Below are 72,089 nucleotides of genomic sequence, written 5' to 3'. Positions count from 1 at the left end.
TGTCACATCCCTGCTGCAACATGGCGTTACATCACTGCTGCAATATATAGCGTTTCTTCAATATGATGTTATGTCGATGCTGCAACATGTCACATCCCTGCTGCAACATGATGTCAACGTCTCTGCTGCAACATGATGTCCACATCCCTGCTGCAACATGATGTTACGTCCCTGCTGCAACATGGCGTCATGCCCTGCTGCAACATGGCGTCAGCCCCTGCTGCAACATGGCGTCCAGCGCCCCTGCTGCAACATGGCGTCATGTCCCTGCTGCCACCTGGTGTTACATCCCTGCTGCAACAAGGCGTCATGTCCTGGCTGCAACATGATGTCGCGTCCCTGCTGCAACATGGTGTTATGTCACCAACTGCTGCAACATGATGTCGCGTCCCTGCTGCAACATGGTGTTCGTCCCTGCTGCAACATGGCGTCATGTCCCTGCTGCAACATGGTGTTATGTCCTGGCTGCAGCATGATGTCCGCGTCCCTGCTGCAACATGGTGTTGTTACGTCCCTGCTGCAACGTGGTGTTATGTCCTGGCTGCAACATGATGTCAGCCCCTGCTGCAACATGATGTCACGTCCCTGCTGCAACATGGTGTTAAGTCCCTGCTGCCATCTGGTGTATTTACATCCCTGCTGCAACATGAAGCGTTATGTCCCTGCTGCAACATGGCATTACATCGCTGCTGCAATATATAATGTTGCTGCAATATGGCGTCATGTCCTGCTGCAACATGGCGTCGCGTCCCTGCTGCAACATGATGTCGCGTCCCTGCTGCAGCATGAATTGTTCGTCCCTGCTGCCATCTGGTGTTACATCCCTGCTGCAACATGGCGTCATGTCCCTGCTGCAACATGATGTTACGTCCTGCTGCAACATGGTGTCACGTCCCTGCTGCAACATGAATGTTTCGTCCTGCTGCAACATGGCGTCATGTCCTGCTGCAACATGGTGTTGCGTTCCTGCTGCAACATGATGTCATGTCCCTGCTGCAACATGGTGTTACGCCCTGCTGCAACATAGCGTCATGTCCCGCAACTGCAACATGGTGTTACGTCCCTGCTGCAACATGATGTCATGTCCCTGCTGCAACATGGTGTTTAAGCCACTGCTGCAACGCTGGCGGCGTCATATCCCTGCTGCAACATGGGTATTACGTCCTGCTTTCGCGACATGATATTCGCGTCCACTGCTGCAACATGGTAGTTACGTCCCTGCTGCAACATGATGTTACGTCCCTGCTGCAACATGGCGTTACATACGCTGCTGCAGTATATTGTGCGTTTCTGCAATATGGCGTCATGTCCCTGCTGCAACATGAAGCGTTCGTCCCTGCTGTGGCTTATGATGTTCACGTTTCTGCAGTATGGCGTCATGTCCCTGATTTATAAAATGGCATTACGTCCCTGCTGCGCAGCATGACCTCCATCCCTTGCTGCAACATGGCGATCGATTTCTGCTTACTGTATGGCGTTACATCACTGCTGCATTATATATAGCGTTTCTTCAATGCTTGATGTTATGTCGATTAACGCAGCGCTATCACATCCCGCCGCGCAACGAAAAGCGGTAATGTATCCTGCTGCGCTTATGATGTCACGTCCCTGCTGCAACATGGCGTCATGTCCCTATGCTGCAACGCGCTGCGGCGTCAACGCCCATACTGCAACGCTTAAAGCGTCCAGCCCTGCTGCAACATGCCAGGCGTCAGCCTACTGCAACATGACGATCATGTCCCTGCTTTTGCCACCTGGTGTTACATCCCTGCTGCAACAAGGCGTCGTAATCACCGCAAAGCACTAACATGATGTCCGCGTCCCTGCTGCAACGTAATTTGTTATGTCCTGGCTGCCAGCATGATATCGCGTCCTGCTGCAACATGGTAATTACGTCCCTGCTGGCATGACATGGTATTCACGTCCTGCTGCAACAGCGGCGATCAATGTCCACTGCAACATGAATTGTGTTATGTCCCTGGCTGCAACATGATGTCGCGTCCCTGCTGCAGCAATGGTTATTCGTCCCTGCTGCAACATGAATTATGTCGCGAAACTTGCAACATGATGTCGCCTGCAGCATGATGTCGCGTCCCTGCTCACCGGCAGCATGGTATTCGTCCCTGCTGCCATCTGGTGTTACATCCTGCTGCAACATGGCGTCATGTGCCCTCTTTGCAACATGATGTTACGTCCTGCTGCAGCATGGTATTGCGATCCCTGCTGCCATCTGGTGTTACATCCCTGCTGCAACATGAGCGTGCCATGTCCCTGCTGCAACATGGTGGTTACATCCCTGCTGCAGCAATGCGTCCTGGCCAAGTAACATGATGTCACGCCGCCCCTGCTGCAACATGGTGTTATGTCCTGGCTGCAACATGATGTCACGTCCCTGCTGCAGCGAAATCACGTCCCTGTGCTTTTAAACATGATGTGCGTCCCTGCTGCAACATGGTGGTTAAGGCGTCCCTGCTGTAAACATGACGCCACATCCCTGCCGTAACGCGGCGGTGTTATATCCTGGCTGCCAACATGACGTCAATGTGGCCCCTGCTGCAACATGGTGTTACTGGCTCCCTGCTACCGGCATGGTGTTATGTCCATATCTGCAACATGGGCGCTCCACGCTCTGCTAAAATACGGCGTCAACGTCCCTGCTGCAACATAGCATCCGTCCTGTTGCAACATGATGTTCGTCCTGCTGCATCGTAGGCGTTATGTCCCTGCTGCAACATGGCATTGCTTAAACAGCAATGTTCCGTTTGCTGCAACATGATGTTACGCCCCTGCTGCAACGTGATTCACGATCCTGTCCTGCTGCCATGGTGTTGTTACATCCGATGCTGCAACATGGCGTTATGTCCCTGCTGCAACATGGCATTACATCGCTGCTGCAATATATAATGTTGCTTCAATATGACATCATGTCCCTGCTGCAACATGTACGCCATTCCCTGCTGCAACATGATGTCGACGCTGCTTTTAACTGCAACATGGTGTTACGTCCCTGCTGCCATCCGCTGGTGTTACATCCTGCTGCTGCAACATGGCGATCATGTCCCTGCTGCAATATATGATGTTACTTCCCTGCTGCAACATGGTGTCGCAACGTCCCCTGCTGCAACATGACGTCACGTCCCTGCTGCAACATGACGCCATGTCTCGTTGCAACACATCGCGCCACGCCCTGCTGCAACATGGCGTCACATCCCTGCTGCAACATGATGTCACATCCCTGCTGCAACATGGCGTTACATCATGCCCCTGCTGCAACATGACGCAATTACGTCCTCTGCTGCAATAACATATTACGCTTCTGCCTGCTGACGTAATGTCCCCGCCGCAAATACGGCGCTACGCCCCCTGCTGCAACATGGCATCATCAGTCCCTGCTGCAACATGATGCCGCCCCTGCTGCAACATGGCGTTATGTCCCTGCTGCAATATGGCATTACATCGCTGCTGCAATATATTACGTTTCTGCAATATGATGTCGTCATGCTGCAACGTAGTAACATGGCGTTACGTCCCTGCTGCAACATGATGTTATGTCGATGCTGCAACATGGCGTCCGCGTCCCTGCTGCAACATGGAGTTACATCACTGCTGCAATATATAGCGTTTCTTCAATATGATGTTATGTCGATGCTGCAACATGATGTCACATCCCTGCTGCAACATTGGCATTTACATCTCTGCTGCAACATGATCTCATCCTGCTGCAATATGATGTCACATCCCTGCTGCAACATGGCGTTACATCACTGCTGCACTTATGATGATCGCGTCCCTGCTGCAACATGGCGTTTCTTCAATGCTGATGTATATGGTCGTTGCTGCAATATGATGTTATGTCCCTGCTGCAACATGTCACATCTTGCTGCAATATATTACGTTTCTGCAATCCCTGCTAATCAACATGGCGTCCGCGTCTCTGCTGCAACATGATGTCACATCCCTGCTGCAACATGATGTCACATCCCTGCTGCAATATGCGTTACATCACTGCTGCAATATATAACGTTTCTTCAATATGATGTTATGTCGATGCGCAACGTATCACATCCCTGCTGCAACATGATGTCACGCCTCTGCTGCAACATGATGTCACATCCCTGCTGCAACATGATGTTCGTCCCTGCTGCAACATGGCGTCAGCCCCTGCTGCAACATGGCTGCCACGCCCTGCTGCAACATGGCGTCCGCCCCTGCTGCAACATGGCGTCATGTCCCTGCTGCCACCTGGTGTTACATCCCTGCTGCAACAAGGCCGTCATGTCCTGGCTGCAACATGATGTCACGTCCCTGCTGCAACATGGTGTTATGTCCTGGCTGCAACATGATGTCCGCGTCCCTGCTGCAACATGGTGTTCACGTCCCTGCTGCAACATGGCGTCATGTCCCTGCTGCAACATGGTGTTATGTCCTGGCTGCAACATGATGTCACGTCCCTGCTGCAACATGGTGTTCGTCCCTGCTGCAACATGGTGTTATGTCCTGGCTGCAACATGATGTCACGCCCTGCTGCAACATGATATCCGCGTCCCTGCTGCAACATGGTGTTAAGTCCCTGCTGCCATCTGGTGTTACATCCCTGCTGCAACATGGCGTTATGTCCCTGCTGCAACATGGCATTACATGCAGCTGCTGCAATATATAATGTTGCTGCAATATGGCGTCATGTCCCTGCTGCAACATGGCGTCCGCGTCCCCTGCTGCAACATGATGTCACGTCCCTGCTGCAACATGGTGTTACGTCCCTGCTGCCATCTGGTGTTACATCCCTGCTGCAACATGGCGTCATGTCCCTGCTGCAACATGATGTTCACGTCCCTGCTGCAACATGGTGTCGCGTCCCTGCTGCAACATGGTGTTACGTCCCTGCTGCAACATGACGTCATGTCCCTGCTGCAACATGGTGTTACGTTCCTGCTGCAACATGATGTCATGTCCCTGCTGCAACATGGTTGATTCGCCCCTGCTGCAACATAACGTCATGTCCCTGCTGCAACATGGTGTTACGTCCCTGCTGCAACATGATGTCATGTCCCTGCTGCTGCAACATGGTGTTCGCGCCCCTGCTGCAACATGGCGTCATGTCCCTGCTGCAACATGGTGTTCTGCGTCCCTGCTGCGACATGATGTTACGTCCCTGCTGCAACATGAAGCGTTCGTCCCTGCTGCAACATGGCGTTACGTCCCTGCTGCAACATGGCGTTACATCGCTGCTGCAATATATTACGTTTCTGCAATATGGCGTCATGTCCCTGCTGCAACATGGCGTTACGTCCCTGCTGCAACATGATGTTACGTTTCTGCAATATGGCGTCATGTCCCTGATGCAAAATGGCGTTCGTCCCTGCTGCAACATGACCTCCGATCCTTGCTGCAACATGGCGTCCACGTCCCTGCTGCAACATGGCGTTACATCACTGCTGCAATATATAGCGTTTCTTCAATATGATGTTATGTCGATGCTGCAACATGTCACATCCCTGCTGCAACATGATGTCATGTCCCTGCTGCAACATGATGTCACATCCCTGCTGCAACATGACGTCATGTCCCTGCTGCAACATGACGTCACGCCCCTGCTGCAACATGGCCGTCCACGCCCTGCTGCAACATGGCGTCAGCGCTGCTGCAACATGGCGTCATGTCCCTGCTGCCACCTGGTGTTACATCCCTGCTGCAACAAGACGTCATGTCCTGGCTGCAACATGATGTCACGTCCCTGCTGCAACATGGTGTTATGTCCTGGCTGCAACATGATGTCACGTCCCTGCTGCAACATGGTGTTCGTCCCTGCTGCAACATGGTGTTACGTCCCTGCTGCAACATGGCGTCATGTCCCTGCTGCAACATGGTGTTATGTCCTGGCTGCAACATGATGTCGCGTCCCTGCTGCAACATGGTTATTACGTCCCTGCTGCAACATGATCGTCATGTCCCTGCTGCAACATGGTGTTATGTCCTGGCTGCAACATGATGTCACGTCCCTGCTGCAACATGGTGTTACGTCCCTGCTGCAACATGGTGTTATGTCCTGGCTGCAACATGATGTCACGCCCTGCTGCAACATGATGTCACGTCCCTGCTGCAACATGGTGTTAAGTCCCTGCTGCCATCTGGTGTTACATCCCTGCTGCAACATGGCGTTATGTCCCTGCTGCAACATGGCATTACATCGCTGCTGCAATATATAATGTTGCTGCAATATGACGTCATGTCCCTGCTGCAACATGAGCGTCGCCCCTGCTGCAACATGATGTCACGTCCCTGCTGCAACATGGTGTTACGTCCCTGCTGCCATCTGGTGTTACATCCCTGCTGCAACATGACGTCATGTCCCTGCTGCAACATGATGTTACGTCCCTGCTGCAACATGGTGTCACGCGTCCCTGCTGCAACATGGTGTTACGTCCCCTGCTGCAACATGACGTCATGTCCCTGCTGCAACATGGTGTTACGTTCCTGCTGCAACATGATGTCATGTCCCTGCTGCAACATGGTGTTACGCCCTGCTGCAACATAACGTCATGTCCCTGCTGCAACATGGTGTTACGTCCCTGCTGCAACATGATGTCATGTCCCTGCTGCAACATGGTGTTACGCGCCCTGCTGCAACATGACGTCATGTCCCTGCTGCAACATGGTGTTACGTCCCTGCTGCGACATGATGTTACGTCCCTGCTGCAACATGGCGTTACGTCCCCTGCTGCAACATGGCGTTGCGTCCCTGCTGCAACATGGCGCTTACATCGCTGCTGCAATATATTACGTTTCTGCAATATGACGCCATGTCCCTGCTGCAACATGGCGTTCGTCCCCTGCTGCAACATGATGTTACGTTTCTGCAATATGGCGTCATGTCCCTGATGCAAAATGGCGTTCGTCCCTGCTGCAACATGACCTCCGTCCTTGCTGCAACATGACGTCCACGTCCCTGCTGCAACATGGCGTTACATCACTGCTGCAATATATAACGCTTCTTCAATATGATGTTATGTCGATGCTGCAACATGTCACATCCCTGCTGCAACATGATGTCATGTCCCTGCTGCAACATGATGTCACATCCCTGCTGCAACATGACGTCATGTCCCTGCTGCAACATGACGTCACGCCCCTGCTGCAACATGGCGTCACGCCCCTGCTGCAACATGGCGTCACGCCCCTGCTGCAACATGACGTCATGTCCCTGCTGCCACCTGGTGTTACATCCCTGCTGCAACAAGACGTCATGTCCTGGCTGCAACATGATGTCACGTCCCTGCTGCAACATGGTGTTATGTCCTGGCTGCAACATGATGTCACGTCCCTGCTGCAACATGGTGTTACGTCCCTGCTGCAACATGGTGTTACGTCCCTGCTGCAACATGACGTCATGTCCCTGCTGCAACATGGTGTTACGTCCCTGCTGCAACATGATGTCACGTCCCTGCTGCAACATGGTGTTACGTCCCTGCTGCAACATGGTGTTATGTCCTGGCTGCAACATGATGTCACGCCCCTGCTGCAACATGATGTCACGTCCCTGCTGCAACATGGTGTTACGTCCCTGCTGCCATCTGGTGTTACATCCCTGCTGCAACATGACGTCATGTCCCTGCTGCAACATGATGTTACGTCCCTGCTGCAACATGGTGTTACGTCCCTGCTGCCATCTGGTGTTACATCCCTGCTGCAACATGGCGTTATGTCCCTGCTGCAACATGGCATTACATCGCTGCTGCAATATATAATGTTGCTGCAATATGACGTCATGTCCCTGCTGCAACATGGCGTCACGTCCCTGCTGCAACATGATGTCACGTCCCTGCTGCAACATGGTGTTACGTCCCTGCTGCCATCTGGTGTTACATCCCTGCTGCAACATGACGTCATGTCCCTGCTGCAACATGATGTTACGTCCCTGCTGCAACATGGTGTTACGTCCCTGCTGCCATCTGGTGTTACATCCCTGCTGCAACATGGCGTTATGTCCCTGCTGCAACATGGCATTACATCGCTGCTGCAATATATAATGTTGCTGCAATATGACGTCATGTCCCTGCTGCAACATGATGTCACGTCCCTGCTGCAACATGGTGTTACGTCCCTGCTGCGACATGATGTTACGTCCCTGCTGCAACATGACGTCATGTCCCTGCTGCAACATGATGTTACGTCCCTGCTGCAACATGATGTCACGTCCCTGCTGCAACATGGTGTTACGTCCCTGCTGCAACATGACGTCATGTCCCTGCTGCAACATGATGTTACGTTCCTGCTGCAACATGATGTCATGTCCCTGCTGCAACATGGTGTTACGTCCCTGCTGCAACATGACGTCATGTCCCTGCTGCAACATGGTGTTACGTCCCTGCTGCAACATGATGTCATGTCCCTGCTGCAACATGGTGTTACGTCCCTGCTGCAACATGACGTCATGTCCCTGCTGCAACATGGTGTTACGTCCCTGCTGCGACATGATGTTACGTCCCTGCTGCAACATGACGCCACGTCCCTGCTGCAACATGGCGTTACATTGCTGCTGCAATATATTACGTTTCTGCAATATGACGTCATGTCCCTGCTGCAACATGGCGTTACGTCCCTGCTGCAACATGATGTTACGTTTCTGCAATATGACGTCATGTCCCTGATGCAACATGGTGTTACGTCCCTGCTGCAACATGACGTTACGTTGCTGCAACATGACGTCATGTCCCTGCTGCAACATGATGTTACGTCGATGCTGCAATATGATATTACGTCGCTGTTCCAATATGACGTTACATCCCTGCATTTTCACAGAGGGTGGATCACATGTCGTCATCGCATGATGTCACATTGATGTGTAACTCCCCCTCCATCCCATACGAATCTAGTAGGGAAATATATCGTTGATTCATTTAGTCTCTAGATCGCCATATGTGTGTACTATATAGATTGTAACATTTGACACCCCTAAAACCTCTGTGAACTATCCAGTCTGACACCACAGACCGGCATGTGTTGTCAGCGGAAGAGCACCCTCACCACTCAACAGATTCTGGACTGTGACCCCTGGAGTCCTATTGACGCATGTACTTTTAGTCAGTCGTAGCTCCAGGTGCTTCCGTTTGCGGTGACCATGATGGACGGTGTCCACGTGACCTGGTAGTGCCCCAGACGTAGATAACAGCGTTGACGATGCCCGTCGTATGAACCCGGCCACATGTACCTCAGTAGTAAGCAGTATAAACCTCCAGTCTATTGACTCTTTGAATTACCTTATTTATAACATCACCCGAATTACTAGAACCAGCACTTTATATCCTAACGAAGAAACTGTAGGGAATTGTTACCTTATGTGACAGTAAGGCAATCACGTGGTTATACTCACTCACTCACTCACTCACTCACTCACTCACTCACTCACTCACTCACTCACTCACTCACTCACTCACTCACTCACTCACTCACTCACTCACTCACTCACTCACTCACTCACTCACTCACTCACTCACTCACTCACTCACTCACTCACTCACTGCATAGCTGAGTATGCAAGTGTTGCTCGGATCGCCTGACTCGGGGTAAACAACCGAGTGTTTTGACCCAGCCAGGCATTGAATGTGACACATGCCTCAGTTCTACCTATGCTGAAAGGCTGTCTACAACACTATACCCGTATTCAGGTGTATGAGGCTGTCCACACCCGTCATGTTCAGGGGGTCTACACAGAGGGTATTCGGGACTCAGTACTGTTGTGCCTGGAAGCAAAGATACCTTTGGAAGGCAGATCCAATATTATCAAGTAATAATGTTGCAATGAAATATTTCATAATCATTTTCATTATTTCGATGAAGCGGCACTACCAATCCAGATACTCTGGATATCTCTGACATGAATCACTGGATCACCAACTGCAATATTTACATTGATATTATTTGAAGTCTAAGTAAACTTAGGCTCAGTATAGCAGTGTAACGAATAACACTGAGACTGGTATAGCGGTGTAACGAATAACACCGACACTGGTATAGCAGTGTAACGAATAACACCGACACTGGTATAGCGGTGTAACGAATAACACTGACACTGGTATAGCGGTGTAACGAATAACACTGAGACTGGTATAGCAGTGTAACGAATAATACCGACACTGGTATAGCAGTGTAACGAATAACACTGACACTGGTATAGCAGTGTAACGAATAACACTGACACTGGTATAGCAGTGTAACGAATAACACTGACACTGGTATAGCGGTGTAACGAATAACACCGACACTGGTATAGCGGTGTAACGAATAACACCGAGACTGGCATAGCAGTGTAACGAATAACACTCGCACTGGTATAGCGGTGTAACGAATAACACCGACACTGGTATAGCGGTGTAACGAATAACACCGACACTGGTATAGCAGTGTAACGAATAATACTGAGACTGGTATAGCGGTGTAACGAATAACACTGTGACTGGTATAGCAGTGTAACGAATAACACTGAGACTGGTATAGCAGTGTAACGAATAACACTGAGACTGGTATAGCTGTAACGAATAACACTGAGACTGGTATAGCAGTGTAACGAATAACACCGAGACTGGTATAGCAGTAACGAATAACACTGAGACTGGTATAGCAGTGTAACGAATAACACTGAGACTGGTATAGCAGTGTAACGAATAACACCGAGACTGGTATAGCAGTGTAACGAATAACACTGAGACTGGTATAGCAGTGTAACGAATAACACCGACACTGGTATAGTGGTGTAACGAATAACACTGACACTGGTATAGCAGCGTAACGAATAATACTGAGACTGGTATAGCAGTGTAACGAATAACACCGACACTGGTATAGTGGTGTAACGAATAACACCGACACTGGTATAGCAGTGTAACGAATAATACTGAGACTGGTATAGCAGTGTAACGAATAACACTGAGACTGGTATAGCAGTGTAACGAATAACACTGAGACTGGTATAGCAGTGTAACGAATAACACTGACAATGGTATAGCAGTGTAACGAATAACACTGACACTGGTATAGCAGTGTAACGAATAACACTGAGACTGGTATAGCAGTGTAACGAATAACACTGAGACTGGTATAGCAGTGTAACGAGTTACACTGAGACTGGTATAGCAGTGTAACGAATAACACCGACACTGGTATAGCAGTGTAACGAATAACACTGACACTGGTATAGCGGTGTAACGAATAACACTGACACTGGTATAGCAGTGTAACGAATAACACTGACACTGGTATAGCGGTGTAACGAATAACACCGACACTGGTATAGCGGTGTAACGAATAACACTGAGACTGGCATAGCAGTGTAACGAATAACACTCGCACTGGTATAGCGGTGTAACGAATAACACCGACACTGGTATAGCGGTGTAACGAATAACACCGACACTGGTATAGCAGTGTAACGAATAACACTGAGACTGGTATAGCGGTGTAACGAATAACACTGAGACTGGTATAGCAGTGTAACGAATAACACTGAGACTGGTATAGCAGTGTAACGAATAACACTGAGACTGGTATAGCGGTGTAACGAATAACACTGAGACTGGTATAGCAGTGTAACGAATAACACCGACACTGGTATAGCGGTGTAACGAATAACACTGAGACTGGTATAGCAGTGTGACGAATAACACTGAGACTGGTATAGCAGTGTAACGAATAACACCGAGACTGGTATAGCAGTGTAACGAATAACACTGAGACTGGTATAGCGGTGTAACGAATAACACTGAGACTGGTATAGCAGTGTAACGAATAACACTGAGACTGGTATAGCGGTGTAACGAATAATACCGAGCCTAAGTTTACTGACACTGCTATTCTTTGCAAAGTATAAAGTGCAAGCGTTATCTTATTCAGTCAGGGGCGGTGGGTAGCCTAGTGGTTAAAGCGTTCGCTCGTCACGCCGAAGACCCGGGTTCGATTCCCCACATGGGCACAATGTGTTAAGCCCATTTCTGGTGTCCCCGCCGTGATATTGCTGGAATATTGCTAAAAGCGGCGTAAAACTCAACTCAGTCAGTCAGTCAGTTATTCAGTCAGACCGCGACTGGAACAGCAGGTTGCACTCCACTGGTGGCATTGTCAAATGCCATTATATAGTTAAACTCTACTCGATAAGCACCTGGCCTACTTACAGACTGCTAGGTCAAGTAATATAGCTCGCCTAGTCTGTCTAGCTGGGATAGATCTGTACGTGTTATCCACCAGGTTCAACAAGTGATATTGTAGAACTAGCTTGTCCAGCAGGAATATATCTGTATTGTCAACACCACTGTATATTTAGGGACCGTCCATAATTTATGGCCGTGTGTGTGTGTGTGTGTGTGTTTTAAGATGATTTTTATGGAGAAGCATGTACAATGTCAATGCCCCCTAAAATGTATGTAAAACGTAAGTGACCCCCGCATATCATGTACAAAATCAATGTCACACCCCTCTCTCTTCCAATCTTTTAAGCATAAATTTTAAATATTTTCATGTACAAAATTACTGACCCCCTAGAAACGTGTACAAATTTGATGTCCCCTACCTCCCAAAACAAAATGGGTGACCCCTTAAAATCATCACACACACAAACCCCACACACCCCACACCCCATCAGCCATAAATTATGTACGGTCCCAAGTAGAAAGAAAGGCTATACATGTGTATATAGTGAACATACATGTGGCTGCATGTGAAGTGCTTTCTATTTCAAAGAAGAATAGGTTACACAAACAAAAAGTACACACACAGTACACACACACACATGCACACGCACACACACACACACACACGCACGCACACACACACTACTCATAACAAGGTAAAGGTCGTCAGCATTTTGGATTTAGTCGCAACGGAAACCAGTCCTGACAGATGAATTTAGTCATATAGGATCTTCTGTAATTTCTTTCATCAGTGAATTTCCTTTTCGTCGGTGTGTCCAACTATAGAATCTCAATGAACTCAAGCTGACATCATTAATATCAGTGACCATCTGACCTGCCAAGTTTGGACCATGGAGTCTATTTACATATTACCAGCGGGTGACCGTTAACCCTACCGGTCTGTGCATTAGTAGATATACCATCAATAGTTGGTCTGTTTTGTGAGTGAGTGAGTAAATTGGGTTTAACGTTGCGTTTAGCAATAATCCCGCAATGTCACGGCGGGGACACCGAAATGGGCTTCACATTACACCCATGTGGGGAATCAAACCAGGGTCTTCAATGAGCGAACGCTTTCACCACGAGGCTACCCCACCGCACTGTGGTTTGGACTATATTGGCTCACTGTCGTTATGGTCATCGTCGTGTTTCCAGGTTCCACATTATCAGATCACATGTCATACTACTTCAGAATATAATAACTAACTCCGTTCTAAGGTAGGCTATATACTGTGCGATACGCGTCTGCTCTGAAAGTGTGTGGAGGCTGTTGGCCGGGCATGACCTGTATTGTCACGGGCGTGTGCAACTTATCTAAGGCGGCACTGAGGTTATTATTAGACATATCAACTTCATAAATATTCATGTTCGGATATTGAACCATATATAGAGATGGTGGTGGCGGGTGGGGTGAGCTGTGTTTGTTTGTCTGTTGTTTAACGCCGCACTCAGCAATATTCCAGCAACATTCTAGCAACAGGACGGCTGTTTGTGAATAATCTCGTCTCTACCAGACAACCTAGTGATCAACAGCATGATCGATCTACGCAATAGGGACACGATGACATGTGTCAACCAAGTCAGCGAGCTTGATCTCGACGAAAGCATGGGTTGCTGAAGATCAATTCGGATCTTCACCGGTGGAGGGTGAGCTCTGTGAATGAGTCGAACGCGAAAAGTAAATAAATTGTGACAGAACTTTTCAGTGATTTTTGTTTTCCATCACATTCAGAATTATTACAGGTGTGTCACGTTGGCCTTAAACAACTCGGTTCAGAAAAGAAAAGAAACATAAAAAACACAAGCCAAACAGTAGTGGATATTATACGAGCAACGTCGAACACTGACGAGGTACTGTGTCTCGTAATAATAAATCGACGTGCCTGGCCACAAATCAACATCTAGTCACCTCTCAGTCACATTCAATGATATAGTGCTGAGGACTAACCAGGGTTGACATTTGGGTTCGTGTTCTTCTGTTTTCCAAGTATTCCCAATGCCGGTCAAATCAAAGATGAACCATGTTGCTTGAAGTGAGATCTGAGTGAGTGAGTTAATAGAAACATGCTTGCTTCTAGATAGTGAGTTATAAATATCTGTCACCGAAGGGCTGAAAACAACTAGATTATCACAATAGAAATATAAAACTAGTACTTTAAATTTAAAATATCTTAACACTAGAAGACTATACAATATAAAAACAGGCGCTTGAAGTGAGTCTTAGACTGATCAATCAAAACCATGAAAGAGTAAAAGTGATCAAAGTGATCGATTGTCTCGTCGAAACTGCAGGTTCGATTCCCAACATGGAGTCATAGGATGGTTAAACCCGGCCTCTATTGTCCCCCGCCGCGATACAGCCAGCTTGTTGCCGGGAGCAGGGCAAAGCCATTCTCACTCCAAAACGTAGAATTCGCCTGTAATGAATATACGCCTTTATATAAACGTATTTGGGATTTGAATGGGCACTGAATGACAATCGGCCTGGTCAGTTCTCCATATTTCGATATTTTGATCGGCAAAACCTGATGTGTTTCTTGTTAAACGACGCCCTCAGCAATATTCCATCTGTATATGATGACGCCGGCGGTCTGAAGTCATGGTGTGTTTTTTTAATGAAGTCATGTTCTAAAATATAAACAGGGTTGGGTCATAAATATTATTACACGTATTCGCTTCTGTATTGGGGGAACGTCGGGGTTGTACGTTATACCACCTTATACATAGATAAGTCAAACAGCCTTATATGGGAATATCTGAGGTGGTGGAGTAGGGACTCGCACTGTAAAAAGAAGTGACGCGTCTGTATAGCTGGCTTGTGTAACGGAGGTCCTTGGGCACCCGTGAATGAATACAACACAGGGCAGAGTAATGACCCGAATGAGCCCCACTTTCTGAACTCTCTATGTCAGTGGAATTGGAGTTGTGCAATCGTGATATATACGTCATTGTACACTGTCAATCGAACATAGAGCTGCATTGAAATGGAAGGTTTTTATCTTCGTTATTTCTCCACCAACGTGCAGACAATACTACCCCAACCACAAATACCACCTCCACCCACCGTCAGTACTACCCCAACCACAAATACCACTTCCACCCACCCCACCACAAATCCCACCTCCACCCACCGTCATTACTACCCCACCACAAATACCACCTCCATCCACCGTCAGTACTACCCCACCACCAAATACCACCTCCACCCAATTACTACCCCACCACAAATACCACCTCCACCGTCAGTGCTACCCCCCCACAAAATACCACCTCCATCCACCGTCAGTGCTACCCCCACCACAAATACCACCTCCACCCACCGTCATTACTACCCCCACCACAAATACCACCTCCATCCACCGTCACCCCCCACCACAAATACCACCTCCATCCACCGTCAGTACTACCCCCACCACAAATACCACTTCCACCCACCGTCAGTACTACCCCCACCACAAATACCACCTCCATCCACCGTCAGTACTACCCCCACCACAAATACCACTTCCACCCACCGTCATTACTACCCCCACCACAAATACCACCTCCATCCACCGTCAGTACTACCCCACCACCAATACCGCCTCCATCCACCGTCAGTACTACCCCACCACAAATACCGCCTCCACCCACCGCCAGTGCTACCCCTACCACAAATACCACCTCCACCCACCGTCAGTACTACCCCCACCACAAATACCACTTCCACCCACCGTCATTACTACCCCCACCACAAATACCACCTCCATCCACCGTCAGTACTACCCCACCACCAATACCGCCTCCATCCACCGACAGTACTATTCCACCACAAATACCGCCTCCACCCACCGCCAGTGCTACCCCTACCACAAATACCACCTCCACCCACCGTCATTACTACCCCCACCACAAATACCGCCCCCATCCATCGTCAGTACTACCCCACCACCAATACCGCCTCCATCCACCGATAGTACTACCCCACCCCAAAATTCCGCCTCCACTCACCGTCAGTGCTACGCCTACCACAAATACCCCCTCCACCCATCGTCAGTACTACCCCACCACAAATGCCGCCTCCACTCACCGTCAGTGCTACCCCTACCACAAATACCACCTCCACCCATCGTCAGTACTACCCCCACCACAAATGCCGCCTCCACCCACCGTCAATATTGCCCCCACCACAATTACCGCCTCCACTCACAGGCAATACATCCCCTACGACAAATACTGCCTCCACCCACCGTCAGTACTACTAGTCTATACCCCCACCACAAATACCGCCTCCACTCGATCACCGTCAGAACTACGTACGGTACCCCACCACAAATACCGCCTCCACCGTCACGTACAACCCCCACCACAAATACCGCCTCCACCGTGAATATAGACTGACACATTTTCACAGAATGTATATATAGTTTTAATAGAAACAAATAATTCCTTTTAGGTTGAAAAGGAGCCCCTGTGAGAAGGTAGATTCAGAAAATGAGGAAATCTAGACTTGCTTCATTTTCAGAAAGTTCTGGGCGGAAGGGAATATAATGGTTCAGCAATTGTGAGACAGACTACCCTCAATGCTGACTTTCAGTTTTCTGTGTACTGACGACCTTTTCAACTCAGCGACTTGTGGGATAGGTTGACATACTCATATCTAAATACATACCCTTAGTCATAGATTTCTTATGTGTGAGTAAATGCTATTTATGCATAATGTGTATGAACACTTTATTGGCATTTTTTTCTTTTCATCAATCCAAATATGTTCTTTTCCCCTCTAATTGAAATCCCTTAAACTCCGTCTTGTCAGGTTTAGCTACCAACTCTGTGGATTCATGGGACTCGAGTATATTTGGCAATCAGTAGTGTGGTTAGCAAGACGAAACACCTCGTGTCTGGTATGGAGGTTATATACAGTAGTCATGTAACACGAAATGATGTACACGTACGTTAATTATTTGCTATGAGTTTAGTCTTTTACGATCCAGGAACGTGTTTTTGTCTGTGATCGGCATTCTGACATGGGTTTGAGAGATTTGTGTTAAATGTGTAAACTTTGTGTGTATAATACAAGGGTGAGCATGTGTAACTCGGAGGGGGGGTTGGCACCCTCATCTCTCCTACCTGCCTGTGTGCAGACGAAGTAGGGGACGCAACTCTTACAGTGAAAATCAAACATACATAGTATTTGTTTTCTTTCGGTCACTTTATATACTAAACAAACATTTTTCAGTTTTAAAGAATTGTATGAAGCCTATGTGCTATTCCTAACGCATTGGTGTATTCAGTCGATCAGTATATAATCACGCCTCCTTGGGTTAACTGCATGGCAGGATCGCGCGGACCTCGGTGTAGCCCCTCCGAATGACGACCTCCCCTCTATCGGTTGTGAAAGACTCGTCAGTGTTGCATGAGCATGTCACGGTGGTTTGAGGTCAGGTGTACTTACTTAGACCAATAATAACTACATCACATACAGACGGACAGTGGGATGGTCAACATCCTTTGACAGTGTCAGGATTTCTTGCAGATAGCCATTGTTCGTGTTTGTGATTGTTGATCGCGTTGATCACCGTGGACAGTGTTGCTAGTTGTTTTGTACGTACAGAATGAAATTGACAAACATGATCATCTGGTTGTATGTGATGTTGTTGTGTGGTTATGGTGTTGGGGGTATCAGTGACTATGTGAGCATGCTGACCCGGGGTCTACATCCCCTCCCCAAGCCTGATCTATCCTCGGGGGTGAAGGAGTCAATGCAGACCCTGAGACGGGCAGATATTACCCAAGTTGCCAGAATGATTCAGGATTCCCATGTGCTGCGTCCCCAGGGTGGGCTACTGACAGGCCCCCCAGGCCGTGGGAGCTAACGGTAACATCTCCACAAAGTGCGCGGACCAAACTGCCAAGGTATTGGAAGCTTTGCTGGCTGGTGAACAATGGGCATTACAGAGTAAGTATAGAAAAAACAACATAGGTTCAAATAGTTCATACTCGTTCCCAATATTGTGAAAAATATGTTATGTAATGAAAATGGTCCACATACACATTTCATAAAAATCGGCTCATTTTGAGCTTTATTGCATATATAAAGTTAACTATGGTTATAATTAACTCTAAGGGCCGCCTAATTTTAGTTCGTTAAAATTGTAGTTCGTTACATACATGTCCACAAAAATGATTATACAGCGTCAGGAACCAAAACAACAGCTATTTTAGTTGTGTCTGTCAGTCCATTATGAGTGTGTTAACATTACAAACGGGATCAGGTGATCAGGCTCGCAGACTTGGTTGACACAGGTCATCATATCCCAATTGCTTAAAAATATTGATGCTCATGTTATTGATCACTGGATTGTCTGGTCCAGACCCAATTATTTACAGACCACCGCCATGTAGCTGGAATATTACTCAGTACATGCAGTATTAAACAATAAACAAATATGTACTATCACACACTGTTGAGTGAGTATTGTTTTACGCCTCTATTAGTATAAATCCAGCAATAATCATGGCAGAACAGAACAGAAACAGACATCACACATATGTATATCTTTATATGTGGTGAACTGAACCAGAGTTGGGGTGACAAGCAAACACTTTCGCTGCTAGGCTAGTCCACTGCCCCTATCTGAATGAGTCCCCATGCCCAAACATGTTGATCTATGGCAGATTCTACAAATTGGACTGATAGATATTTGAGCCAGTACCATTATCATCTTTCATGCACATTAAGTTGTTTTTAAAATATTCAAATCAAAAAGTCTAATGCACAGTCACCTTCTATATCACATGGCCACAAGACGTTTATTATCATATGTTCATCCTTTTTTTATTTAAGAAATACAGTTCGCTCTACCACCATGTATAGTGTAATAATGCACACTTTCGCCCTGAACTATTATAGTTAAAGTACGAGGATGCTTGCGTTATAATAGTTCAGGGCGAAAGTGTGCTTTATTACACTATACATGGTGGTAGAGTGAACTGTATTTCTTTTCTAAGTTGCCAAATTTAATACTTTCTAAGGACAATTACTATTAATCTAAGGTAGAAAACAAACGATGGTGTCGGTGACCTAAATTAAGAATCCTTGCACAGGGATAAACAGTTTGATGACGGTTTACGTTCGGATTAAATATCTTCTCTAAAATATTTTAATTACGTCTGTGATTAACGTAAACCATATGCGGCAATATGAACGTTGCATTTTTACTACCAACGTATTTATTTTAGCTTATTTTGTGTAGGATGGTAGTTTAGATGGTACTTAAAGGGTCGGGGGAAGATATAGTTGTAGGACGGAGTAGGATTTATTTTGTAGGAATATAGTAATTAGGATATTTAGTTTTGACTTATAAGGACATTTGTGTGTGTGAGAGAGTGATGAATCTATTTTGTTAAGTTTGGCTCAGTTTGATTTGTAAGAAAGTAAATAGTATTTTGTTGGTAACTCTTGAGTTGTGGTGTCATTTCTCTGGGTTATACCTTCAACCGCCATAGGACCATCACTAAGGTTTATAGAAAGGTTACAGTTTCTCAGATCTATAAAAAATTACACACCACGAAGTCCATTACAGAGACCGTATAAGATTATTGAACCTTTGTACCATATAAACCTTCCTGTTACTGGGCGACCTACCTTGACGGAGGCGCCTATTACAATAATGTCTTTCTATCCTGACTGCGTAGATTGATTGTAGATTGTAAATCACTGAATTGTCTGGTCCAGACTTGATTATTTATAGACCTCCTTCATAGATGTAATATTGCTTATTGCGGCGTTGAAGAACAACCAACCAGAAAAAAAGTGTAAAATAGCTTGACACTAGGGCTGGGACGGGTACTCGGGTACTCGAATCCAGGTCGGGTACAGCTGGAATCGAGTACTATTTCTAGGAATCGAGTACTCGGAAAAGGAGAGAACTCTGTAATGGCAAGGGTACATAATAACTTGTCTTTTTCATTATTGACATAACACACATTTGAATCACTGGTATTGTCCGATTAATGGAGGTCATTATTAATGACTGTATATATGTGAGCATGAGCAGTGAGGAGTCAAGTTACAGTAACAGTGGTAACGAAAAGTCCTGTGTTTTAACGAGTAATGCATGTAATGGTGTTACTCTCTATATTTGTTAAACCGACGTAAATGAAATAGCCTACGTTCAGTTTCAGTGTCTTATTGCCATCCTTTCAAGGTTTGTATAAAAATATCTGTCAACTCGTGATTGAATATTCAGAAAGTTGACAGAAGCTCTTTAATCCTTACATTTCCGGGTACTCGATTCCGATTCGGGTAAGTACATGCGGGTACTTGATTCCAATTTTTCCTACCCGTCCCAGCCCTACTTGACACCATATTTTCTGTCTTCAGACTGACGTTGGACAGGTTTTTTTACCTGACATCTTTTTTCATATTTACATTTTAGTTTAGACAGATTTTATTATTACCCATAAAGGGAGGGATAATTTTGTTTGTGTGCGTCGCTAATCCAGGTCAGTTGAACATCACTGTTAAATCAGGGTTTATCCTTAATCTTATCATCTCATGTAGAGGTGTGCTATTGCATGCCTGAAACCTTTTTTCTGAGCCGAAGGAACATTATAGGCTGGTTAATCACCTAGCGTTTATTGTATAACACTCTTACTTCATATTGTTTAAGTTGATACAATGGGATAGAGTAAGAAAAACGACCCCCTGTGGCCACTGATATCAACATTAAAGTCAAAAGCACAGGCTTTCACTAGATTACTGGCCAAGCTTGTAACACTAGGGTCAGTAAGTGTAGGTGAGGTTTATGCATTATGCATGGGCTGTTAAATGATATCATGTACATATTTCCCCTCCATGATATCATGGTGCACAATGATATACAACAAATCTTTTATGTCTACAACTTGTACAACATTTGTATAAATCATTTGGACTGTTTCTGTTCAAGGATAATTGCAATGTGATCGGTGGGAAACATATAATGAACATTATACCATGAGGGTGCATTATTGCATCATTGCGTGAAGCATATTAAATAGTGTGATGGGGTTAGTGCGCTCCACCGATGATATGGACTGAGTGATCTGTGCTAGGGCACTCACATATACAAGTGAACTGTTGAACTCATGATGTATGAAACATTATTATTTCTTAAATTGTAATTCTAACTTTTGCCCAACTTAAAACAATCATGAAAATTATACTGGGTAAATATGGTCTTACGCCGATTTAAGCAATATTCCAGCAATATCACGGCGGGAGACACCAGAAATGGGCTTCACACATTGTACCAATGTGGAGAATCGAACCTGGGACTTTGGCATAATGAGTATACACTTTAACCACTAGGCTACCCCACCACCCCCATGAATATTATAAAGACTGAAGCCACATCTAGAAACAATTTCTATCTCTCCTTACTATAGAGTAATAACTAGCTGTCAATGGATCCAGTGATTTTACTGATGGATCTAATGTGTTTCAGCAAAATATACGACATCAAATTCAGAGATATCATCAGTGATTTGGATTTATGTATGTCTCAATCTTCCTTATATTTGAACTGAATATTGTGAGTCTCCTTGACAGCTATTTGAAACATACATAATGAGCATTCATACAATGTTGGCCTACAACAGTTAACAGGAAATACCTTTTTCTAAGTTTATTATCTCATGAAATATTCACCCATTCATCTACCAATAACATACAGGTGGTGTGAGGTGAAATTGGGTTTAACGTCGTGCTTGAGAATATTTCGCTCATATGACGACGTGCATGCGTGTGTATGTGTACGTGGGGCTGCTTGTACTAGCCCAGACTGAAGCTTGTTTTATAGTGCTAGCCCACTGTGATACTATGCCGCAGTGAAGCATGAATACCCCACTCAGACACATTATACTGACTCCGAGCCGACCAGTCCTTGTTGTACCCATTAATGCCGAGCGCCAGGCAGGGACCAACAAGTACCATATTTTAACGTCTTTTGGTATGACGTGGTCGGGGATCGAACCCGCGACCTTCTGCTCTCCGGGCGGACGCTCTAACCACTACACCACGGAGGCGGTAATAACATACAGTATTATTACAGTGATATATAGGCTACAAAGAAATATTTCCAATTTAAACTTATATCACTGTTGTGGTACAGAGAGTAATAAACAACATGTTGCGGCCATAAGAAAACATTGTGGGTGAAGACATTTAGAAAATGAACAGACGAAAAAGGCGAGTTGATTTAATCTTTTCTATGGGAACAAAGTTGCCATCCTTTATGAGTGAAAGGTTATAAATGCGCATATATATGGATCAGTTTTCGATCACGGACGATGGGTAAAATGAAGTCACCAATTCTGGTTATTTATCTTGTCAATATAAATGCGTCAACAGTTCTGAAACATTCTGGAGTTTTCGGACACATCATGAACTCCTTTCTGAAACATCCTGGACCTATTTGGCATTTAAAGGCACAATGTCACTAGGTGAGGTGAGGTGAAATTGGGCTTTACGTCGTGCTTGAGAATATTTCGCTCATATGACGACGTGCATGCATGTACTAGCCCAGACTGAAGCTGTTTTTTTGTGCTAGCCCACTGAGATACCATGCCGCAGTGAAGCATGAATACCCCACTCAGACACATTATACTGATTCCGAGCCGACCAGTCCTTGTTGAACCCATTAATGCCGAGCGCCAGGCAGGGACCAACAAGTACCATATTTTAACGTCTTTTTGGTATGACGCGGTCGGGGATGGAACCCACGACTTTCCGCTCTCCTGGCGGACGCTCTGACCACTACACCACGGAGGCGGTCTCAATGTCACTAGGGCTGGGACGGGTCCAAATTTTCTACCCGGGTACCCCACCTCCCATTACCCTACCCTACCCAGATACCTGTTATGTTAATTCCTGACAACCGACATCAAATTTGCAAGAAATGGCAAATATATTCTTCAGCTTGGAGGCTACAATTTCGAGTTTTTTCAATATGTTAACCATGTACTATATAAAATATATGTAAAAGAAGAGACTGTTACATAATAATGTAAATTATGTTTCAATCATCAAAGACAATACAACATTTTAATCTTGAAAGAATAACATATTCATCGTTTATTCTATTAGTCACATGATCATAACGGGTCCGAGTATTGAGACAGGTACCCGGGTCCAACTCATTACCCACCCGTCCCGGGTATCCGGAGTACCCGTCCCAGCCCTAAATGTCACACATTTTCGACAATATTTTGGCCTATATTATATATATAGCTTCCTGTTAATGCAATAAAAGACTTATTATCCCTTACGACTGGCCTGAAATCGATAATTGAAACTTTGAAGTGAACAGCTTCCAAACAGAGAACATTTGCCATATATGGAATGTAAACGATTGCTCAGTACATCAAAAACTGTCGCACGCGGTGTTGTCGTTGTTTGCCAAACTGGTTTCAATCACAAGTTGTGCGTAGGATATTCATAAAGAGCGCTCCAAGGTACATACCTCTGTGGGGTTCACTTAAAATAATGTTCGTCCGGTAGAGAGCGCTACAGTCGATTTAATGCAACGTTGCATTAATTCATTCGAACTTTTTTGATTTAATATTGTAATCTAAATACATATATATCTTCTTAAAATAAATTATGTAGTAGCTTCCTTGAGGGCTGATAGTATTATTGAGAGAAATGCATTATTTATTTTCGGAGAAGTGTGGTGTGAAATAGTGCCTTGAAGTATATGACCTGCAAAAGGTCAAAAGCACCAAGTGACAAACAAACTGTGTATCATGCTGCTGTTTCCTTGCTACAATTCAGGAAAGTGGGGACTATTATGTGAAGGCCAGGCTGTCTGATGGCAGGTCACACATTTACTCTAGGCTCTCCACAGAAAATGTGTAACATGGTTTTACTGTGACTTACAAAAGTAGGGGATCCAGGGTACCCATATCAATCAATTTTACGGGTCTTTGCTGGTAATATGAGGGTATTGTAAAGTATAGAAATGTTGTTGTGTACGTTCAGAGCCTGGTATGAATCAATGGTCATGTGGGCCATGGCCATGACTGCTGGGTGAATGACAGACACAGATAACTACTCCTTGATACACTGTAGGTACGCTCTGGGTAGTTTTTTGTGTCTCCCCGGAAGCAGTATTGGGGGTTTTCTGCACCCATACTCCACAATTGTGCACACTGGACACACATTTGTGTGTTACGTAAAACCCGGGTGTAATGCTGGTTGGTGTTATGATCAGAAGAAATGTTTGTTACAAAATAAAAAATGACTTGCGGGGATGTGGTTCTTTTTGATAAATAATTAATAGTTCTAGTTCTTGAAATGCAGGAAATTAATAGACAGAAAACACACTGAACATGTTCAGATTTCTTAATTTAGTTTTAACAGGTTAAACATTTTTAATTCTTAAAAAGAATACTGTATGTCACATTTTTTTAACTTTGGTAGATTGATGGACATGAAGCATGTATGCTCACTTCAACTCACACGCTCATACACATACGTTTAACTTATTGAGTGGTAACCAAGGTAACATGAATGTTCCCTACACAAAGTGTTACCATGGTAACATGTATTCTCCAAGTTGGATGATATCACTTCTGAGTGTGGTAACCATTGTAAAATATATGCCATATCTACCCTGGGTGTAAGATATGTGTCTTCGTTTATGGTGTAACCTTGGTAACATGTATGTATTGAACTTACCTACTTCTAGGAAAGTAACCAATTACTAACCATATTAATGTGTATTCTCTGAAAGTCCCTACCATCATTGTGAAACATGTCTTCTCGTAGGTAACTATGGTAACATGTATGCTCTCTCTACCCTGAGTTTTGGGATGGTAACCATGGTAACACATATTCTCTCTCTATCCCCAGTGATTGATGCAGCAGGGAAGCCAAGCAGTGGACTACTTCAGTTGAACCTCAACTTCTTGGGATCATACGATGAGTGTTTGGGGGTCAAGGCCACGGAGACAATCAACAATGTCACAGAACCGATCTTCAATGGGAAATACTGCAAAGCCAGCATCCCTCTTCAGCCCGGTTCCCCAGTGAGAATAAATTGTTAAAAGTCACCAGCGATGTGAAATATCAGGGCGTAGCTACCATTATATAAAAAAGCCCGGGCTTACACATGATTTTTGCTAAAAGGTTGGGCAAGCCCTCAATACTATCTAAATATAAAGCCTTTCAACCTATCGGGCGTACACGAAAAAACTGGCTTGCTACGCGCCTGAATATGTTGATTTATTTCAGCTTTTTTTTTCATCTTTGTTTAAAAGTATTTCTCCGATATTTATGGACAATCGATTGATACTAGTCAACTATTATCCGTCTCTGTTGTCTACATCAATAGCGGCGGGCAGACCTACCGTCAGTTGCTAGTCATTAAGATAATTATATATAATACAGTATAGTGTATCATATGTTATATATCCATTCATGGATATTTCATTTGTTTGGTTAATATAATATGTTCAGCATTAAGGTTGTGAATAGATGCTTTGACTTTCAAACTTAATCCAGAACACTGGTCGTCACCTTTGATAAGGAAGCATACACTCTCTGTTGTTAATACACGATCAAGTTTAGAGAAGTAGAATATACAACAGATAAGCCTGTTTGTCAATAAATAAACTTTGTGTGGAGTGTGTATGTTAGATCCGACGTCATCTTAAACCCGTGGAAATCCTGGTTAGATTGGTCTTCAGCAACCCATACTTGTCATAAGAGGCAACTAATGGGATCGGGTGGTCGCTGACTTGGTTGACATCATACCCTGATAGTGTAGATCAATCACCAAATTTGCAGGGGCTTTATGTAGCTCGGGCAGTTCGACTGGTACCCATGATATATATTATCAAAATCAGTAAGAGATTTCACATGAGCTTGAAATTTTTCGTTCGTTCTTTTCGGTTTGGAGCCCTAAATGCTGCTGTCTTCCCGAAACATTGTTGAATACAACGGCAAATCATTAAGTACTTTTTTCTTTCATTGTTTTCCATTTTGTCCAGTTACGCACGTCGTCATCAGACTCACTATATGCCAGAAGTGTGTGCAGTGAAAGTTGTTCTGTACTTTCATTGGCTGACAAGATGTCATTCTAAGTCTATGACCAAATACCATTACTATTTCCATAACCACAAACTAGGTAAACATTCATTGTCCAGACTAGTATTTTATACTAGTCCAGTTTTCGGGGGAATAACTTATCTGCGTGGCGTATATTATCTCTGCTCGACCAGGCTGGGATCTTGTATGGCAACTTGATACTAGGATCCTAATTTTTTTCAACAAAATAATTCCAGTGTAACTTTTGTAGCAGATAATTTCTATTTTCTCCCGTCTGAAGCATAATTATTATATTTCTAAATCCCAGACACCTAGTCTGTCGAACAGACCCTGAAGCAAATATATCCAAGAAAGCCCACACAAGTCTAGAAACTGTGGCAAGTCTAGATATTCCTCAGCTTCAGGAAAATGAAGAAAGTCTCAGGGCTCCTTTTCATTATATTATATTTTATTTTACTATGAACTTTTTTCAGTAAAATATGTTCATTTCAGAGACTAGTTGTTAGTCTACCAGACACCCTACAGTCACCTATTTGACACAAAAGGAATTGCAATCATATTTCAAAAAAATATTTTCTTAGGGACTGGTCATTTATTTAGAGGCGTGGGTTTCCTGGTTGGAACTGTATCATATTTTGCTGACAAATAGTATTCTTGTTAAATGATATGGTCTATTTTAAAAATTATTTTGACATCAAGCGGTGCCTCCATTTCACTTGATTCTTCTTCTTCATCTTCACTGGAAGATTGTCTTGCAAGATGTAAAATCGGATCGTATTGATACGGTCTAACATCCATTTCAGAACACTGGGCACTGTTAAGTTGTGAGGTAAAATCAAAGAGGAAGGCATCAGCAACAGGCAAATATGACGTCATGTCACGTGATACCCCCTCTGCTCATTAACTGTCGGGTGTTTCCATAATAGGCGGAAATACGAGTACATTTTTGAGTTTTTAATGCGATTTTACAAATTTTTGTTCAGTTTTAATCGAGGAAGGTGACTTTTAGAATGCCTTTGCCACTATGAAAAGTTTTGTTTTCGTTCCTTTAACAGGCTCCAGCTCCAAATACTCCATCATTCTCTGACATCACCATTGGACTTTGCTTCCCCAACTCCTGTAGTGGCGAAGATGTAACATTGATTCTCAATAACAGTAAGTATATCTACATTTAGCCAGGCTGTTTAAATGTTTAGCTTTTAATTTTAAGTCTCCAACTGTCACAGGATTGTCGAGAGTCAAGGCCCGTCCGACCGCCCGAGACGGGTTAGATTTCAGACGGACGGTCTAGATTTACAGCTAGCCAGCCCAATGGTCTGGTAAAAAATTTAGATGTTATATACATCTGAGTCGTATCTTGGTATCTGGTCTGCTTAAATCCATTTGGGACTGGTAACATTTTAAGTTACCAGCCCTGATGTCTGGCTGGGGTTTGGGCTTATTTCATACACTGGAATTATACATTGTTTTGTCTTCATTCAACTGTAACCAGTGATTTAGTGGGATATTGGTAGGCTTAGAGATGCAACTCTATCGATGAATTGGAGAGTCTCCCTTTAGTGTTCAAATGGGTGCTTGTTATGTTTCTCTTCCAGTAGTGTTGAGCAGGTGCTTGATATGTTTCTCCCTGCAGTGTTGGAGCAGGTGCTTGTTGTGTTTCTTTACCAGTGGTGTTAGAGAGGCTGCTTGTTATGTCTGTCACTCTGCAGTATTGGAGCAGATGCTTTTTATGTTTGTCTCACTGCAGTGCTAGAGCAGGCGCCTGTTATGTGTGCCTCAATGCAGTGTTAGAGCAGATGCTTGATATGTTTCTCCCTGCAGTGTTGGAACAGGTGCTTGATATGTTTGTCTCACTGTAGTGTTAGAACTAGTGCACATGTTGTTATGTTTGTCTCACTGAAGTGTTGGAGCAGGTGCTTGTTATGTTATCTCATTGTAGTGTTGGAGCAGGTGCTTGTTATGTTTGTCTCCCTGCAGTATGGGAGCAGGTGCTTGTTATGTTTGTCTCACTGTAGTTTTGGAGCAGGTGCTTGTTATGTTTGTCTCGATGTAGTGTTGGAGCAGGTGCCTGTTATGTTTGTCTCACTGTAGTGTTAGAACTAGTGCACATGTTTGTTATGTTTGTCTCACTGAAGTGTTGGATCAGGTGCTCGTTGTGTTTGTCTCACTGTAGTGTTGGATCAGGTGCTTGTTATGTTTGTCTCACTGTAGTGTTGGATCAGGTGCTTGTTATGTTTGTCTCACTGTAGTGTTGGATCAGGTGCTTGTTATGTTTGTCTCACTGTAGTGTTGGATCAGGTGCTTGTTATGTTTGTCTCACTGTAGTGTTGGATCAGGTGCTTGTTATGTTTGTCTCACTGTAGTGTTGGAGCAGGTGCTTGTTATGTTTGTCTCACTGTAGTGTTGGATCAGGTGCTTGTTATGTTTGTCTCACTGTAGTGTTGGAGCAGGTGCTTGTTATGTTTGTCTCACTGTAGTGTTGGATCAGGTGCTTGTTATGTTTGTCTCACTGTAGTGTTGGAGCAGGTGCCTGTTATGTTTGTCTCACTGTAGTGTTAGAACTAGTGCACATGTTTGTTATGTTTGTCTCACTGAAGTGTTGGATCAGGTGCTCGTTGTGTTTGTCTCACTGTAGTGTTGGAGCAGGTGCTTGTTATGTTTGTCTCACTGTAGTGTTGGATCAGGTGCTTGTTATGTTTGTCTCACTGTAGTGTTGGAGCAGGTGCTTGTTATGTTTGTCTCACTGTAGTGTTGGAGCAGGTGCTTGTTATGTTTGTCTCACTGTAGTGTTGGAGCAGGTGCTTGTTATGTTTGTCTCACTGTAGTGTTGGAGCAGGTGCTTGTTATGTTTGTCTCACTGTAGTGTTGGAGCAGGTGCTTGTTATGTTTGTCTCACTGTAGTGTTGGATCAGGTGCTTGTTATGTTTGTCTCACTGTAGTGTTGGAGCAGGTGCTTGTTATGTTTGTCTCACTGTAGTGTTAGAAACTAGTGCACATGTTTGTTATGTTTGTCTCACTGAAGTGTTGGATCAGGTGCTTGTTGTGTTTGTCTCACTGTAGTGTTGGAGCAGGTGCTTGTTATGTTTGTCTCACTGTAGTGTTGGATCAGGTGCTTGTTATGTTTGTCTCCACTGTAGTGTTGGATCAGGTGCTTGTTATGTTTGTCTCACTGTAGTGTTGGAGCAGGTGCCTGTTATGTTTGTCTCACTGTAGTGTTGTTTGTTATGTTTGTCTCACTGAAGTGTTGGATCAGGTGCTTGTTATGTTTGTCTCACTGTAGTGTTGGAGCAGGTGCTTGTTATGTTTGTCTCACTGTAGGGTTGGAGCAGGTGCTTGTTATGTTTGTCTCACTGTAGTGTTGGATCAGGTGCTTGTTATGTTTATCTCATTGTAGTGTTGGAGCAGGTGCTTGTTGTGTTTATCTCACTGTAGTGTTGGATCAGGTGCTTGTTATGTTTGTCTCACTGTAGTGTTGGAGCAGGTGCTTGTTATGTTTGTCTCACTGTAGTGTTGGATCAGGTGCTTGTTATGTTTGTCTCACTGCAGTGTTGGAGCAGGTGCTTGTTATGTTTGTCTCACTGCAGTGTTGGAGCAGGTGCTTGTTATGTTTATCTCACTGTAGTGTTGGAGCAGGTGCTTGTTATGTTTGTCTTCCTGCAGTGTTGGAGCAGGTGCTTGTTATGTTTGTCTCACTGTTGTGTTGGAGCAGGTGCTTGTTATATTTGTCTTCCTGCAATGTTGGAGCAGGTGCTTGTTATGTTTGTCTTCCTACAGTGTTGGATCTGGTGCTTGTTATGTTTGTCTTCCTGCAGTGTTGGAGCAGGTGCTTGTTATATTTGTCTTCCTGCAATGTTGGAGCAGGTGCTTGTTATGTTTGTCTCCCTGCAGTGTAGGATCAATTGCTTGTTATGTTTGTCTTCCTGCAGTGTTGGATCTGGTGCTTGAGCAGCTGAACATCACCACACAGTTCAAGGTCAAGCGCTCCGTGTGCCAGGAGGAGAACCTGGAGTGGGACACTAAAGCCATCGCTGTCTTGTGAGTTGATCTGAGCACACCAGTAACTTACCTGCGTCTTTCTATCCCGAGGGATGATGTGAAGGTCTTGAGATGAACATTAAGGTACCAGGATGACCTGCTGTTCATTAGAACGATTGTTTTGGGGGTGGCTCTGTAATGGTGTGGGATGGGATCACTGTGACTGGCAGAACACGGACATGTCACTGGTCAGCGCTACCATGACAGGATCCTGAAGGCACATGAGGTGCCATTTGTGCGTCAACATAGACACCGTTTTGTGTTTCAAGATGACAATACAAGAGCATGCAGGGCTTGTATTGTTGTGGTATACTGCTAACAGGAAAACATGCCAACTTCTCTACTACCGGTATAAATATCAAGACATTTTCGTGTACATTCTTATGTCTCTCCCCTCCAGGGTTGCCTGGTTTGAAACAAACTTAGTGACCCAGTGAATCCGATCAGAGGGTGAGTTGCATGTGCATGCAACCATTGCTGAAACTGATTTGGTTTGAATGATTCAACCATATTGTTCTGTTGTTGAGCATGCAGCACACGCAGTTATCAACAGAAGGACCTGTGAGGTGAGGTGAAATTGGGTTTAATGTTGTGCTTGAGAATATTTCGCTCATATGCCGACGTGCATGCGTGTGTATGTGTATGTGCGGCTGCTTGTACTAGCCCAGACTTAAGCTGGTTTTATAGTGCTAGCCCACTGAGATACCATGCCACAGTGAAGCATGAATACCCCACTCAGACACATTTTACTGACTCGAGCCGACCAGTCCTTGTTGTACCCATTAATGCCGAGCGCCAGGCAGGGACCAACAAGTACCATATTTTAACGTCTTTTGGTATGACGCGGTCTGGGATCGAACCCGCGACCTTCTGCACTCCGGGCGGACGCTCTAACCACTACACCACGGAGGCGGTCAGAAGGACCTGTACTTTCATGTTACCAGTACATACTAGCATGCTTGTCTTGGCAATGCTTCTGTACATGTCAGTTTGGAGCATGAGTGAGTATAGTTTTAGCTTCCTTTAGAAATATTACAGCAATGTCATGGTGGGGGATACTAGAAATGGGCTTCACACATTGTACCCATGTGGGGAGTCGAACCTGGTCTTCAGCGTGATGGAATGCTTTCACCAATAGGCTAACCTACTAATCTGTCAATTTGGGAACAAGAAGGCAATGTGACCTTTCTTTTCTAAACTGATAAATTACCAAGGCATGAAGGAATTCTGGTTCAGGGAAAGGTATTGCTCCATGCATATGTAATATTTGTTTTACTGTTTTGTTTCCAGTGTGGTGGCAATGGTGTTTCTTGCGCTAATGGTGATTGGCACAATCTATGACATCGTCATTATCCAGCTTCCACGCTGGTACGTGTTGGCTGCTGAGGCAAATGGTTTGTTGAATGGAGCTGACACTTACACATCACTGAACATCAAGCATAGACAAGAGGAGACAACTCCACTGATTGGCGACACAGGGAAACCAGAGTTTAGCCAGCCTCAACCAAGTATGTATTAGTAGAAGACAGTCTTTACCAAGTTTGATTCTTATTGACCTGTTCAAGAGGACTTGTTAGAATATACACACTATGCCCTTGTTAGTATGTACACTGTGCCCTTGTTAAAATCTAATAAAATATGTTTATGCTTGGATGTATACAGCATTCCTTGTCATCAAGTATAATATATATGTACAGCATGTCCTTGTTATGTATACACATCTATACACATATACACACATGTCCTTGTAGGTCTTTGTGGCAAGATCCTGTTATCGTTCTCTGTGTACACGAACGCCTCCAAGCTGCTGAGCACCAAACAGTCAGCTGGAAGTCTCACCGCCATCAACGGTATCCGCTTCCTCTCCATGACATGGGTAATCCTGGGGCACACCTATGTCTTTGGTCTGTCAAGTGTAGGTGAGTCTGGATGTGTAACATAAGAAACCAATGAACCAATAACCAGTTGAGTGTTTCAGCAATGTTTGTTATAAGAGTTGGTTCTCTCATCACCCCATTTCTTTGTCTTGGGCACTAGGTTAAAATGTATAGTTTCTCTACATTTGAAGATTCATGGATCAGATGGAGCCAGTGGAGACTCAATATCCAGGGCCAATATCAACCCTAATGCAAATATAATTCAATGGTGCCAATATCAATCCATATAGATATAGTTATATGGTAATATAGATATTATTCTGTAGAGTCGATGCAACTCTGTAATGCCAATTTCGCACCAGGGTATCAATATCATTCCATATCGTCAATATCATTCCATATCGTCAATATCATTCCATATCGTCAACATCATTCCATATCGTCAACATCATTCCATATCATTCAATATCATTCCATATCGATCATTCCCAAGATCATTCCATATCGGTTTTATTCCATATCATCATTCCATATCATCAATATCATTCCATATCGTCAACATCATTCCATATCGTCAACATCAATATCATTTCCATATCTGCAACATCAATATCGTCATATCATTCCATATCGTCAACATCATTCCATATCGTCAACATCATTCCATATCATCAATATCCATATCGTCAATATCATTCCATATCGTCAACATCATTCCATATCGTCAACATCATTCCATATCGTCAACATCATTCCATATCGTCAATATCGTCAACATCATCATTCCATATTCCATATCGTCAATTTTGTTCCATATCAATATTCCATATCGTCAACATCATTCCATATCGTCAACATCATTCCATATCGGCAATTTTATTCCATATCGTATCATTCCATATCAACATCATTCCATATCATTTCCTATCAATATCGTCAATATTCCATATCGTCAACATCATTCCATATCAATATCATTCCATATCGTCAACATCATTCCATATCGGCAACATCATTCCATATCATCATTCCATATCGGTTTTATCATTCCATATCGTCATTTCCTATCGCAATATTATTATTGTCAACATCATTCCATATCGTCAACATCATTCCATATCGTCAACATCATTCCATATCGTCAATATTATTCCATATCGTCAATATCATTCCATATCGTCAACATCATTCCATATCGTCAATATCATTCCATAGGTTTTTATTTCATGCAATATTATTCCCTGGTACTGTAGCAACCATAAAATTTCCGATCCCCGTCCTGGGATTTGAACCACAGACCTTCTGATCCGAAGTCGGATGCATAGTCCGCATGACCTAAGAGGTTAACCTCTGACAAGGTAAGGATGTCATCTGTGGGATGACTCCATGCCCTGCTACATTACCACATCATAGTGCCAATATACCACATCTTAGTGCCAATATACCATATCTTAGTGCCAATATCATACCACAGTGTTGGTATATTTCCATAGTGCCAGTACCATATCTTACTGTCAATATACCACATCTTAGTGCCAATATCATACCACAGTGTTGGTATATTCCCATCATGACAGTATCATTCCATAGTGCCAATATGAGTATGTGGTGCTGATATTCTACACAAGTATCATCATTGTGTGACTGTTTGACATCGTTTACAGACAACTTCATCAGCTACTTCCCGGATGTCATAAAGCGCTTCACCTTCCAGGCCATTATCAATGCTACCGTGTCTGTCGACTCCTTCTTCACTCTGAGGTCAGTGCTAAATATGTTTGTCTCTTGTTTTTTTTCACTCTATTCTGAAAAATATTTCAGCCAAAGAATTATCAAATGAGGCGCAAACATGACATTAAAAATGTGTTGGTCAAGTGACATGACATTAAAACATGTTGGTCAAGTGACACGACCGTAGGACATCCTGGTCTAGTGACATGACATTAAAACATGTTGGTCAAGTGACATGACATTGAAACATGTTGGTCAAGTGACATGACATTAACACATGTTGGACATGACATTAACACATGCTGGTCAGGACATGACATCCTGGTCTAAAGTGACATGACATTAAAACATGTTGGTCAAGTGACATGACATTAACACATGTTGGTCAAGTGACATGACATTAACACATGTTGTCAAGTGACATGACATTAACACATGTTGGTCAAGTGACATGACATTAACACATGTTGGTCATGACATTAACACATGACATGACATTAACACATGTTGGTCAAGTGACATGACATTAAAACATGTTGGTCAAGTGACATGACATTACCAACATGCGTAACATGAAATGACATTAAAATGGTCAGGTGACATGACATTAACACATGTTGGTCAAGTGACATGACATTAACACATGTTGGTCAAGTGACATGACATTAACACATGTTGGTCAAGTGACATGACATTAAACATGTTGGTCAAGTGACATGACATTAAAACATGTTGGTCAAGTGACATGACATTAACACATGCTGGTCAGGTGACATTACATTAACACATGTTGGTCAAGTGACATGACATTAAAACATGTTGGTCAAGTGACATGACATTAACACATGTTGGTCAAGTGACATGACATTAACACATGTTGGTCAAGTGACATGACATTAACACATGTTGGTCAAGTGACATGACATTAACACATGTTGGTCAAGTGACATGACATTAACACATGTTGGTCAAGTGACATGACATTAACACATGTTGGTCAAGTGACATGACATTAACACATGTTGGTCAACAGGACATTGAAACATGTTGGTCAAGTGACATGACATTAAAACATGCTGGTTAAGTGACATGGCATTAAAACATGTTGGTCAAGTGACATGACATTGAAACATGTTGGTCAAGTGACATGACATTAACACATGTTGGTCAAGTGACATGACATTAAAACATGTTGGTCAAGTGACATGACATTAACACATGTTGGTCAAGTGACATGACATCAAAACATGTTGGTCAAGTGACATGTTGAAACATGTTGGTCAAGTGACATCCACATTAACACAAGTGACATGACATTAAAACATGTTGGTCAAGTGACTTGACAGTACAACTTGTTGGTTGAGTGACTTGATAATACAACTTGATGGTTGAGTGACATAACATTGATGGTTGAAATAACATTCGTTTGGTCATGTAACATGACATGAGTAAGTGAGTTTGCTTTTTTATGCCACTTTTAGCAATATTCCAGCAATGTCATGGTGGGGACACCAGAAATGAGCTTCACACATTGTACCCATGTGGGAATCGATCGAGTGTTTGGCATGGCGAGCAAGCGCATTAACCACTAAAGCTAGCCACTGCGCCCATAACATGACATGATAATATGTTGGTCAAGTGACTTGACATTAAAACATGCTGGTCAAGTGACATTACATTAACACATGTTGGTCAAGTGACATGACATCAAAACATGTTGGTCAAGTGACATCACATTAACACATGTTGGTGAAGTGACATGACATTAACACATGTTGGTCAGGTGACATGACATTGAAACATGTTGGTCAATTCACATGACATTAATACAAGTTGGTCAAGTGTCATGACATTAATGTGTGAAGCTCATTTCTGGTGTCAGGTGACATGACATTAACACATGTTGGTCAAGTGACATGACATTAACACATGTTGGTCAAGTGACATGACATTAACACATGTTGGTCAAGTGACAGGACATTGAAACATGTTGGTCAAGTGACATGACATTAAAACATGCTGGTTAAGTGACATGGCATTAAAACATGTTGGTCAAGTGACAGGACATTGAAACATGTTGGTCAAGTGACATGACATTAACACATGTTGGTCAAGTGACATGACATTAATACATGTTGGTCAAGTGACATGACATTAACACATGTTGGTCAAGTGTCATGACATTAAAACATGTTGGTCAAGTGACATGACACTTGACCAACATGCTGGTCAGGTGAAATGACATTAAAATATGTTGGTCAGGTGACATGACATTAACACATGTTGGTCAAGTGACATGACATTAACACATGTTGGTCAAGTGACATGACATTAACACATGTTGGTCAAGTGACAGGACATTGAAACATGTTGGTCAAGTGACATGACATTAAAACATGCTGGTTAAGTGACATGGCATTAAAACATGTTGGTCAAGTGACAGGACATTGAAACATGTTGGTCAAGTGACATGACATTAACACATGTTGGTCAAGTGACATGACATTAATACATGTTGGTCAAGTGACATGACATTAACACATGTTGGTCAAGTGACATGACATCAAAACATGTTGGTCAAGTGACAGGACATTGAAACATGTTGGTCAAGTGACATCACATTAACACATGTTGGTCAAGTGACATGACATTAATACATGTTGGTCGGGTGACATGACATTGAAACATGTTGGTCAATTCACATGACATTAATACAAGTTGGTCAAGTGTCATGACATTAATGCAAGTTGGTCAAGTGACTTGACAGTATAACTTGTTGGTTGAGTGACTTGATAATACAACTTGATGGTTGAGTGACTTGATAATACAACTTGATGGTTGAGTGACATAACATGAAATCGTGTTGGTCATGTAACATGACATGAGTGAGTGAGTTTGCTTTTATGCCACTTTTAGCAATATTCCAGCAATGTCATGGTGGGGGACACCAGAAATGAGCTTCACACATTGTACCCATGTGGGGAATCGATCCCGAGTGTTTGGCATGACGAGCAAACGCTTTAACCACTAAGCTAGCCCGCCGCCCCTTAACATGACATGATAATATGTTGGTCAAGTGACTTGACATTAAAACATGCTGGTCAAGTGACATTACATTAACACATGTTGGTCAAGTGACATGACATCAAAACATGTTGGTCAAGTGACATCACATTAACACATGTTGGTGAAGTGACATGACATTAACACATGTTGGTCAAGTGACATGACATTAAAACATGTTGGTCAATTGACATGACATTAATACAAGTTGGTCAAGTGTCATGACATTAATGCAAGTTGGTCAAGTGACTTGACAGTATAACTTGTTGGTTGAGTGACTTGATAATACAACTTGATGGTTGAGTGACTTGATAATACAACTTGATGGTTGAGTGACATAACATGAAATCGTGTTGGTCATGTAACATGACATGAGTGAGTGAGTTTGCTTTTATGCCACTTTTAGCAATATTCCAGCAATGTCATGGTGGGGGACACCAGAAATGAGCTTCACACATTGTACCCATGTGGGGAATCGATCCCGAGTGTTTGGCATGACGAGCAAACGCTTTAACCACTAGGCTAGCCCTGCCGCCCCTTAACATGACATGATAATATGTTGGTCAAGTGATGTGGCATGAAAATGTGTGTCACCTCATCACCATTGTTCACCTGGCAGCATGTGGAGGTTGCCTGGTCACCACGCTGTTCATGTATGTTCCAGTGGGCTGCTAGTGACATTCCTGGTGCTGAAAGAGATGAGGCGGGCTGGTGGCAGGATCAACTGGTTCATGTTCTACTTCCACAGGTTCTGGAGGTGAGTGATGCTGGATGAGGAGGGTGTATGGCTAGGCGTAGATGTGAGAGGTGGTTGTGGAAGATGACTGTGGGACTTGGTTGTGACAGGTGATTGTCGGAGGTTTTTGTGGGAGGTGATTATGGACGTTGACCGTTGGGGATGACTGTCAGATGTTATCAGGTGTGGTCTGAGGTGGTTTTGGGAGGTGTTTATGGGAGGTGGATGTTGGAAGTGGTTGTCAGAGATGATCATTGGAGTTGAGAAACGGTGATAGAGAAAGAGAAAGGCAATATCAGCTGTGTTTGTGAGAGGTGGTTTTATGAACTGTTTGTAAGGGTGATAAATTGAATCTGTCAGGCAAGCTACAAAATCAGCAGGCCATGATTATTTGCAATGTTTGTGGGTGATTGTTAGCTTACAGATGGTTGTAAGAGGGGATTGTTAGCTAACAGATGGTTTAAGAGGGGATTGTTAGCTTCCAGATGGTTGTAAAAGGGGATTGTTAGCTTCCTTATGGTTGTAAGAGGGGATTGTTAGCTTGCACTTGGTTGTGAGAGGTAATTGTTAGCTTACAGATGGTTGTGAGGGGTGATTGTTAGCTTACACTTGGCTATGAGAGGGGATTGTTAGCTTACACTTGGTTGTGAGAGGGATTGTTAGCTTACACTTGGTTGTGAGAGGTAATTGTTAGCTTACACATGGTTGTAAGAGGGGATTGTTAGCTTCGACATGGTTGTAAGAGGGGATTGTTAGCTTCCATATGGTTGTAAGAAGGGATTGTTAGCTTACACTTGGTTATGAGAGGTGATTGTTAGCTTACACTTGGTTGTGAGAGGTGATTGTTAGCTTACACTTGGTTGTGAGAGGTGATTGTTAGCTTACACTTGGTTGTAAGAGGTGATTGTTAGCTTACACTTGGTTGTGAGAGGTGATTGTTAGCTTACACTTGGTTGTGAGAGGTGATTGTTAGCTTACACTTGGTTGTGAGAGGTGATTGTTAGCTTACACTTGGTTGTGAGAGGTGATTGTTAGCTTACACTTGGTTATGAGAGGTGATTGTTAGCTTACACTTGGTTATGAGAGGTGATTGTTAGCTTACACTTGGTTATGAGAGGTGATTGTTAGCTTACACTTGGTTATGAGAGGTGATTGTTAGCTTACACTTGGTTATGAGAGGTGATTGTTAGCTTACACTTGGTTATGAGAGGTGATTGTTAGCTTACAGGTGATTGGTTATGAGAGGTGATTGTTAGCTTACACTTGGTTATGAGAGGTGATTGTTAAGCTTACAGGTTGGTTATGAGAGAGAGTGATTGTTAGCTTACAGGTGTTATGAGAGAGATTGTTAGCTTACAGGTGGTTATGAGAGGTGATTGTTAGCTTACACTTGGTTATGAGAGGTGATTGTTAGCTTACACTTGGTTATGAGAGGTGATTGGTTATTAGAGGGGATTGTTAGCTTACACTTGGTTATGAGAGGTGATGATTGTTAGCTTACAGTTGGTTATGAGAGGTGATTGTTAGCTTACACTTGGTTATGAGAGGTGATTGTTAGCTTACACTTGGTTGTGAGAGGTGATTGTTAGCTTACAGTTGGTTATGAGAGGTGATTGTTAGCTTTACACTTGGTTGTAAGAGGTGATTGTTAGCTAACACTTGGTTAGAGAGATGATTGTTAGCTTATACTTGGCTATGAGAGGTGATTGTAAGCATACAGTTTGTTGTGGGAGGGGATTGTTAGCTTACACTTGATTGTGAGAGGTGATTGTTAGCTTACAGTTGGTTGTGAGAGGTGATTGTTAGTTTACACTTGGTTGTAAGAGGTGATTGTTAGCTTACACTTGGTTAGAGAGATGATTGTTAGCTTATACTTGGCTATGAGAGGTGATTGTAAGCATACAGTTTGTTGTGAGAGGGGATTGTTAGCTTACACTTGGTTACGAGAGGGGCTTGTTGGCTTACACTTGGTTGTGAGAGGGGCTTGTTGGCTTACAGGTGGTTGTGAGAGGGGATTGTTAGCTTCCAGATGGTTGTAAGAGGGGATTGTTAGCTTACACTTGGTTATGAAAGGTGATTGTTAGCTTACCGTTGGTTGTGAGAGGGGATTGTACGCTTACAGTTGGTTTAAGAGGGGATTGTTAGCTTACGCTTGGTTATGAAAGGTGATTGTTAGCTTACACTTGGTTGTGAGAGGGGATTGTTAGCTTACACTTGGTTATGAGAGGTGTTTGTTTGCTTACAGGTGGTTGTGAGAGGTGGTGGTGAGAGATAATGATTGGCGATACAGATGGTTGTAAGTGGTGTTTGTAGGAAGATGGTTGTGAGAGGTAGTTTTAGGAGGTGCTCCCCTGCAATTCTGACTACTGGACCGTTCATAGTGTATGGCTAGGGGTTTGATGATGATATTTATGGAAGGGCATGTACAATGTGAATGACCTCTCCTCTCCGTTCATACACAAGATGTGTAGCATTTAATTTTTATGGAAACCATAGTAACAACGTGTATGTATTTTAGACTGACGCCTCCATACATGTTGGTGATGATGGTGTACGTCCCACTCTTCCCCTACATCAGTAACGGCCCTCTGTGGCCTCAACAGGGTGTTGAGATCAACCAGTGCCGGAACTCATGGTGGACCAACTTACTGTATGTCAACAACCTGGTCAATGTCAAGGAGATGGTAAGTATAAATACCCCAATTTACACTACTTCCACAGGGTAATTTAGTGGTAGGATAGTTTATTATAGAACCATGCTTGTCATGATCCGGTCAGGTCCCTGTGGGGGCGGTGGGGTAGCCTAATGGTTAAAGCGTTGGGTCGTCACGCCGAAGACCCGGGTTCGAATCCCCACATGGGCACAATGTGTGAAGCCCATTTCTGGTGTCCCCCGCCGTGATGTTGCTGGAATATTGCTAAAAGCAGCTTAAAACCAAACTCAGTCAGTCAGTCAGGTCCCTGTGCCCTTTCTAGGTAGATTCTGGGGAATTATTAGGGCTCTGTGACTGTTGGGGACCCGTGAAGATCCGGGTTAGAATTGATTTTAAGGAACCCATGCTTGTCATAAAAGGCGACTAAGGGGATCGGGTGGTCAGGCTCTTTAACTCAAGTCATCGTGTCCCAATTGCGTAGACCGATGCTCATGCTGTTGATTACTGGATTGTCTGGTCCAGACTTGATTATTTACAGACTGTAGCCATATAGCTGGAATATTGCAGAGTGTGACGTTAAACAACAAACAAACCAATCTTTGTACCTCCTCAAGGGAGGTAACTAACTGCCACAATAAGGTCGTGGTGCTTCTTTCATGCAAGAGTCTTTGGCTGATGAGGTTCCAGTGGCCCTACTCGGAAGATTCTGGAGAAGAACAGATTTTGTGTTTCTTTGATGGAAGTTCTGGGGTTGGGTGTGATGATAACCTGTGCCACCCCAAGTGAGATTCTAGGGAACAAGGGGCGGTGGGGTAGCCTAATGGTTAAAGCGTTGGCTCGTCACGCCGAAGACCCGGGTTCGAATCCCCACATGGGTACAATGTGTGAAGCCCATTTCTGGTGTCCCCCGCCGTGATGTTGCTTGAATATTGCTAAAAGCGGCGTAAAACCAAACTCAGTCAGTCAGTCAGTCAGTCAGTCAGTCAACACGATGCAAGAGCAAGATGGCGTCCCGAAACGGCACAAGTAATGACGGATAACGGACAGATAACATATGTCTATCTGGCTTCAATCATTTCTGTATCACAACAAGCCTCACTATGTCAACAATGTACATCAACTCAAATACCCGTCATGTACATATTTCTCCTTGTGCATATGTTGTGTATCATTTGCTTGATAACAGTGTTAGGATCTACACCAAAACGTCGCATCCAGTGCAGTAAAGAAGTTGTCCATCCCAAAAAGTGTTCCTCTTTAAGCCTTAACTGGTGTATGCACAATTGTGGGGAATTGACGCAGAAACCCCCAAATACTGCATCTGAAGAAATGCACAAGACACCCACTATGCATCAGGAGTAGTTATCTATGACTAAACGACCAACCAATCGATCATGTTTCCTCATAATCGAACAGACACAATTTTGGAACTTTTGTTTTCAACAACAATATTTTTCACAAGGTTGGTTCTATCTGTTACGTTTCAGAAGCAATACAAGCTTGTTCCAAGTCATGATTGAATTTATCTTAAAGACTCCAGGAAAATGTTCCAAAGATACTAGTCATCCCTTAAAGATGTGCAATTTGATAAAAAAAAAACGTTAAGAACTACATGTTTTTTCTTTATTTTTTGGTACATTAAGAAACATAACCAGGAAAATTGAATAAAAGACACTAACCAATTATTTTCGATGATTCATTGATTGTAATGAACCAGTCATCAATTATGAGATTTAACCAATTCCCAACACTGACGACCACGGTCCACATGACCACTGATTCATTCCAGGCTCTAAGTAGCGGTGTAGCAGGTCATTTCTTCCCCAGTCTAAACTTTCCCCAGGGATATTCTTACCCCGGGGAAAGTTTGGGCTAGGCTAAAGTTTCTCCGGGGAAGGTTTGGCCAGGGGGAAAGTTTGGCCTGTTACACCGGTAATTATCTGAACATACACTATACTACACCATCTCAGTACTTGACAAACCCTTGACACCCTACTTTTGTAAGTGAAAACCCTGGTAACATCTGTGCGATGATGTAGTGATTAGCCTGCTTGGTTGGCATATAAACAAGCTAATTCTTTTCTTATTTAAAAGAAACTCGGTGAACACATGAGCATTTGTTGAAATGGATTTATCTCCCTTGTTTCAGTGCATGGGCTGGTCCTGGTATCTGGCCAATGATATGCAGTTCTACATCTTGTCGCCTCTCATTTTGTGCCGCTGTTCTTGTGAGTGAACCCCATTAGATATGATGTAAACAATGCCCAGAAAAAAAAATATTTTTTTAAAACTCAACAAGAAGCAACAAAATTTGGAATCTACACATGCTGCCTGTCTGTAAATACTCTATTGAAAATAATTAATATATGGTTCTGATTTTTGGTGACATGTAAAAGTTTTGTTATTTTTGTACAGTAATATGATATGGCTGTATTATTCCCTTGCTGCTTATGTTACATTGTTGATATATGGGTGTGAACATTTTGGGACAGTAACTTAGTTTTCGCTTGAGGATGTTTTTACATTTTTTTCCACTGATTATAAATTCCATGTAGTTCCGGCATCCTGGGCACGATTGCTGTCTTGGCGTTCCTCTTGGCAGTCTTTATCACGGCAGGTGTATTATCCAGGGTACACAACATGTCCCCATCATTGATAGGGGGCGCCGGGGCCGGAGGAGGAGGAGGAGAGTAAGTCCTGTGTGATTGTGTATAATTACCTCAGTATTCATTCCATGTAGTTCCGGCATCCTGGGCACGATCGCTGTCTTGGCGTTCCTGTTGGCTGTCTTTATCACGGCAGGGGTGTTATCCAGGGTACACAACATGTCCACATCAATGACAGGGGGCGGCGGGGCCGGAGGAGGAGAGTAAGCAGAGTTGTTTCCCTTTAAGCTTCTGCTTAATTTCAGTTAAGGTTGAATTCGCACTGCCTGCTTTTTACAACACAAGCAATAGTTAACATTTCAACATCTTGCTGTTATTAGTCATGTTTTTAGCATTCTTGGACACTTAAAAGCCCTGTTGTCTGCTGTCAAAGATGGCATACGAAAAACATGCACTCATTCATTTTCCAGTGACTTCATGGCCTACTTCTTTGACTACTACGTCACACCGTACTGCCGCATGGGGCCATATATTGTCGGCATGGTAACCGGCTATCTGTTGTACAAAACAGACTGCAAGATCAGACTCAACAAGGTAACGTGTTACTACAGTTACTACAGTTACTACATGCTTTATGTTATAACATAGCAACATATTATATATATAAAATAGGTACATACTGTATGTTATTCTGGTGCAACACACCAAATATTATACCATAGTGATATACTTATATGTTATACCATAGAGACAAAATGTAATATCTATCACAGAAACATTCTGTACATTATAGCATAGCAACATGCAATATGTTATAGCAAAACAACATGTTACACATTTTGTTGCTATGGAATAATATACGATATGGTATATCATACAAATGTTACTATCATATATCAGGGTTTGATTTAAGCATTTAAAACTTGCACTGGTGCAACCTGAAACTGCTAAATGCAACCTCTCATGTATATCAACTTGACCCAGTGCATGGTAATATTTTGTGTTCAAATTACACAGACTTCAGCTGGAAAACAGAATGATGAGGAATTGACTTGGAACAGTGACTCTGATTATTGTAGGAACAGTCACTGAAGGACTTGCTGTTCATGAAAGTTAAAGGTCACATGCAACGTAAAACACAACTTTGCAGATTCTGATACCTTTCGGTATGGACTTACCGAAACAAATCCTCAAAAATGCAAATTCAACTTATAAAGTTGAAAAATAACGCGATGAAAAAAAATGTGCGAAATCGGAGTTCAAACGTTTCACTAATTTTCCCCCGACTTTTCTGGGGAAAACGGACTAAACTCAATGTCTTGTTTTATTGACACCTGTGTGTCTGCCTGCCTGTCTGCTAATGACAATATTCAATACACAGCTGCTATCACTGACCACATGCAATTTGAACTTAACACCAATCAGGCTATACACCATAAACAAAATGCATTGATTTATAGCCCGAGTTCGGTCTCTGTCACATTATGTAATTACACAGACAGGCAGGTGTGATACTTGAACACATGACATGTTATGATGTCTGTTGATTGCAAAATGTTATACACAAAAATGAGCATGTATTTACAAAACCCAACATCTCTATATATACACACACAATGACCGGTGAGGGCATCTGCAAATGAACCAGCCGTTACACTTGAGTGCACACCCACCCGCTCTGACTGGGTTCGGTATCCCGGCTGCTTCGTTTCTTGGGAAGTAAACCCAAGTACACAATATTGCACTTTTGATTTGCGATTGTACGCTTATAATTTTGTTTATATGTTTTTTCATAACCAGCAATGTATATTATATGTCATGAATAAGTGATAATTGTGTTTTAATTATGTTTGACTTTTTGGTTGCATGTGACCTTTAAGGAAGTAAGATAACTACAGATTTCTTTTGTTATAATACTGTTCTAAACCGTCTTTACCAAAACTCAAGCATTATGTAAGATTTTATATTAAGCAGCAGGTGCAACCTTTTTATATTTGGTGCAACAAGGTGATTGCCTTAGGTTGCACTGGGTGCAAGTAGGTTTCATTTCCTTAAATCGACCCCTGTATATCATGAGAGTATGTAGCAATGGTATAATGTACAATGTCTTGCCATGGTATAGAATACTGTATGTTGCTGTGGTATGATAATAGTATGCTGCTATGATACTGTATGTTGCTATGATATGACAAATAATATGTTTCAGTGGCATACTACACTATATGTTGCTATGTTAGATTGTACAACATGTTGCTATGACATAACATGCAGTGTGTTGCTGAGGTGCCAGTTATTTATCATACATTATTATCTATATGGTGAAACATAAGTCATGTCATATTTTCAATATGTGCATGTATCACTCTTGCCTAGCAACCATTGTTTCTGTATTTCGTCATCTGTGACATCATTAAACATTTGATCGTGACGTCAATGGAGAAGGCCGTCACACTTGCTTACAGTGTTTTACTGCACAAATGTACATGAATAAAATGGATAATAAAGAAATTATTACACAAACATTAGTGTGCCTTACTATTGATACGAAACTCGTGCAAAATTATGTTTTGCTCGTTTGGTATCAATCGTATGACACACTTGCTTGTGTAATAATCTCTAAGTATGCTGCTATGATATAACCTACAGTATGTTGCAATGATATAACATACAGTGTGTTGCTATGATATAACATACAGTATGTTGCTGCTATGATATAACCTACAGTATGTTGCTATGATATAACATACAGTGTGTTGCTATGATATAACATGCCGTTTGTTGCTATTATATAACCTACAGTATGTTGCTATGATATAACATACAGTGTGTTGCTATGATATAACCTGCCGTTTGTTGCTATTATATAACCTACAGTATGTTGCTATGATATAACATACAGTGTGTTGCTATGATATAACCTGCCGTTTGTTGCTATTATATAACATACAGTATGCTGCTTTGATGTAACATACAGTATGTTGCTATGACATACAGTATGTTAAAACATTAGTGTTGGCAATGTTGATATAACATCCACTATGTTTATTGGAGGATTGTGGTGAGCGATTATTGCTTATGATCGAACATATATACATTTTTATGAAAACCAATTTGAAGGGTTTTTCCCCAGGTTTTTACTAATAAATGTTCCTTATAACATACAGTCATGCAGTGAAATGCATGCATGCAACAGAAAGACACTGGAATTGCAATTAAACACAGTATGTTGTTAAAATTTAACAATGCGCAGTATGTTGCTGTGACATGACATACAGTTTGTTGCTGTGATATGACATACAATTTAATGGTTAGTTTACTTCATTCAAGTATGTTAAACTAAAACAACAAAATTCATGTTGTCGAAAATTATTTTTTGACATACGATAATTATTTTTAATCCTTCTTTCAGTCGATGTTGATTGATTTTCAATATGTTGTTGTGATATGACATACAGTATGTTGCTGTGATATGAGATGTATACAATATGTTGCTATGTTATAACATACATTATGTTGCTGTAAATGACATACAGTATGCTGCTATGATATAACATGCAATATGTTGCTATGACATAACATTCAGTATGTTGCTGTGATATGACATACAGTATGTTGCTATGACATAACATTCAGTATGTTGCTGTGATATGACATACAGGATGTTGCTGTGATATGACATACAGGATGTTGCTGTGATATGACATACAGTATGTTGCTGTGATATGACATACAGGATGTTGCTGTGATATGACATACAGTATGTTGCTGTGATATGACATACAGGATGTTGCTGTGATATGACATACAGGATGTTGCTGTGATATGACATACAGGATGTTGCTGTGATATGACATACAGGTATGTTGCTGTGATATGACATACAGGATGTTGCTGTGATATGACATACAGTATGTTGCTGTGATATGACATACAGTATGTTGCTGTGATATGACATACAGGATGTTGCTGTGATATGACATGCAGGATGTTGCTGTGATATGACATACATGCTGATGCTGTTATATGACATACAGGATGTTGCTGTGATATGACATACAGTATGTTGCTGTGATATGACATACAGTATGTTGCTGTGATATGACATACAGTGTGTTGCTGTGATATGACATACGGTATGTTGCTGTGATATGACATACAGTGTGTTGCTGTGATATGACATACGGTATGTTGCTGTGATATGACATACAGTATGCTCCTGTGATATGACATACAGGATGTTGCTCAGCCATTCTCAGTTAAAATGTACAATTGCCATTGGAAACATATAATCAAACACTAAAAAAATAGTCCTGTTTACATCCTTAAATTTAAATCTCCACGATCCAATCACAGGTTTACTGCTTTATCACTTTATAGGAAACCATATGTTTCAATATTCAGCTTACTTTATATGCCTGTGCTTTATACAGAAAAGATTAATGTAGAGGCAATGAAAAGTAATTTACGTCACAATTCCTGTAATTTACGTTACAGGGCCATGCATGGAGGGCAAAGAATGTTTTTCATAAATCATGTCTGAATTATGAAAGTATTTAAACTGATTAATCAAAATATTATCGTAATGTTCCAAAAATGTAACTTGGAATCATTATACAGCATGTGTCAAAACAGTACAATCATCCTTATCATTGAAAAACACTTATTCCACTTCAGGATGAATCAGGAAACTCTGGTTCATCAAAGTTCACATTCGTATTACCTGCTGAAATGACCACTGCTTCCAACGTGTGATTACATAGGGTATTTGTGGTGCACTTTTTCACTTACAAGGAATTTCTGAACATCTACTAAACGTAAATTACAAAACGTAAATTACATCCTTATATTAAATGTCCAGGATGAGGGCCACATTACTCCGTTTTGGTGATTTAATGTTTGGAAACATACACGGTTATGCTATCCATGTAAATGGATTAGGGCCAGCATCGATTCCTATGAGACTTATTTTACTGTGACCGTCACGTATGATTACATCCTTAAAAATTGTTCCAATAACTAAAGATAAAATGGGTTAGTTCGTTCTATTAATCCTCCTTGTTGATCAGTTGACATTTGTTTGTAAGCAATATTGTGTCCGGCATAGAATACAACCCATTTTAAAACTTGTTTATATGTAGTAAATGTTATGTACATCAGTTACCATAACGTAAATTACCTTACCTCTACCAACAAAATTAAAACAAAAAATTGTCTTTTGGTTTTTTTCTCATCCTTGAATTTTATGTTCTTATATATAAAAGCACACTTTGAAATTTCATTATGCTGGTTTATTACGTTGACTTGTAATTAATTAGTATTATGTAGAAGAGAATCCTTGACGGCAATATGTTTTGCCGACAGCAAGGAAATCATAAGCAACTGTAAAGGAACAGTCAGTTTCAAATATTTTCTCAAATGTTTGTGACTACTGTAGTTTACCCAAAACTTCTATTACATTTGACTATAGAATACTGTCGATTTCATAGGAAAAACGGTTTCACGTTGAGGATAGCGGGGCCTGTAACCAGTCCGACAGCATTTGTACAACTTATCTGAGAATGACTGTGCTTTGATTCAACGTACAGTGTGTTGCCATGATATAACCTACAGTATGCTGCTATGATATAACATACAGTGTGTTGCTATGATATAACCTACAGTATATTGCTGATATAACATTCAGTATGTTGCTCAGATATAACATACAGTGTGTTGCTAGGATATAACATACAGTATATTGCCATGATATAACATTCAGTATGTTGCTCAGATATAACATACAGTGTGTTGCTAAGATATAATATGTTGTTTATTGCTTGCTACCTGTTTTGTTTCAGTGGCTTGTGGTGTTGGGCTGGTGTGTAGCAACAGCGTCAGCTCTAGCCGTGTTGTACGGCCTGTATGATGTCAACAACGGTCACCCACTCACCGTGGACACTGCAGCATTCTACAACGCAGTTCATAGGTCGGTCTGGGGCATGTCTGTGCTGGGTCATCTTCGCATGTGCTACAGGTTACGGAGGTGAGAATGAAACATCATATCGGCCATTAATCTCTGAAAGTGCTGTATAAATCTATTATGATTAATGTAGTTAGTAAAATTGGTATCAAGATTTCAAAACTGAAAACCAAGTGCATGTTCTTCAAACACATGCTGAAGGTAATCACCTGCTTTCACAAGAAAGATATTTTTGAGTAGATATTGGCTCTGTTCTGTTAAATATTCTCCCATCTAACGTATTACATTTGGTATTACACTTTCTCAGTAAGGTACACATTCTAGTACTTTCTAGGGTCAAGTCTCATCTGGGATTCAAACCCACACCATCAGAGTCAGGCACCTCACTGCTCTTGTGACTTGACCCACTCACCCACTACAGCTTATGCAAAAATGGTGTCTAACAACTGGTTGTACAGGCAATATGTCTCATGGCTCCAAGTTGCTAGTGAATTGGTCACATTTGTGAGTAAACTTTGAGAAATGCAACCAAATAATATAAAAAACAATGTCTTTGGCGAGCGAGGTAAAAATTAAATTAAATTAAGGCAGTTATTCTAGTTTTCATCATAAATAATTCTGACTTTGATTTAATTAAGAATTTATTGATAATGATTGATAGGTTTAGCGATGACTGACTTACGATCATCTTGAGTCTAAGTGACTATTTACAAAATATTTGTTAATAATGATCTCGAATAGTGGAACTTAGTAAATTTGATAATATGTGAACAATAACTGAAATTGTATATATGGCAACAAACATTAAATTTGGCTAGTAAATTTTAAATTTCACTTAGATAATAACAAGGAAGTCTAAATATGAACTTGGAGCCCTGTGTCTTGTAACTTCTTTCAGAGGCATTTACACGTTGGCTCTGTAAGGAAGGATAACAATATATGGATGAACATCTTCAGCAATAAAGAAGTTATTCATCTGTATATTGTTATCCTTCCTAACATGTCTTGTGTTTATCCCCCTGGCAAGTGAAGTTGTCAGTGTTAACTGTAAAAACTTGATCCCAAACATAACAAATGTGACATTTAACAAAGCCCTTGTGTATTCATTATCTCCATAGGTTATTGATTGGAGAAAAGTGACCCAAGTTTGATGGTCTTAAATTACCATTTAACGATTGCACAATGGTTTCCCAGTTCTCTTTATCTGCTTAACCTTTATCATACCGGTACTTGATCCCACTTCAGAAACACATCAAATTTACAGGAGAGTCTCATAATGGTGTAACTAAGAAAAATCCGAAATTTCATCTTGAATGGTTCCAGAGATACAGGTATATTCCCATATGGGAACACTGGCAGGATCATCGTGAAAATGAGACAAAACTATATTTTTGTAACACATCTTTTATTTCTTTGAAATTTAGTGAACAAAACTTTCTTTAACACATAAATCGCTGATGTTCCAAGAAGAGGTAGGCAATGAAATAGTTGTTAAACAATCACATAAATTACGCTGATGAGTATATAACGCAGCTGGAATGAGTTTTCTTCCCAAAATATCAGCGACCATAATCATGTGGCAAGTGTTCCTGAATATGAGTCCAGACTTGTCACCAGGTCATCCGGCTCTAATGGGGGATTTTAATATCCATGTTGATTCTGTGTCTGACTCATTTGCTAAATCTTTCTGTGACATCTTTCAATCTCCTACAGCACGTGTCTGGTCCAACTCATCAATCAGGTCATACACAACTAGTCATAACCAAATATAGTTGTGATATTCTGGATGTCGTTGATGTTACAGTCCGTTTGGATAAAATGATACCGATGAATAGCAATCTTAACACAAAAACAAATCGATATAAAAGAATCAAAACAACGCGGACTGCAATATAAACAACAGACCAACTCTAGAAAAAAAATTCATAATTTGAGTCACAAAAATAAAAAAGTTGTTTAAGAAACTGTCATCATATATTTGTGCGTTTTCCCAGTTTGTTACAAGGGCGCATTGGCAACTAAAGGAACAGCATGAAAAGCGAGATGCACATGCGTTAACGGGTTCTCAACAAACTTTTGAGCTGGCGAGATGACACGTACCCCAGCTGCACAGGCAGTGTGCTGTATGTACTTAGTAATTGCATACTTGGGTCACCCCCTGTCATTTTCATCTTTGAAAAAAAATTATAGACTTTGTAAATTATAGACTTTCATTTTCTCTCACTTTGTCAATCAGCAGTAATGCACGTGCATCTCGTGTTTCGCACTGTTCCTTTAGTTGCCACTGCACCCTTGTAACAAACTGGGAAAATGCACAAATAAATGATGACAGTTTCTTAAACACCTTTTTTTGGTGACACAAATTATGCAATGTTTCTGATAGAGCTGATGAGGCGACGCTTTAACCACTAGGCTACCCCAATCAAAACAACAGTGATAGATGTGTGATGAGCGATAGTGCTTTAACCACTAGGCTACCCACCGCCCGTCCAGTGATAGAGTGTGATGAGCGACGCTTTAACCACTAGGCTACCCCACCGCCCGTCAGTGATAGAGTGTGATGAGCGACGCTTTAACCACTAGGCTACCCCACCGCCCGTCAGTGATAGAGTGTGATGAGCGACGCTTTAACCACTAGAGGGCTACCCCACCGCCCGTCAGTGATAGAGTGTGATGAGCGACGCTTTAACCACTAGGCTACCCCACGCCCGTCAGTGATAGAGTGTGATGAGCGACGCTTTAACCACTAGGCTACCCCACCGCCCGTCAGTGATAGAGTGTGATGAGCGACGCTTTAACCACTAGGCTACCCACAGCCCGTCAGTGATAGAGTGTGATGAGCGACGCTTTAACCACTAGGCTACCCAATCACCGCCCGTCAGTGATAGAGTGTGATGAGCGACGCTTTAACCACTAGGCTACCCCACCGCCAGTCAGTGATAGAGTGTGATGAGCGACGCTTTAACCACTAGGCTACCCCACCGCCCGTCAGTGATAGAGTGTGATGAGCGACGCTTTAACCACTAGGCTACCCACCGCCCGTCAGTGATAGAGTGTGATGAGCGACGCTTTAACCACTAGGCTACCCACCGCCCGTCAGTGATAGAGTGTGATGAGCGACGCTTTAACCACTAGGCTACCCACACCGCCCGTCAGTGATAGAGTGTGATGAGCGACGCTTTAACCACTAGGCTACCCACCGCCCGTCAGTGATAGAGTGTGATGAGCGACGCTTTAACCACTAGGCTACCCCACCGCCCGTCAGTGATAGAGTGTGATGAGCGACGCTTTAACCACTAGGCTACCCCACCGCCCGTCAGTGATAGAGTGTGATGAGCGACGCTTTAAGGCTACCACTAGTGATAGAGCTACCCCAACCCCTGTCAGTGATAGAGTGTGATGAGCGACGCTTTAACCACTAGGCTACCCCACCGCCCGTCAGTGATAGAGTGTGATGAGCGACGCTTTAACCACCAGGGCTACCCACCGCCCGTCAGTGATAGAGTGTGATGAGCGACGCTTTAACCACTAGGCTACCCCACCGCCCGTCAGTGATAGAGTGTGATGAGCGGCGCTTTAACCACTAGGCTACCCCACCGCCCGTCAGTGATAGAGTGTGATGAGCGACGCTTTAACCACTAGGCTACCCCACCGCCCGTCAGTGATAGAGTGTGATGAGCGACGCTTTAACCACTAGGCTACCCCACCACCCGTCAGTGATAGAGTGATGAGTGTGATGAGCGATGCTTTAACCACTAGGCTACCCCACCGCCCGTCAGTGATAGAGTGTGATGAGCGGCGCTTTAACCACTAGGCTACCCCACCGCCCGTCAGTGATAGAGTGTGATGAGCGACGCTTTAACCACTAGGCTACCCCACATCGCCCGTCAGTGATAGAGTGTGATGAGCGACGCTTTAACCACTAGGCTACCCACCACCGTCAGTGATAGAGTGTGATGAGCGGCGCTTTAACCACTAGGCTACCCACACCCCGTCAGTGATAGAGTGTGATGAGCGGCGAACGCTTTAACCACTAGGCTACCCCACCGCCCGTCAGTGATAGAGTGTGATGAGCGACGCTTTAACCACTAGGCTACCCCACCGCCCGTCAGTGATAGAGTGTGATGAGCGACGCTTTAACCACTAGGCTACCCACAGCCCGTCAGTGATAGAGTGTGATGAGCGGCGCTTTAACCACTAGGCTACCCCACCGCCCGTCAGTGATAGAGTGTGATGAGCGGCGCTTTAACCACTAGGCTACCCACACCCGTCAGTGATAGAGTGTGATGAGCGACGCTTTAACCACTAGGCTACCCCACCGCGCCGGCCAGTGATAGAGTGTGATGAGCGACGCTTTAACCACTAGGCTAGGCTACCCACCGCCCGTCAGTGATAGAGTGTGATGAGCGACGCTTTAACCACTAGGCTACCCCACCCCGTCAGTGATAGAGTGTGATGAGCGACGCTTTAACCACTAGGCTACCCACCGCCCGTCAGTGATAGAGTGTGATGAGCGACGCTTTAACCACTAGGCTACCCCACCGCCTGTCAGTGATAGAGTGTGATGAGCGACGCTTTAACCACTAGGCTACCCCACCAGCCCGTCAGTGATAGAGTGTGATGAGCGGCGCTTTAACCACTAGGCTACCCGCAATCGCCGTCAGTGATAGAGTGTGATGAGCGACGCTTTAACCACTAGGCTACCCACCGCCCGTCAGTGATAGAGTGTGATGAGCGACGCTTTAACCACTAGGCTACCCACCGCCCGTCAGTGATAGAGTGTGATGAGCGACGCTTTAACCACTAGGCTACCCCACACCCGTCAGTGATAGAGTGTGATGAGCGGCGCTTTAACCACTAGGCTACCCCCACGCCGTCAGTGATAGAGTGTGATGAGCGACGCTTTAACCACTAGGCTACCCCACCGCCCGTCAGTGATAGAGTGTGATGAGCGGCGCTTTAACCACTAGGCTACCCCACCGCCCGTCAGTGATAGAGTGTGATGAGCGACGCTTTAACCACTAGGCTACCCCACCGCCCGTCAGTGATAGAGTGTGATGAGCGACGCTTTAACCACTAGGCTACCCACAATCGCCGTCAGTGATAGAGTGTGATGAGCGATGCTTTAACCACTAGGCTACCCACCGCCCGTCAGTGATAGAGTGTGATGAGCGGCATGCTTTAACCACTAGGCTACCCACCGCCCGTCAGTGATAGAGTGTGATGAGCGCGACTTTAACCACTAGGCTACCCACCGCCCGTCAGTGATAGAGTGTGATGAGCGATGCTTTAACCACTAGGCTACCCCACCGCCCGTCAGTGATAGAGTGTGATGAGCGGCGCTTTAACCACTAGGCTACCCACCGCCCGTCAGTGATAGAGTGTGATGAGCGACGCTTTAACCACTAGGCTACCCACACCGCCCGTCAGTGATAGAGTGTGATGAGCGACGCTTTAACCACTAGGCTACCCCACAATCACCGTCCAGTGATAGAGTGTGATGAGCGACGCTTTAACCACTAGGCTACCCCACCGCCCGTCAGTGATAGAGTGTGATGAGCGGCGCTTTAACCACTAGGCTACCCCACCGCCCGTCCAGTGATAGAGTGTGATGAGCGATGCTTTAACCACTAGGCTACCCCACCGCCCGTCAGTGATAGAGTGTGATGAGCGGCGCTTTAACCACTAGGCTACCCCCACCACCCGTCAGTGATAGAGTGTGATGAGCGGCGCTTTAACCACTAGGCTACCCCACCACCCGTCAGTGATAGAGTGTGATGAGCGACGCTTTAACCACTAGGCTACCCACCGCCCGTCAGTGATAGAGTGTGATGAGCGGCGCTTTAACCACTAGGCTACCCCACCGCCAGTGATAGAGTGTGATGAGCGGCGCTTTAACCACTAGGCTACCCACCGCCGTCAGTGATAGAGTGTGATGAGCGACGCTTTAACCACTAGGCTACCCCACCGCCCGTCAGTGATAGAGTGTGATGAGCGACGCTTTAACCACTAGGCTACCCACCGCCCGTCAGTGATAGAGTGTGATGAGCGACGCTTTAACCACTAGGCTACCCACCACCCGTCAGTGATAGAGTGTGATGAGCGGCGCTTTAACCACTAGGCTACCCCACCACCCGTCAGTGCGATAGAGTGTGATGAGCGGCGCTTTAACCACTAGGCTACCCCACCGCCCGTCAGTGATAGAGTGTGATGAGCGGCGCTTTAACCACTAGGCTACCCCACCGCCCGTCAGTGATAGAGTGTGATGAGCGACGCTTTAACCACTAGGCTACCCCCCCCCCACTAGTCAGTGATAGAGTGTGATGAGCGACGCTTTAACCACTAGGCTACCCACCGCCCGTCAGTGATAGAGTGTGATGAGCGGCGCTTTAACCACTAGGCTACCCCACCGCCGTCAGTGATAGAGTGTGATGAGCGACGCTTTAACCACTAGGCTACCCCACCGCCCGTCAGTGATAGAGTGTGATGATGAGCGACGCTTTAACCACTAGGCTACCCACCGCCCGTCAGTGATAGAGTGTGATGAGCGGCGCTTTAACCACTAGGCTACCCCACCGCCCGTCAGTGATAGAGTGTGATGAGCGGCGCTTTAACCACTAGGCTACCCCACCGCCCGTCAGTGATAGAGTGTGATGAGCGACGCTTTAACCACTAGGCTACCCCACGCCCGTCCAGTGATAGAGAGTGTGATGAGCGACGCTTTAACCACTAGGCTACCCCACCGCCCCCGTCAGTGATAGAGTGTGATGAGCGACGCTTTAACCACTAGGCTACCCACAATCGCCCGTCAGTGATAGAGAGTGTGATGAGCGACGCTTTAACCACTAGGCTACCCAATCGCCCGTCAGTGATAGAGTGTGATGAGCGACGCTTTAACCACTAGGCTACCCCACCGCCCGTCAGTGATAGAGTGTGATGAGCGACGCTTTAACCACTAGGCTACCCCACCGCCCACCAGTGATAGAGTGTGATGAGCGACGCTTTAACCACTAGGCTACCCACCGCCCGTCAGTGATAGAGTGTGATGAGCGGCGCTTTAACCACTAGGCTACCCACCGCCCGTCAGTGATAGAGTGTGATGAGCGACGCTTTAACCACTAGGCTACCCCAATCACCCGTCAGTGATAGAGTGTGATGAGCGACGCTTTAACCACTAGGCTACCCCACCGCCCGTCAGTGATAGAGTGTGATGAGCGATGCTTTAACCACTAGGCTACCCCACCGCCCGTCAGTGATAGAGTGTGATGAGCGGCGCTTTAACCACTAGGCTACCCCAATCACCGTCAGTGATAGAGTGTGATGAGCGACGCTTTAACCACTAGGCTACCCCACCGCCCGTCAGTGATAGAGTGTGATGAGCGACGCTTTAACCACTAGGCTACCCCACCGCCCGTCAGTGATAGAGTGTGATGAGCGACGCTTTAACCACTAGGCTACCCACAATCACCCCAATCGTCAGTGATAGAGTGTGATGAGCGACGCTTTAACCACTAGGCTACCCCACCGCCCGTCAGTGATAGAGTGTGATGAGCGACGCTTTAACCACTAGGCTACCCCACCGCCCGTCAGTGATAGAGTGTGATGAGCGGCGCTTTAACCACTAGGCTACCCACCGCCTTTAATCAGTGATAGAGTGTGATGAGCGGCGCTTTAACCACTAGGCTACCCCACCGCCCGTCAGTGATAGAGTGTGATGAAGCGGCGCTTTAACCACTAGGCTACCCCAATCACCGTCAGTGATAGAGTGTGATGAGCGGCGCTTTAACCACTAGGCTACCCCACCGCCCGTCAGTGATAGAGTGTGATGAGCGACGCTTTAACCACTAGGCTACCCACAGCCCGTCAGTGATAGAGCGTGATGAGCGGCGCTTTAACCACTAGGCTACCCCACCGCCCGTCAGTGATAGAGTGTGATGAGCGACGCTTTAACCACTAGGCTACCCACGCCCGTCAGTGATAGAGTGTGATGAGCGGCGCTTTAACCACTAGGCTACCCCACCGCCCGTCAGTGATAGAGTGTGATGAGCGACGCTTTAACCACTAGGCTACCCCACCGCCCGTCAGTGATAGAGTGTGATGAGCCGACGCTTTAACCACTAGGCTACCCCACCGCCTCAGTGATAAGGTGTGATGGCGATGCTTTAACCACTAGGCTACCCCATCGCCCGTCAGTGATAGAGCGTGATGAGCGACGCTTTAACCACTAGGCTACCCCAATCACCTCAGCGATAGAGTGTGATGAGCGGCGCTTTAAACCACTAGGCTACCCCACCCTGTCAGTGATGAGAGTGTGATGGCGAGCGCTTTAACCACTAGGCTACCCCAATCACCCGGCCAGTGATAGAGTGTGATGAGCGGCGCTTTAACCACTAGGCTACCCCCACCGCCCTTCAGTGATAGAGTGTGATGAGCGACGCTTTAACCACTAGGCTACCCCAATCCGTCAGTGATAGAGTGTGATGAGCGATGCCTTAACCACTAGGCTATCCCACCACCCGTCAGTGATAGAGTGTGAGGAGCGGCGCTTTAACCACTAGGCTATCCCAATCACCGTCAGTGATAGAGTGTGATGAGCGGCGCTTTAACCACTAGGCTATCCCAATCGCCCATCAGTGATAGAGTGTGATGAGCGGCGCTTTAAACACTAGGCTACCCCACCCCCCGTCAGTGATGGAGAGTGTGATGAGCGGCGCTTTAACCACTAGGCTACCCACCGCCCGTCAGTGATAGAGCGTGATGAGCGGCGGCTTTAACCACTAGGCTACCCCACCGCCCATCAGTGATAGAGCATGATGAGCGACGCTTTAACCACTAGGCTACCCCACTGCCCGTCAGTGATAGAGGGTGACGAGCGACGCTTTAACCACTAGGCTACCCCACCGCCCATCAGTGATGGAGTGTGACTAGCGACGCTTTAACCACTAGGCTACCCCACCGCCCGTCAGTGCTAGAAGGGGTCGGGATAGCCGAGTGGATAAGGCGTCCACTCTCCACACTGAACACCTGGGTTGGATTTTCAACATGGTCTCAACATGTGTAAAGCCCATTCCTTGTGTCCAACACTTTGATATTACAGAAATATTGGGAAAACAAAACCCAATTCACTCACTCATTCAATGAGTGCTTGTTTGGCCATTTCAGTCAGTTCACTTGTTTTTGGCCATGTTTGGGTTGGTTGTTTTGATGATGCTGACAATGTTTTCTGTTCGACCACTTCCTCCGTCATACACTGTGTAACAATGGGGATGTTTTTCAGGTTTTGTGAACACTCTGTTGTCGTGGTCTGCTTTCGTCCCTCTTGGTCGACTGACGTACTGTGCCTATCTTGTACATCCCATCGTCATGTACATCTTCTTCTCCTCCCAGCATACACTGCTCCACCTCTCCGACATCAATGTGGTAAGTATATCCAGCATACATCACAACACCCAGCATGCATCACATTTCCCAGCATACATCACATTTCCCAGCATGCATCACATTTCCCAGCATACATCACATTTCCCAGCATACATCACATTTCCCAGCATACATCACATTTCCCAGCATACATCACAACACCCAGCATGCATCACATTTCCCAGCATACATCACATTTCCCAGCATACATCACATTTCCCAGCATACATCACAACACCCAGCATACATCACATGTCCCAGCATGCATCACATTTCCCAGCATACATCACATTTCCCAGCATACATCACAACACCCAGCATACATCACAACTCCCAGCATACATCACAACTCCCAGCATACATCACAACACCCAGCATGCATCACATTTCCCAGCATGCATCACAACACCCAGCATGCATCACAACACCCAGCATACATCACATTTCCCAGCATGCATCACATTTCCCAGCATACATCAAATTTCCCAGCATACATCACAACACCCAGCATACATCACAACACCCAGCATACATCACAACTCCCAGCATACATCACATTTCCCAGCATGCATCACAACACCCAGCATGCATCACAACACCCAGCATACATAACATTTCCCAGCATGCATCACATTTCCCAGCATACATCACATTTCCCAGCATACATCAAATTTCCCAGCATACATCACAACACCCAGCATACATCACATTTCCCAGCATGCATCACAACTCCCAGCATGCATCACAACACCCAGCATGCATCACAACACCCAGCATGCATCACAACACCCAGCATGCATCACAACACCCAGCATGCATCACAACACCCAGCATGCATCACAACACCCAGCATGCATCACAACACCCAGCATGCATCACACCAAGCATGCATCACAACACCCAGCATGCATCACAACACCCAGCATGCATCACAACACCCAGCATGCATCACAACACCCAGCATGCATCACAACACCCAGCATACATCACATTTCCCAGCATACACTGCTCCACCTCTCCGACATCAGTGTGGTAAGTATGTTCAGCATATCCCCCTGGGTGCTACAGGGACATACATGTCCTTCCCCTTCAACCCTCAATTTGAAGTCCAATACAAATCAAAATATCCCATGCACACAAATACACTTCACAGTTTCAAATTCTGCGGAAAATTTCCTGTTTCTTGATACCATCCACTATTATTTTAGACAAAGCCTAAGTGCTGAAAATGACCTTTCAAAATAGGCTTCATCGAAAATGTCGGCATTTTTGTCACAGTACAAAATCGCGATTCACAGCGATATTTGCTGTGTTTTGAAATGTGAAAATCAGATAATTACTGGGAGTATTGAATTTCAAAAATAACATATTCATGATCACTGATATCAGTTTTACATGAATCGCTAATGATAATTCTGAAACTTTGCCGATGATTCTAGAATCGGGTTGGAATGTTTTCAAAATACACTTCACATCTAACGCCATAGGCGCTTCATATATTGTATAGTGTTTACAAAATCACGCGTTCAGCGAAGGCTGGTATTGAGACGCCTATTACATCACGTATATTTCATTTTCATCTTCGAAAAATGCATCACTGAATTCCCCATATCTTTTAGAATCAAATTACAAATGGTCTTTGTCACCAATACCAACTGTCTAGATAAAATGAGACGAAACATAATGGGTGTGAAAACGAACGCTGTGCTCGAAAGACTGCGCTTGTTTGAAATGTAAACAAAGACAAATTCCGATTTTACACTGCGTAGCATTTTCTGAAATTTTCCAACATTCATCCATCTATTCATTGCTTGCAATGGTTCAATACCTTTGGAATATGCATGGAAAGAGTATCGTAGCAAGAAATAGGAAATTATTAATAGATACAATGCAATGATTATGTAATTCATAAGAAATTGTTAAAGTTTCGTTAGCGTGGCGTGGCCATGGCTGAACGACAACGGAGCGATTATCTGTAATTTCTGGCTTTCTGGCTTCTTACTTATAATGAAAACGATAAAAACATATAACAATACACAGATAGTCAGAATCATTCTGATTACTTACATCTCATATTTATGTACAAACGATCCATGAATCAATGGAAGGGTCCTCGCAAAATCCTGTGTACCCTTGTCAGCAAAGCCGCCATTTTGTAAGAAATCGGTCATTGGTAGTGATGTCATACGTCAACATTGTTGTACATATTAGGCAATTTCTTTGAGGTGAAGGTCGGTTGAACAAGGGTAAACACATTAGCCCAATCCTTCCAATTATACTTTCAGTATTATGATGTATATTTTGCGTGTAGTTAAGATATTTTTTCATGAAACTGACGTTTCATACGTGCATGTAGGGTTTACTGTGTTTTATTCTTTGAAAGTTTTTGATTGTTTGAATAATATACTGAACATCATTGAAAAGGCACCACCTGTAAATTTTGAAATATGGTAATAAGATTGTTTAGAGAGTGAAAATGAATGTTGGAAATGTTGTTAATAACACAAAATACAATAAATATTGCTGTACAGTAAAGAACAGATTGCCCGAACCCATCATGGAACACATCACATGACAACAACAAAATTCATGCATGCCAATAATAAATGCGTAAAGCATGCTGATTTGGGGTATAAATGACCGTCGGCAAAAAAACGTTCTCATTTTAGCTGTACCTCCACAAGTAAAGTTTATTTTGCAATGCCAAGATTGTCATAAGAGGAACGAGAACGGGCGTTGGGCATGTTTCAGGATGGCATATCAAGCAGGATTATTGCCAGACAATTTGGTTGCCATCATTCCACCGTCATAAGACTTGCCAACAGGTACCAACAAACAGGAACCACCGGGGACTGCCAACGTCCTGGCCAGGCATGTGTTACCACCCCTCACCAAGATCGAGACATTGTTCGGCGCCCACGCTGTCATCAGTGCTTCTACCGTCCAACGCCGTCTCCTGGTGGCAGAACCATCCAACGCCGTCTCCGTGGCAGGATTACCCTTATGTTGGACCCATCCTGACTGAGAGACATCGCCGCGAACACCGACGATGGTCTGAACAGCATCGTTTGTGGTTGTTACGACGTTGGCATGGTGTTGTGTTCTCCGACGAGTCACGTTATCACTTGAGAAATGCTGACGGGCGTCTGCGGGTATGGCATCGACGCGAAGAACGTTACCATCAGGACTGTGTTGTGCAAACAGATCGGTGGGGTGGAGGCAGCATTATGGTGTGGGAGGGATCAGTTATCATCACAAAACCGCTCTGGTAGTTTGTCGTGGCAGAGTGAATGCCCTTTACTACCATGACACCATTCTTCAGAACAACGTCGTTCCTTCTTTAACCAACATAAAGATCTGCACACATTCCAGCAGGACAATGCTCGGCGCTACACTGCGTGTTGCAACACAGTTTCTGGCAAACAACAACATTCCTCTACTTCTCATGGCCTGCATTGTCACAAGCGTCTTCTAGATTCATTTGTCTCCCATTGAACACTTGTGGATTACATCGGCCAAAAACGCCTCTATTAAATAAAATATTACCAGCTTTAAACTTATGTGAATGAATAAGAGATAGAATGTGCCCACAGATCAACAACCTTGGGAACTTGAGAATGCCTTTGCAACACATAGTGGAAAATGCATTGCCTCAAAACATTATTCAGAGACTTCAACAACCTTTGGGAACTTGAGTCTCACGGTGGTCATACACTTTACTGACTTTCCAATTTGACTCCATCTTTCTTTCATGGTCAGCTGAATTAAAACTTCACTGTTTTGCTGGATTGGTTCTTGTTTCTTTTCTTTACCAATCATTGGACTACAAAAGTATGTAAAATTTACACCGATTGCTCATTTATGCTCTTGGAAATCCAAACTAATACAGGTGGTGCATTTTCAATGATGTTCAGTATATTTACATAAGAAATTGACACATTTAGTGCAGTTCACCATATTCTAAACCTTTACACAAGTGTTAGACAAGCATCTACTTTAGTTCCTATGATGTACAAAATTCAATGCATTTGGACTAATATTGCAGTGTCATATGAACAGGTTAATGAACGGCGATTTAATTCAACCTTATAAGTAAAACTGATAATATTAATGAAAATGATTTATATATGTTATGAAATATATATGCACACATATTTAAAGGAATTGTCTTGTTCATTGCATATTCCTGTGTAGTTTAGGTGCGCGTTTGTCGGAAACGTTTTATGATTCACTATCATTTCGATAATATAATCAATTCATATTCGATTAAAAGTATTGTGATGACAGGATATCAAACTCTAACTATATTTATACGAAAATTGTTTAAAAATATATAAACCATGTCATGTGTTAATTTGGACAAATCTTCCATCCATTATTTTAATATATAGTTCCATGTATAAAAAGCTATCTTATTGCATCTTTCATTGCATACTTATGAAGAGAAAAAGCTACATAATCATAAACAAAGAAAATTCTTATCCTAAACAAAATATTTGGGTGTTGTGAAATATTATTTTTCATTTACGTTAAATTGATGCCAAACATGTCAAACCGTCAAACAGCTCACAATAATATACACGGTCAAACCGTCTGATTGTTGATATATTAAGGCCACTATTTAAATGGAAAAATCAGTCATTATATGTTTTGTCTGAAGAGTGTTAAATTCTGACATAGAAGCCGAGACCTTTAATACAATTAATGGAAATTAGGTGAGATATACTAATCAGCATACCAATGTCGTCTTTTTTTTTCCAGCAATTTCGTAAAATCATAGCACAGTGCTTTTATTGGTGCGTGATAAAAAGTGGAGAAATTTACTGTTTTTTAACGCATAACAATAACATTCAGCAAGGTCTATTTCTCAAACTGCCGAGGTAGTTGCACTTATATTTATACCAACGGATAGGAAATTTAATATTCTACATTTCTGTGTAATTTTATAGCCGTACGTAGATCCAGGACCACGCGAGCGCAATTCTCGCACAACGTACACTTTTCAAACCATATGAAAATGTGCGCCGGAAAAAACCCTTAGCATCCAGGGGGGATATACACCATAACTCCCAGCATACATCACAACTCTCAGCATGCATCACATTTCACAGCATACACCATAACTCCCAGCATGCATCACATTTCACAGCATACACCATAACTCACAGCATACATCACATTTCCCAGCATACACCATAACTCCCAGCATACATCACATTTCACTGCATACACCATAACTCCAAGCATGCATCACAACTCTCAGCATACATCACATTTCCCAGCATGCATCACATTTCCCAGCATACACTATAACTCCCAGCATGCATCACATTTCCCAGCATACTCTACAACTCCCAGCATGCATCACATTTCCCAGCACACACCACAACTAAGTATAGTGAAGAAATACAAGTTTTAAGGATTGATAACTTGTTCATTGCGATAGACGTTTCTGTGTAGATGCTAACAGAGTTTTCAGGCTACTTGCTTGACTGGCTTCTTTAAACTTATGTAAATGTGGGAGACAATGAGTGAACACCTGATTGCTATTTTCAACTTTGTTTACTAGAAAACACCTTTGTACTCTTAATCTTTGCAAGTGAATGCCAAGCAGGAAATGCAATTAAAATGGTAAAAAATCTTGTGAAGTAATGCTTTGTCATATGTTTCACGTTTTTATTGTTATGCAATTGCCTGTACAAAATTTTAAATCAAATGTTTTGCTAAAAGGAAAAGTTGATGTTGGTGTACTATTGTACATGCACCATAGGCTTTACATCTGTTAATGGTTCATAGGATATTGAAGACATGGGGATCGGATTATATAATCAGCGGATACACAAAAGAGTTACTATGTGTATGCTGTATGTTGTTGCAGGTGTACTGTGTGATGCTATATGATTATGCAGGTGTACTGTGTCTAAAGCTGTAGTTTGTTGCAAGTGTACTTTGTTAAAGGTGAAGTGTGTGTAATGGTGGATGTCATTACAGGTTATCTGGTTTCTGGGTCTCCTCGTCTGCTCCAATATGACTGCCTTCGTCGTGTCCCTGGCATTCGAGTCCCCCATGATGGGTTTGGAGAAGGCATTACTGAAGAGGGAGAAGAGCAGCTAATGACAGCAGACGTGTCACCATGGAAACCAGCCATTGGTGAAACTTCTCTAGACATTATATGTAAATCTTCTTCTGTAGCCTTTGACTGAAGAATCTGTTATCTATGATGACAAAGCTTTAAACTAGCAAATGTAATTTCTTGATTTAATAGGTTCAGTTTAATTAGGCACATACCATATTTAGAGTACAAGTGTCCACTCCTGTAGGTACATCTCCTACCTTACGTTAAGCTCCCTTCATTTCAATGGACAAGTTGTTACAGCGTAAGATCGTTTCCATCAAGTCTACATATGTTATTGTATTACGGGCTATTAGTGTGTTGGGAATAATCTTTGGGAAATTTTTAAGCTGACCATAAAGATGATGGAGGACATTGAAGGTCAAAGGTCTTTCAGTGTGAAATTTGTTCACTACAGCTTGAATTTTCACAATCATGCCTAAACCTTTTGGTGACTGTCTGAAGCTGAAGGTCACAAAAGGTGACATGAAAAAATATATCTCAAATATCAGGGAATATATATAGTGATATATAGCACATTATTTACCTATTTGTGAAGACTAATAATAGCATTATCATGGTTGTGGAAAATGCCAGGATCACTTTGAAGATTATTCACTCATAAAATGTGACTGGTGGCTGTTTGAACCAAAGACACATGAGATCATATAACATGAGTCTTCTTGGTGGCAATATGGCCTAACATGGCTTTCAAGATCACAACAGATCCTGGTATGAAAATGGCAGTAAACTCAGGTATCCTGTTCACCTTTTTGATTTCTTCATAATAGATTACACCTATTTTCAAGGTCATGTCAAATGTCAATGTCATGTACACAAAGAAATCTTTATTATCAATAATGGTTCCTGGAGGCAGCTGTATGTGACTTCCTTTGATTGTTAGTGTAACAGCATCTATTTTCGGATTAGAGTTGACTTCTGATAAATATTCAGAACATTGTTATTATTTCTTGGGCAAACATTTTGGGGGCATTTGAGATTGGGACACTTCATTTTTTAATGCAAACATCTTCCTAATCTAAGCTATAGAATCACAGTTTCGACTAAACAGATCATAATGGATGATGAGAAAATTGTCTCTTACAATGACACTCCAGTACAGATAAATCATATTTTATCATTCACATTTTTAAAGATATGTTGTTTTTACACAATCCTGATCTTAAATCATGCCTGATTTGTCTTGTGATGTATTATAAAATGTGTCTGTATTGTCAGAACAAGAAATCCCAGATAGGCTACCTCTTAAGGTTTACATATGACAGTACTTAAGTTGCATTCTTCCGATTGTCTTAACATGTGCCAACCAGTATACTAATGTACAGTGTGTCAAATCAGGAAATACACCTACTGTTTTTAGAATTGATCTTGTCAGACTGTAGGATCTGTTGTCTATTGCTTGCTATCTAGATCTGATGTCATCTCACTGTTACTCTCTCCAGTGTCAAATCATCTTCAGTCACAGCTGATTCAGTGCTTAATATAACTGGAATTGAGTCAGTTAACTCTGTTAACTCTCATATTCATTAGACAGAAGCCCTAAGTTCAGACTCGTATAGAGTTGAGAGGTCAAACCGTAGAAGGAAACCTCTGGTCCATTTCACCTCATTGGATCTCATGTCATGTTGTCCCCGATCTGTCCAGTTATGTGCATGATATCCAATTATAGTGTAAAGTATCCCCAAAACATTCCTATACTCTCCTATTTTAAAGATGGCTGCCATTATTTCTTAACGCCAAAGTTAGCTACAGAGTCTTTCAGCCACACTTTCTCTGAACCTCCTATGACATTCGGGACAGGGGGTTAGCCTAGTGGTTAAAGCGTTCGCTCGTCATGCCGAAGGCCCAGGTTCGATTCCCGACATTGGTACAATGCGTGAAGCCATTTCTGGTGTTCCCCGACATGATATTGCTGGAATATTGCTGAAAGCGGCGTGAAACTAAACTCACTCACTCACTCCAATGACACTGATGCAACTTTCCCTGAAAGTTTTTGCTGATAAAATAAAGATATGCAAAGTTTTATATACGTTTCTTCAGGACATAAAACTTCAGGGTCTTACTCGTAGCTTTATTATCAATATTGATGGCATGTTAATTGATATTGCTCAAATCCTGCTGTCCTGTTCAAGCCAGGAGAGTGCTGACCTCAAAGATAACAATGTTTATAAATAGTTTTACTCTTCATCTGAATGATTTTATCATCACTTTTCATTTTATTCCATGTTGTGCCATCATCCGCATTGTCTTAACTCAGCAGAACGCTGCTGTATAATATCATTACCTTTCACCTCTAACCTTTTATCTTGAACTTTTAACCTCTGACCTTTCATCTTGAACTTTTAACCTCCAACTTTTCACCTCTGACCTTTCACTTCTTGGATTGTCAGAGACACATTCAGGATATTGCTTCTTAGAATGTGCTTTAAATAATATAACATGACCATTTTTATATATCACATGACTTTTTGGTTTGACCTATCACAAACCTAGCTACCTTATTACGTTGTGTCATCTATTGCCTTTTAGTTTGATCTTTCAAAAACCCATATTCATTACAAACCTAGAAACTTTTAAAATTTCAATAGGAAATCATGTATTGGAAAATGTACAGCTTTTCTGTATCTGTTGAAACTGAGTTGTGGTTCCTCTTGTTTACCACTGTTTTGGTGGAGATGTGACTTTTGTCAGTGTTTTATGGTTTTAGATATTTCAGTAAGTGTTTTTGTCCACGTCAACTCTGATATACAAATGACACAAATTAGTCTGTGATCAAACCTGCAGGCATTAAAACATTTGGCCATGTAGGAACTTTTTTTATAAACTGAGGTGTCTGCATTTGTGCCAAATAATTGATGTTTTATTTAGGTCCATGTCTATTTAATCATTTACTATAAAGATCTGCCTGTTACTTTTAATGCAGCCTCTGAATATGTCACACGTTTACAACCTTTACAACTTGCCAACTGAACATACATATGGACTATGTTTGTATGACTGCCATGTTGTGAAGAACATGAGAACATTTTGTACCTTGGACATTCAGTAATAACTTTAGTCTTTGGGGATTTATTTAATCTCAAAGGATATACGATCTTATGGTATTTCTCCTGGTTTTTTTGGTTTAGATATATGTTATGGTTTTTCTCCTGTCTTTTTTTTGTCCCCCGCTGCAGCGCGGAACAGACAACTATGTATTCAGCAGTGTCCGTACGTCTGTCCATCCGTACGTACGTCCCGATTCTTGTTTAAGCGATATCTCATGAACTGTTGTACCCAGTGTCTTCCAATTTGGTGACAACCTACATTGGGGGATTACACAGACACCAGTTGATTTGGGTGATCTTGATCTTATCTTCAAGGTTACCACGACACCTCGACAACTTTTCAAATTTATGTAAACACGTTGTCTCATAAAACATTGTACCCTATGTCTTTAAGTATGTCGACAGCATACATTGGGTGACTATGCAGACACCAGTCATTTCAGGCATCTTGTATGTGACCAAAACATAAAAAGTTGAAAATATTTTATAACTATTTCATTCTTCTTTAGCGGGTGGACATTGCCATATTAGTGTCAAACACTTGTTTTATTTTTTTTATGTTTGAGAGATAGTATGTTGCCAAATATTTCACAGCAATGTTTCAAATTTTGTGTTGAGTTGATATTGTTGGAAATTGATTGTGTTTACTGTAGGCAGGTGCAGTGGGGTAGCCTAGTGGTTAAAGCGTTCGCTCGTCACGCCGAAGACCCTGGTTTGAGTCCCCACATGGGTACAATGTGTGAAGCTCATTTCTGTGTCCCCTGCTGTGATGTTGCTGGAATATTGCTAAAAGCGGTGTAAAACCCAACTCACTCACTCACTACTGTGGGCAAATTGTAACTGGCATGTGATATATAGTCTTTGATTGAATAATATATGTACCTACAAACACATAACCTATATGGCACACAGTTTATCTAGAGCTATTTTCAATCCACCTTAGTGAGTATGATTAATATTTGCTGGTCGTTATAACTGTGCCATGTTTATTTGTCTGTCTTTTGTCTCGTACGTTTAGTCAGGATTGCTTTATTATTATAGTTTACACAACTTTCATATGAACAAGTCAGTTTTTTCTGGATTCCAAGAATCAATTTTATCCTAAATAATGAATTTCTCTATAAGAGCTTTCCAGTGTTTTATGTTTGTTTCCACTCTCGGTTGGTTGTATTTATATTGTTTCTCTCTACACTCTTAAGTGTTTATATTTATACTGCCTTTCTCAGCTGTTAGTTGTATATATTTATGCTACTTTTCTCCATGCTCAGTAGTTTATATTCATGTTGCTTTTCTCCACTCTCAGTAGTTTATATGTATGCTGCTTTTCTCCACTCAGTAGTGTATGTTTATGTGGCTTTTCTCGTCTCAGTAGTGTATGTTTATGTGGCTTTTCTCCACCAGTAGTTTATGGTTATGCTACTTTTACTTAACTCTCAGTTGATATATCTATGCTAATTATACTGCTCCATATGTTTACCAGAGACAGAATCCTTCCCCAGTGTTTCTGACAGCTAGAATCTTTCCACAATTTTTATTTGCATTTTTCTAGCTGTACTTCTCAGTGCTTGAGAGCAACATACATATAAGGTTACAACCATTTTGTATTCTTTAGAGATGGAGATGGGGATATTTGTTGTTGTTACTTAATATTTTTTTCAGCCAGTTGTTTAATGTTTTACTCTGAAGATAGAAGCCAAACTGGTGCTTTGGACACCAGGCACCACCTTCAGAGTCAAGAAATACATGTCTAGGCATCTGCTGTTCATAGCTGTTAACTTGTCTTTCCAGCAAGATGTACTTATAGTTTTCAAGATTTATTGTGTCATAGTTTGTGTATGCAGTTCAATTATATTTCACAATAAAATATTTTCCTCTTGATACTTTTCTGTATTATGTGCATAGAGCTCAGGTCACAAATCAATTGAAGTTAAGCAACGTTTGAAAGTCCTTGGATTGGTGACCGTGTTTGGCAGCTTGACTCCTGAGAGTTTCTAGGACTTCAGTCCTGCCCCACAACGAAGCACATGTGATATATGTGGTCTCACCTTAGTAGTTTATTCAAACATTGCCTCTGTTCACCGAGTAGAAAATGGGTACCTGGTGGGATAAGTCATGTGACTATTAACCTTCTAGCGCCTCACAAGCAGCTTGAGTTATCCGGGGTAATAATAATCAGATTGTGTGCTTTGAGCATCCTTTGTGCGCTTTGAGCAGCATATGAAACCTGGAAAGGCACATTATAAATATTTTTAATTATAATTAATTATTCTACCATGACTTCAGTAAATACTTGATTGTGATTGGTTAATTAAAGTCATTCAGATATATATAATCACATTATATACCTCTGATTTTCCAACACAGTATGTTTATCTCCTAATTATGTTGTTTGGTTTGCTTAATTAACGTCATACTGACTACACAGTCTGCAACAGGTTTACACTGCATGAGAGCAGTTTGTTTTCACATGTGGGAATATAGTTATAAATGGGTTTCTATTCTGCTGACTCTGAAAGATGACAATATGAAATGATAAAATACATGTCTTTGATTTCACAGATGTCTATCAAAAAATGGGAGCATACAGTAATAAGTGAGTGAATTTTCGCGACTTTTAGCAACATTCCAGCAATATCAGGGCGGGGGACACCAGAAATGGGCTTCACACATTGTACCCATGTCAGGAATCGAACCCAGGTGTTTGTCTTGATGAGCGAACATTTCTTTCATTTTATTTACTGCACTTACCAACATTGATTTTTCCATTCACAAATAAAACCTACATAACTAAGCAGCAAAAGAAACATCAGTTTGGAATTTTCCTTCGCAGAAACGGATAACTGTAAACTCATTTAATGTTTTGATTGTATATTTTTGACAACATCTTTAACTTTACCTGAGCAAAGACATTCCTTCCCAAACTCAGAATGGAACCCAGGAAATGGTCTCAAAAACGTAACCTGATCTCGGAGATGGTACGGTGTTCTCCGTGTTTTCATGCAACTCATGCTACACGTGCTGTTCACAAGGACCAGCCCTATAAAATGCACCCCAAAACCTGGTTGAAACATTCACGTTACAACGTCAGCAGGATGCCACGACTCATGACAGCTCAGAGGAACCAGGCGCTATGAAGACTTGAAGCTGGCCACACTGCACAAGTCGTTGCCAATCACTTCTAGGTCAACGTTCGGACCACCTACAGTCTGCAGGAACGTTTCCGGGCCACCAACACCACAAATGATCGCCCCCGTACTGGCAGACCAACGGCGACCACAAGACGACAAGACTGCCATCTTGTGCGACAGCATGTACAGAATCCCTTCATGCAGACATCCGGAAGACAATCAGTACTGATACGCGCCGACGAACAGCGGGAACACATTGCTGTAGACCAATCAGTGGATTGATACTCACCCTCCGATCGGCGTGAACAGTCTACAGTTTGCCCTACAACACTCCAACTGGCGATACGTGGAGACCTGTTCCGTGGACAGATGAGAGTCGGTACTGCGTATCAACTGCAGATGGCAGAACAAGAACATGGCGACGCCGTGACCAGCGTTACTCAGACCAATGTGTTATGGAAAGAGACTCATGGGGGAGGTGCAAGCATCATGGTAAGGGGTGGAATAGGCCTGAACCAGAGAGTGCGTCCTGTGGTGTTCCAGAACCTTGGTCCAGGGAGAGGAGGCGGCATCACAGCGGTGCGCTACATCGACCAAGCTCTCAGACTCCACGTCATACCACATTTCGCACGTCACTGGAACAACATTTTCCAGCATGATAACGCCCGGGCCCATACTGCCAGAGCTACACGGGGCTTCCTACAGCAGAACGGTTTAGTCCTGATTTACCCAGTTGAACATCTTTAGGATGAAATTCACAGGAGACTGAATAATGTTATACCAAGGCCGAACACAGCCGATTTACTGCGCCAGGCCTTTCTCAGAGTGTGGTTCAAGGTGCCAATGGCCTTCATCAATCGATTGGTGCACTCCATGCATAGACGCTGTGCTGCAGTTACTGCCGCTCGTGGTGGTCACACTAGATACTGAAGTCAAGAGTCTGAATGGACTGCAAACGTTCACGTTCATGTCTTGAAATTGTGCTGAATTATTCATTGATGTGTCAAGATATTGTACACAAAAAACGTTTTTGATCCGCTTATTATGTCCATTTCTGTAATGATTTGATTACAGTGCCTATCTAATTTTGAATTCGTACTGACGTTTTGTTTGCTGCTGAGTATATATAAAAAGGCCCGAATTGAATTACAAATAAGAAATAGAAAAAAAAGAAAGATTGGAGATGAGCAGCTTCATCATATATATATTGAGTTAAAACGGCACCTTGTCTGCCAACACATCTATGCAAATCAAACAAAAGACTGCACTCGGTTGGTAAGAAAAACTCCCAAATGAGTCTATTTTCAAAACTTTCCATGTTTTCTTGATTTGGAAATATCGATGGAAAGAACATTCTTCACACATCAGGAAACTTTGGAAAGATCAGCATATCCTGTTTAATGGATTATTTCATCTGCTTATTAAGGCAAATATAATGAAATATATT

At 43.0% G+C, this 72,089-nt stretch overlaps 1 protein-coding gene across 1 annotated transcript; it reads left to right on the top strand.

Moving 5' to 3' along the window:
- Positions 1-17,577: 17,577 nt before the first annotated feature.
- LOC124257816 (nose resistant to fluoxetine protein 6-like) lies at positions 17,578-69,390 on the top strand. Its single transcript, XM_046691956.1, is given in 17 exon segments — positions 17,578-18,117; positions 25,057-25,232; positions 27,309-27,408; positions 30,180-30,288; positions 31,579-31,796; positions 32,040-32,207; positions 33,830-33,926; positions 37,624-37,716; positions 40,214-40,379; positions 42,499-42,559; positions 42,562-42,577; positions 42,905-43,039; positions 43,426-43,549; positions 48,793-48,938; positions 48,940-48,977; positions 58,192-58,334; positions 64,326-69,390. Coding segments are annotated over 17 exon segments (1,914 nt in total). The 5' UTR covers positions 17,578-18,116; the 3' UTR covers positions 64,449-69,390.
- The last annotated feature ends 2,699 nt before the right edge of the window (positions 69,391-72,089 follow it).

The sequence above is a fragment of the Haliotis rubra genome, unplaced genomic scaffold (genome assembly GCF_003918875.1).
Source record: "Haliotis rubra isolate DU_JTF1 unplaced genomic scaffold, ASM391887v1 Scf674, whole genome shotgun sequence".
NCBI lineage: Eukaryota > Metazoa > Mollusca > Gastropoda > Lepetellida > Haliotidae > Haliotis > Haliotis rubra.
The sequence above is the reverse complement of the archived record's forward strand: the minus strand, read 5'-3'. Positions and strand labels throughout refer to the sequence as shown.